Source organism: Tigriopus californicus, chromosome 2 (genome assembly GCF_007210705.1).
Source record: "Tigriopus californicus strain San Diego chromosome 2, Tcal_SD_v2.1, whole genome shotgun sequence".
NCBI lineage: Eukaryota > Metazoa > Arthropoda > Copepoda > Harpacticoida > Harpacticidae > Tigriopus > Tigriopus californicus.
The window spans coordinates 12,894,027-12,963,699 of NC_081441.1; the positions used below are offsets into that span (position 1 = coordinate 12,894,027).

Genomic DNA, 69,673 nt, shown 5'->3' on the forward strand with positions numbered 1-69,673 from the left:
GGAATGCTATTTAAAAATTTGGCCAAGTCTGACTTCATAGATGCTAACAGATCACCAAATCGACCCAAAACCCTGGGTTGAGACAAAGGTCGTGGATACTCCAGAAAACGTACAATATCAGATACCACCTCTAAACACTGAACAGCCTCAACTTCTTAAATCTGTCCCAATACTAGGGCTCTCTCGTACCTTCAATATTTCTGGTAAAACACCTTTGGACTTGTTTCAACTTTTACAAGTCTCCTGAACCCATTGAAGTCCAGATGGGTGAAGCATTTTCAAGCTTTACTTTACTCGTACATGCTTTGATCACTCTATGAAGTGGCAATGACAATAAACACCGGAACACTAAGGTAAAAGTGTAGTTATACTATAAGGTCATGTTTTATGACTACCTGTTGTAATAACAATTTAATACTTGCCGTTGTGTAAAAGGTGAAGTTTGAAGTTTTTAACATTTGATGTTTTAACTAAAAGAACCTTTTCGTGACATCTGCATCAAATGTCGCTTTTTCTCTCAATTTGACATGGAGAACCACTATTTTAACATAATGATACTTTCAAACGGGGTCAAGGTAATTTGATTAAGGGTTTTTCTTTCAAAAATTGAAACTAAAGGCAGTTTTTTTTAATTCCATACACTTTAGGAATCCTATCAGACTGAAGTTTGATGTCGGAATAGATCAGTTCTTTGCAAGCAAATTAGACAGCGCCTGTAAGGCTGGCATTACATCAGCGAGAAAGATAAGAAAAGACAAACAATTAGGTTGTAAGTGTAATATCCAGAATATGCATTAACACAAGGTAAATCTAATGTCAAAATGTACAAAAAATAGCATTTGACATTTCAGTGATCAACGTAGCGATGTTTGAAAAGAGCTAAATTTGAAACAGGTTGAAACCATCCATTATGCATTTTTCGAATTGTCCAATAGTTTTTTTTTTGCAGAGGGTCAAGAAATAAAGGTATGCTCGGTTATTCTCAAGCTAACTGAGCAAGTAGGAGTGCCAACACTTGAATTCTTTGGTGTGCAAGAACAAAACTTATTCACATAATTGCGATGTTACTTTTCGCAACCATAACTATCAGGGGTGAGTTGGAAACCTCTTTCACTTGTCTTTAACTGATTTTTCAGTTTCTTCACTTTTATAGTTATTTAGAACACATTAAACTGAAATTCTATGGCTCAAATCATCACTGTTGTTGAAGTAGTTAAAATTCTGAAAAGAAAGATTTTCCCATCTTGTATTTCCCAAATGCACCTGAATTATGGATTATTAGATGTGTTTTATAATAGGACATGAATGATTATGCAGGTTATTACTTGACCTCGAAAACCTAAACCATTTACTACTAACATCGCGGCCAAACCTGTTTCAAACTTCAGTTGCGAAGGATTTTTGCCATTGACTAAACTCATGTATGCTTTTGAAAACGTACAGTATCAGATACCTTTCATACCTTTTCTGAACACTGTAAAGTCCCGAAAAAAAAAAACAATTTCTTTATTTGTTCTGCAGTTCGGACAGAAATTTGTGGGACTGAGGATCATCATTTTCAACTTGCTGTCAACACCGTTCGTCCCAAGCTTGATTCCAACTATTCCGTCACAGTATTGGATGACGAGATGTCTGGCAAATATTCCTATCAAGTTTGTATGAAGGATGACTCTTTTGCACGAAATATTAGTCTCTAACCACCACCTTGTTTGCAGTCGCAAAGAACTTCACAACAACCCAACAACCCATTGTATTTGCCCGAATTATGGAAAACATCTCCACGATATCACCTGTCTTACTTTGTGACCAAGTAGATGTCCAATCATTAGAATAACCAAATCGTTAGAAAAATGAGGCTAATGATTTATTTCAAATTCTTAACGTTCAATTCTGTAATAAACGCTGACCCAAGGAAATGTTAAACCCGGAGTTTTGAATTCAAAAACAAACGGCTTCTTTTGCAGGAATGTCTTGAATATGCAAGATTTTTTTGTAAAATTTGCAAGATGCAAGTTTTGGCCTGCCCCAATTATAACAACTGTGCGAATAGCTATAGATTCATCAATAATGGAGTTTGCTGCCAGTGATCCAACAGAGAACTGAAACTGTTGGTGATTTTCTCAAATCCTTAACCTCTGGCATAAGTCATCGCAGAAATATATCTATGCAAATCAGTTATTAACGCAAGATCACTTAACCCGATTGACGGAACCTCTTGTCATTCAGAACGGAGAAAATGACTCGAGTTCAGTAACATGAAAACAAACTTGCTGCTCGCAACTTCAAGTTATCAGTCAAACAAGACAGCCACGGGTTTAATCATGATTTGTAGCTTGTGCTCAAATGCTTTTTCCTCGTCGATCTATTGTAGAGCCCTGACTTCTGAGACAGATCTCGCCACGTTGTCATTTCTTCGTGGCCAACAAAAACCAGTTGCGGCCTCTGCCGCTCCTCCGGTTGTGTGTCAGCCATGCTCGGATAAAATCCGACTTGTCACCTCCATTCAGTCTCAAGTTCAGAATCCGATCGAGGATGTTGAGCCAGACGAAGGAGATATCGACCAAATGAATCAGATGTCTGCATTCTACGCGGAGAACTCCGATTCTGATCCGGAATATGATCCGGGCACCCATGAGAGCTTACCGAAGAAATCTTCGAAGTCTCCTGGCGATCACATGGTCAATGATATTCCGTACTTGATGTGTCAACTTTGTAGCTCTAGTTTGCGGCGAGTGGCCAGTTTGCGCCGTCATTACATTACTCAACATCATTACGATCCCGGTTTGGCAGAGGTGTTGGAAAGTGGAGACAGTTCCAATGCGGAATATGATGAGCCCCTAGATTGTCAAGAATGTAACCAAGAGTTTTCCAATAAGCACCTACTGATCAAACACGCACTACATGTGCACACTGGAGATTTCCAGACGACGTTCAAGTGTTCCAGATGTGACAAGAACTATCGATACGAAAGGGATCTTAAGATTCATCAGGAGCGTTTATGCAGCGGGGTCTTAGGTGCTAATCAAGACTGTCCTTATTGTGGCAAGACCTACAATGTGATCAATTTGCAGACGCATATTTCGTTTGCACATAAATGTCGATTTTGTGACAAGGCAATGGCGAATCGACGAGAAAAATGCTGCCATTTGCGAGAGGAACACGCCAATGAGATGAAATTTGAATGTAAGCAATGTAAGCAATGTTTTGAATCCGAGGTTTATCTCAAGAGACACCAAAAGAACAGGCATGACATCCTTAAGATCACCTGCCCAAGACTAAATTGCTCTGAGGTGTTTGTCAAGGGCAGCGCCAAGATGAAAAAACACCTCAAGAACTATCACAGTCCGGAACATGAAGCACTTCTAGAATTGTACAAGTTTTCGTGTCCAGAATGTGGAAAGAAACTCCGCACTAAAAGCCACTTAAGTTCTCATGTGAGGAATAAGCACAACCCTTCGAAGGAAATGGTGGATTGTCCTTTCTGCGATCATCAGTTGCCTCTTCAACGGAGATGCGACCTTTACCGATATCACATCAAGCAAAACCACCCTGAACAAAAGGAGGAAATTGCTCGACATGAGAATAGGCTTCAAAAATGGAAGGAGGATTTCAAGTTAAGGGCTCGAGTGCAATGCTTTCTGTGCCAATATTCGGCCAGTAAGATGTCGAATCTCCCCCGACACTACGCTGAAATGCATGATTACGACAAGACTCTCGCTGAAAAGAACGGCACTGATCCGGATCATCCCGATGGAGCCTTGTGTCCGGAATGTGGTGAGCACTTCAATAATCGTCACTCTCAAATCCGACACTTGCTCAAAGTGCATTCCAAGAGCTCAGGGGAGCAGTGTTTGTATTGCAGTAATCGGTATCACCGTTTGGAGGAGCACATTGATCATCTTCATCAGGAAGAAAAGGTCAAGTCCTCTCAGTTGTGCCGTCGATGCCAGCCTGAACAGAGATTCGCTTCATTCAATGATCTTCTGAGACACACCAGGAGTTATCATCGAAAAAAGCCGGAAGCGATGCCCGCTCCTTCCATGGACAAAGAGGCTAAAATGAAACGGAAGCTTCACAAGGACCGTCTGTGTGAGAATTGTGGTAAGACGGTTCCTTCGGCGTTTATGGCAAGGCACCGATCCGAATGTCCAAGGACCTTGGTGGAGGAGAACCGTTCAAAGCGATATGTACCAGTGCATCTTTCCGGGATATGTCCCTTTTGTGACTTGAAGTTTTCTGATCTTTTGGGACATATTCGACACGCCCACTCCAAGAAACAAGCCTCAACAGAAGAAAGGGTAGAAAGTCGACAAACCACTTGCACTTTGTGCCACGAGAAATTTGGCAGTGTGCGCGAATTAGTGACCCACAGACAACTTCATCCTACCTTTAAAAAACATAAGTGCACGAAATGTAATGCAGAATTTCCTTCAGTCAACGAGGTTCGATCTCATCGCAAAGAACATTGTCCCAAGAACAAGAAGGCCAAGAAGCGCGGAGAAGCTCCTCCGACCAATGCTTTGACTCTTCTGCAACAAATGGCCGACGGAGTCGATATGGAAACCATGGGCGCTCCTAAAGCCAAGCCCTTGGAGTATGAAGGACGTGGCACAGTCACCTGCCACATGTGTCCCAAGTCGTTTACGTTGAAGAGCTTGTTGAGACGGCACTACATCAGTCAGCATGACTACGAGCCTAAATCGATCGGCAACACCAACCTCCAAGCAGCCAAGCAATCCGTTCAATGCCAAGATTGCAATCAAAGTCTCCCGGGTCTCAACGAGAGGATCAAGCATCAATTGGATTTTCATGCCACCGTTTCCGGTCTTATTTGTCCGTATTGTGGACGGAAGTTTGACCTCCTGGATGCCCATGCCAATAAGTACCACTTGTTGGAAATGCAATCACCAATTCAAACGTGCTCGACTTGCAAACATAATTTTTCCTCATACGAAGCCCTGAAAGAGCACCGACAACTCCATGCTGGCGGAAACAAACGAGTGGTTGAAATACCCATGACTGTGAACTTGGCTCAATCCGAGTCCGTCAGCTTGCACTCCAGAGTTGGAGCCCATCCTGAGATCGGAAACCGCGGTGGGGTCAAATGTCAATTGTGCAACGCCTTCAAGTTAAGAAAAGACCATTTAAAATTGCATTACATCAAGCATCACGGATATGAACCGAAGAGTAAGCAAGGCAGTGAAACAGTGGCTAGAGATGAAGTGTCCAATATGTCGATGGGAGAAGTCATCTCTTGCTCAACCTGTCTCGAATTTTTTGCCAATAACAATGTGCTGATTCAGCATCTGCTTAAAGAGCACAGTCAATACTCGGGTCAAATTTGTCCGTATTGTAAAGGGCACTTCCCGGAGCGTTTCATTGACCTTCAAGCCCACGTGACTGCCAAGCACATCGACAAGCTGACCGGATACAATGTGGTGAATGAATGCAAGGTGTGCAAAAACCAGTTCACCGGTTATGCGGAATTAAGGGATCATGTTCAAGGTCATGGGGACAACTACCGAGACCCGTATGGCAATCCAGATGTTTACAAAGAGAACTCCAAGAAGAGGAAACGAATCAATGGGAAATTAGTGGCCTCTGAGGCAAATGCTGAGTCAATTGCTGAGCCAAGTGCTGAGCCAGGCACTTCCGCTTTCATGGATGCCCAAGATGACAACGCTCACGATGTGTCTTTTCCATCGGGCCTTTTGGAGGAAATCATTCAAACTTGTCCGGACCCGGATACTGATGTGCATACGGAAAAGATGGGACCTCCCGACTTCTTGGAGCGAAACACAGATACCATTCTGAGTAATCCCGGCGTTATGACCGAAGAGCCCAACCGGGATGAACTCTTTGATTTGTAGCTCGAGGAACTGTGCGTGATCCAAATTAAAAGGCGGACAAAATTGATGTTTCAGGTTCACACTTTTCATTTCAACATCTAAACTTTCTGTTGTGCGGGGGTGCAATGCACAATCATCCCCAAAGCAAAGAAAGATTGCCCGATGACAAGAAATACTGGTTAAGCGGACGCTCTGCCTTCACTTTTTGGCGAATGAGATCTTCATGGAGGTTGTGGGTGTGATCTTGAAACCTTGAAGAGCATCTCGAGCCCCCGTAGATTGGACTTCATTCTCAAACTCCACGAACGCGATATCGTGACGACCCGGCACCAATCGGACCTCTTTGAACCCAGGGAACTGATTGAAGAGCATCGACAACATCATCTCGTTCGTCTCCTCGGGCAGGTTGGTCAAGAACAAGATTTGGTTAGGAGGAGCCTCCAGTACTGGACCACCTGAAGTTCCACTTCCACCTCCTTGACGAACTGCCGCTTCCTTGGCAGCCCGCTTCTTGGCCTTTTTGGATTCGGCTCCAGCGGGTCCTCCAGCGGGTCTTTTAGGTCGTTCGGTAAATGTGCCTTTCAGTTTGGCCACGGCATCAGAATCCGTTTTGGAGTAATTGATCCGCATTGGTTTGTCGTAGAACGGAAATCCTTGCATTGAACGCATTGCTTGGGTGGCGGAGCTGATGTCTTTGAACACGACAAAGGCTTGGCCGCGCATCTTCAATGTTTTGAGGGCCACAATGTCCAGAATCTGGCCAAATTGCGAGAAGATGGCGTAGAGGGACTTCTTCAAGTCTGTAAGAGATAATTGGTCCAGAGAGTGAGGGTGAGGAAAGTGGTAACTTTTGGCATTAAGAGCAAATGTAAGAGGATTGACATCAACCGTGGTGAACAGTGTCATATTTAACATAGTCAATTCAGTTTTGTTTCCGCCAGACTTACAATAATTCCCAATGACAGGATGTTTTTTCGCTCTATTTATATATTCGAGACAATGCGACACTTTTAGATTTTAGAAAGTTCCTTTGGCATCTTTTGACTTGCTCTTGACAATGTGTAAATTCTCTCTTTAGGTATATCAAATCGTCTTTGACCAGATCTTTTTGATTCGATTTTGATCTTTGAACTCATCTTTGGCGTGTCTGTTCCAAATCCCAAATACTTGCAATAGAAATTGAAAATACTTTAGTGTAGGAATCAAACGGAACTCGAACCCAACCGGCAGATTGGCGCCATCAGTATCGGTTATAGAATGGAGACTATTCACAACTTGTGATCCAGCAGAATTGCGCCCGGTCTTACCCTAGTCGAGCCTTGCGTAGAACTCTATTTAAATAGGTGACGCTCAACGCAAAAAATCCATACCATGAATCACTGCATGTAGGAAGTTTTCCTGTACCGTACATCCGCCTGGCCGTACAACGCTCAACGCAAAAAATCCATACCATGAATCACTGCATGTAGGAAGTTTTCTAAACCGAAAAGGCTTAAGCTTCTGGGACCTCTTTGATTTGAGATTATTCGGTCTATTTCTTAAACTTGAATTCCGGTTAGTTTTAGCCCAAACCCTTAGTCTTTAAGTCTTGATGTGAGTGATATCGAGTAGGTAGGCAATAATTGGCTTTTTTGGTACCATTTCAAGTTAGTTCCAAATCACAAATAATGTTGTCAAAGAGGGGAAACTAGAAAATAGCAGTCAGCCAATGTCTTAGCAAATTTTAATGCCAGAAAATTGCAAGACACAATCCATCACATATCTAACAATTTAGAAGGTTGAAATGCTTGTTTTATGAGGACATTACCTTTACTTACCTTCTTTTTTAACTTTCTCATTGAGATTGTTGATGTAAATGGTGTGATTTGGGCGATTCTCCATGATGAAAAAAGAGCCAAGAAAAACACAAATTCAATGTTTCACTCTTGTTGCAAGCGCTTCAGGAATCCCAATAAGATGTTCAGCGATGCCAAATTGAGGCAAAATACATACCATCTGTTTCTATATCACAAGATATGTTATTGAGAGAGACAGTTAAAGCAGTAAAAAATGAGAGTAATTGGATAAATGTAAGGCAAGTCACTTGTGTCCATTCAAAAAAATGAATGGATATCTTGCAATATTCAATTTAAACAGAACTGTTGTCTGGTAGAGGGGACAAAATTTGGCAGCTCTGTCTCGAACGGCGTGAGCCTACAAAGCGTGAGCTTGAGACAACGTTTGGTCAATGAAAAGAAAGCAAAGAAGGACGATAAGTAGCTGGTGGTTTCCCACTGCAGATTAATCTTATTGTCATTTTTATCATATACAATTTAACATGATTGTGAGTCGCATGTACATATTATTATTATCAATACATTTTTAAAGTCTTTCTATCAACCTACAATATGGACGCCTCTCCAACTGGCTCCACACACTCTGCATACTTTAGATAAAATTTACTAACATATTATTCCTTTAAACATATGACTTCAAAGGGCCATGCGCATCCTTCAGCATTTTAGCCAAACTAAGTTTGGGTTCAAACTGCCTTAACATTTACTTAACCATTGCCTTCTAGCAATGTGGACTTTGAATGCCTTTTCAGCCATACAGCCTGCACTTCACTTGGTCATAGCAACTCTGGGCCAATTTTCGAAACATAGAAATAAAGTAAGAAACCTAGTTCTCCTCAATGAAGGCAAAATATCTTGAGCTCACATATTTATAGAATGGGTTGTTCCACTAGACTACTGTCAAAAGCTGATGTAGGTAATCAATAGTAGGTCAAACGTTCGAATTTCATTTAGTAATTACTTTACATGACTATGATCTCATCTCCTAATTTTGGTCCCAAATTTGACAAAATTCATCACCATCACAAGAGTTTTTACAGAGTTTTGGAATCAAGTAAGTGGTTAGGAGATGCATAATTTTTGCCCCCATCCGTGTCCATGACCTAACAAATTGCTAAAAATGTGCTTGAATGCATAGATGTAGACTATGGAATTTGTGGAATCGAGGAAGAACATTTTGTTATCTCTGTAGGCACTTTTGTAACACATTTAAAGTATTTTGTCCCTTGGTTGAATCCAAGTGATGTTTGCTTTGCTTGCCAACTTAGCAATGGATATCTTTAGCAAGTACTAGAATCAAAACTCTACTCCAAGAAGTTTGGGGTTGCGTGATTTTATTGTTATCTTGCGCTCATCAGATTTACGAGAGAAAAAAATCTAGACCTATAGTCTTGGGGGATACTTTGTGGTTTGTTGACGTTTATCAGGTCAAACAGGAGAAAATTCCCGTACCCCCTGCCGAATCTGCCAACTCTGGTAAACGTTATTCTCCACCGATTAGTTGGCGGTGCTACTTTTTTTTAATCTTAACCTGACCTTATCAAACCTATCCTAACCCAACCTAACCTAACACGATATTAATAACCCTTAAAGTCTCTATCTTAACCTTTTAACATTGGGCCACAAATTAAAAAATGAGCACCGCCAACTAATCGGTGGAGAATGACGTTTATCGCCAACTCTGATTAAGGGAAAAACAATTTCAACCAGTGCTCGGCCACGTTACGTCACAAAATCTAAGCTAAATGTAAACAAACCCTGCCATTGGTGGAAAGAGCGGAGAAGCCAAGTAAAAAAAACAATACCAGTCAAAGTTCAAATTTCGCTATTAAGTCTTAAATCTGCAATTTCTTTCTAAAATGGTCCATGAGCCATACTTTTGTGCATACATTAAGAATCCTTAGAGCATTTAGATTCAGATGAGATGGTTCCTGTTTCATCACATTTCATTTCATGTTCGGTACCACCCTTAAATTACATACGATGACATGACAGCTGGCACCCCACATTGCAAAGACGGCTGTCAAGCCGCAAGAGACTGACTGCGGTCAACCAACTTTGTATCTAAAGATGGCTAATTGTATCATGGTTAGCATTAATTTCGGCTCTTACGCATTTCAAATCTTATTAGCTGCTATTTTCGTGACTTATCCGCTTCACCACTTATCCGCTTAACCCCTTCCAAGAACCAATGAAATTCTGCGTCGACCGAAATTCTCAACTCAGATTGGTTGGCCGGGGCATAAGGCAAAGCGGTCAAGCGGTCAAGGGAATAAGCCACGAAAATATCTGCTATTGATTTCCTCATTAAGTAACAACATTTGTATTGTTGAATGTTGGTTGTGTTTACCACTTGAATAAAAAGAGTTTGCAAAATAATGCGATGTGTGAAAATTGTTTAAGAAGTGAGAACAAAATACTAACCACCTGATGGCACTGCATATTTTTACTGAATAATCACCTCACAACCTTGCAACATACTAGCTCTGGCTGATTTCTGCTTCAAGTAGTAGTGATCAATACCCTGTTAGCTTAGTGATACTGTTTGAACTCATAACACTAGCTAGCTCTTAGGAATCCAGTCTTAGACCTCCTTTTGTGACTAATCAGGTCCTGGGTGGAGACATGACGTCAGGGTCGACACAGTTTCTTAACTGGAGAGAAGTCTTTGGTTTGATTTTCCTCCCTGCCCTTTCACAAGCAAACTTTCAGATCTTGACCACACCCATAGACCAAGAAGCAATCTGATACGGACTGCCTATTGGAATCATGTATGCACGTTGTGATGGCTTGTTTCATTGCCAATAAGGTTCAACTGTCATACCTTAAAACCACAACTAGTAAATATGAAACTTTAGAAAAGCAAAGCCAGGCAGAAATCAACTTAAAATTACTTTAGGGAATACAATGTGGAAGCAAAATCAAAGTATTTCATAATGTAGTTTTGTATTTGTTTGCCAATCACAGGGTGCTTTTTCTTGTTGGATATCACAAATAGAATTTGTAATCTAAATTAACTCAATTTTGACGGCTGAAAGTGTTTTAACTTCAAATAATTATGCAAAAATAATTGCACTTATGGGAAAATTTTGTTTTTACCTCGTAATTAGTAAGATTGAATACTGAAATGTTATTTTTGCTCTTAAACTCAATTATACCTTTAATAATCATTACATTTTTTGCTATACACAATCAGAATGAGAAGATAGTTTTATCATACATTGACTTCATCCCCCCATTAAATGGAGCAGACATTGTATCAAATAGTTTGATTTGATTATCACCTGGAGAAAATATGTTGCCATTCTCAATCGTCATAATTTGACCTATATTTAACACATTCTCAACCAATCACTCAAGTGCCCCAAATTACTAGGTCTTATGAATACGGACTTCTACCTGGCCCAAAGACAACTTAAACTGTCACTATAAAAAAGAAATTAAATTGATAGGCTTAACACCACCTTCAAAGACAAAATTTATTTGTGGATTTTGCAAAGACCTTGTGGGAAGTATTGTTAATAAAGCATGAATTTGTTACTAAATAATCATTTTTGTTTTGCTTTTTTACGTTGTCCAAAACTTATGAGTTTCTAGTAATTGTGGATTTGGCCAAAATATGTGTCACTACACGTCAAGGCATTATAGCAAACTGGATTATGGTTTAACATACTAAAAGTACTCAACACCTTCATCATTCTGATATAAAAATAACAATTATTTTCCCTCTAATCTTATCTCAAAAGAAGGGATTGTCAATTGATAACTTACAATGCAACGCCTGTTTTTACTAGCAACCAAATTCCCGAAAGCATGTTTCAAAAATTCTTCATTTGCACCTCTTGAAGTTCAATTCATTAATGTTATGCGGATTATTTTCAACATTTTTTTGAGAAAAATTCGCACTCATCAAATGAGATTTGACATTTGTTGATTTTTGAAGTAGCAGCTGCACCATGCTGCCAGCACAAATTTTGGGAGGTCCCTGGGGTACTTTTCAATACAGAAGAGGTACTAAAAAACTAAGTCTCAATATTTGACCAAAAACTTGAAGGTTTAAAAAATCTAGTTTTAAACAGAAAATATAAAAAAGTCGAAAACAGCTTTTTCCTTCAAAAAAGTAGCTTTTATGCGTGTTAATGAGTGAAACCAAGACAGTTTACAGTATTAAAATCAGGGCAGTAGTAATAAAATTACAAGCAACGAAATTAAAGTAATTCGTTCCGTTTTTCGAAAAAGAGACTGTAATCCCAATACATTTTAAAATCTTGACAAAGATGAAGAAGTATGGATAAAGTGTAAATATTGCACGTTGCATGGGTAATTGTTTACATGACAGACGGTAACGAGATGAAATGGACAGTTTTATATTGTGCAACGAAGTACTCTTTTTGGCCAAAGTAATTGTACCAGTAATTATAACATTAATTCGTTCCTTTTATTAAGGAATGACTAATGCCGTGATTAAAATGCAATGCCACATGAACCGTTCCTTTAATGGATAAAAGAACTGAAACTTTAATTTAATACCTTAACAAAGAGCTATTATGCCTCAAAAGTAGCCCTTGGTTAACTTACCCAAGTAGGAACTTGCCCCAACTTGGGTTTGTACACAAACTCTTGAGGGGAAAATGGTGTGACCAAACTTACGCACGAAATTTTATACCAGGGCTTACTATCATTTTGTTGTATTCCTGAGCTAATTATGTGGGCCCCCTAGTTTAGCAGCGGATCTCTCCTTGGGTTAAGCTTGCCCAAGTTCTAGTACTTGCCCAAGATTTGCTTGTAAACAAGTAGAACTTGGATGTCTGTGATGACTTACTTGCAACTTGCCCTTTTCCCATCAGTAGGTTTCACCTTCCTTTGTTATGAAAATTTGGCCAAATTCTCGGTCGAAAGGTGACTGACTCTTGCCAACATTTCCAATATGGATTAAGTTAAAACTTATTTCACCCTCAACAGAGCTAACACAAGTATTTGCCTTTTTGTCATTGGAATGAGAGACCCCACGTGGTTTCGTGAGCACTTATTTTGAATTGCGACTGTGCAAAAAATATTCACTTTTTCAATAGTAGATGCCTTCACATTCTTCCGAATCAAGTCCAAAATTCAGCTTGATTCGAAAGAAGAAGAAAATTGAAAATCGAGGTTTTTTAACATAGGATTGACCACGGACATCTAGAGATATGGATTGCAAACGGAAGCCAAAATTTCTGAAAACTAATCCGTTCACTTTATTCCAAATAAGCACTTCATACGACCACAATAACTTGTTGAATCGATGAACTGGGCCAAGTTTGAGTCCGAAGCTATGCTTAGGGAACTCAGAAGATATGGCCAAAGTTATATAATAAACACTACATAACACTCGAATTTTCGGCCTGCTCTTGGTTACCTACATCAGCTGTTGACACCATAACATTGAAACAAACCACTTTACAATTAAATTATCTAAAAGTGACCTGCCTTCAATCAAAGAGATCTAAGTTTCTTATTTTTCTATTTTTTTTAGAAAAACTGCACAAAGTCGCTATGACCAAGAGCTGGCTGATTTGGCGGAAAGCTCGTTTGCAGTCCATATCTCTAGAAGTTCGTGTATCGACTCACCTCGCATCATGAATTTTGGGGGTCACGCTGCCTTGAAAAAGTAAGACATTGTCAGATTGGCGGCGTTACTAATGGTCGGAAAAATAACTTGTTTTGCCGTTGAGGGTAAATTTCAGATGGTTGTCAAAACCAGCTATCCAGTAATTTCCCGATGGTTGTCAAAACCAGTTGTCCAGTAATTTCCAGATGGTTGACAAAACCAGTTATCCAATTATTTCCAGATGGTTGTCGCACAAATTTTCCATATAGTATAGTAAGAACTCTTCACATTAACTTGTGCACAACTCCCCACATTCAAACCTCTAGGTTTGTTGCTCGACGGCAAAAAGGTTATTTTTTCGAGCTTTATGCTTACTATTGTAGCTTTGAAAATCTTGCTAGAAAAACAGTTAATGGCGCTTGAAATAAACTTAATTCTACACAAAATGGACTAATGATAAAAAAAACCTTATTGATGAAACATCTTTTTACCCAATCAGTAACATTGATGCCATAAAATATTACCTGTATGTGCAGGTCAGATTGCAACTAGGTTTTTCCATCATAACAACCAAACGACTCTTTAGTTATTTCAGGTAAGTTAGCAAGGCAAATTACATCTCATTAAAAGGGCTTTTAAAAAGTTATTGATCATTGCTTGTTGTGCCAACCACACAAGAATCAAAATGATAAGTTTGACTAATAGCAAGACATTAAATGATGAAAGCAAAAGTCAAGCAATAAAAGCTAAAGGCAAATGCAGGAGAGCAAGTGTAATATGAGAAGAAACCTTCCAATTTGGATGAATCCAGATGCTCAAGTGTTTTTTTTTGTATTCATTCAATGTCTCTGTTATAGCTTCATTTTTCGTCAAGGTTCTTAAAGGACAATCCAGTTTGGTCTTTTCCACATAGACTCGGTGGGTTTCAATAAATCTTTATCAGGGGAACTTTTGCTAGGGCGAGTTCGGTAAAAGTCAGACTTGTTCAAAGTCAGAAAAAAATCAATATTTTCTTTCTTTGACTAGTCCAGACTCGAGTCCTTTCTGAAAGACTCGACTGCCGCCAAATTCTCTAAAATCAAGTAAAAGACTCGAATGCACTCGGACTAGAGACCAGACTTGCCCCAGCACTATCAAGAACACTCTTTGATCCTATAATTACTCAGTCTGTCCAAAGAATGCAAATGAAATTGGCAAAAAATGCAACTAAAAATGCAACAAAAACGACAGAAAATGCTAAGAAATGCAAAAATGCAGATGTTTCTTTTTCAATCAATTCTTTTTGCAAGAGCCTTTAGCAAAATAATCAAACAACAAAATGACATGGTAAGCTGAAAGTTCTGTCAATAAAGGGTGCAAAAACTTTCTTTTCAAGTACTCTACTCTGCTGAATTGGAGGTCGGCAGCTTCGAAAAAATCATCATTTTCCAAGGGTGACTAATTTTGTTTTTGCCCAATTCTTTAATGCAGTCATGTTAGATAAACCATTTCCTTTTGTATCAATCTTAGCCACTAATTATTGTTTGATAAATAATCATTCAATGAAAGAAGCGGCAAACTCTTGTAAAATCTAGCTTAGGGGCAGTTTGGAGTTTTTTTTGCATTCGGGCCATCATCAAGTTTACAGTACATAAGGGATTTGCCGACATTAGCTTGAGATTTATGTATTGGTCTGAAGGATTTTTTCCTTCTAGCCCAGAGTATGACGCAAAAAAGGATTCTACTTGTGATTGATTCTGAAATGGCTACAAAAATGTCGTGTTGTAATAACATTTTTGGACAAAATTATTAACCGGAACATGTGAAACTTTGACTTCGAAAATGACGATTTTTTTTTAAATATTTTTTTCGGGTTTGAAATACCGATACAGGAGAATGAGTTCCCTGTAAGTCACAATTGATAAAAGATTTGGTCACATAATGCGTTCGAATTTGCCGCTCTAGGGCACCCTTGAACAAAAGGCTGGTCTGGGATGGTTGATAAAAAACGATCTAAATGTCGCTTAAAACTTAACAATGGATCATCTAGTAAATAGAATCGTCGAAGTGAGCATGGTAACAGATTATAAAGGGTTGGTGCTCGGTTTAGTACAATACAGGATTTTAAGGTCTTCACCAACTTTTTATCTGATGGGTTGAAATTAAATTTGATTTCACACGTGATGCCTCTTCTGTCATTAACGTTATACTTCATTCCCGGGTTAGGACAAAGTGCATGGAGACATTTAAAAACATAAAGGGTTAGGTAGCGTTCGTACCTACGCTGAATACTACATAATTCAAGGGATTGAAGTCTTTCCCAATAGCTTAAGTGGGACATGCCTGCAATATATATTGTAAAACTTCTTTGTACTTTTTCTATCTTATTCAGCCCCCCTACATTCATTAGCGCCCAGATTGGGGAAGCATATTCTAAATGCGGTTGAACAATAGACTTGTATAGAGTTTTCATAGTATAAGCGTCTTTGGATTTGAAAGTTCTGTATATCCAGCCACAAGTTTGGTATGCTTTGGTCACTTTCGATTGGATGTGTTCTTCAAATTTACCGTTATTTTCAACTATTATTCCAAGGTCTTTAACGGAGCTTACTGATAAAATGGGTTTCAGGTGATTGTCGGTGTAAATTGGCTTGTCTACTTCATTTTGGTTGTACGTCATGATTCGAAACTTGTCCCCGTTTAATTCCATGTTTTGAGAGTGGACCCATTTGTATACAACGTCCAAGTCAGTTTGCAGGTCTGTCTGGTTTTGTGAATTTCTTCCGAAAACTGATTTTCAATCAGTTTGAATTTCCCACCCTCTTACTTTGACAGGGATTGCTCCGATTGCTCCTTCGACTTTGCTTACCCTCACTTTCAACCAATGACAGACCTTGTTTAACATTTTGCTAGCATTTTGTGATGTGTCCGGACTTAGTGAGTCCAGTAAAAAGTAAAAAAAAACCAAAGGACTTGCATGAGTCCAACTTTTGCCGGACTTTTCTCAGCACAAGACACAATAGATTACTAAGTAAACTACTCATAACATGCCATGAACCCAATTTCTTTTCCAGGCATTATTTGACTTTGGTCACTAATTACACTTCAGATTTTGATAGCATTGGCAAAACAGCTCAAATACATTGCAATTCAAAATAGAGTAAATGGCCCAATCAGCCCGTTATTTGGTAGAGGCTAATTCACAAAGCACCCACTGAAGTCCAACTCTCTTCTTTCTCAGGCTCCTTCATTGTTCAATTTGCTGCCCTCAAATATTCGTAGGGCTTATGTAGGCGTTGATCCAATAGCAGGATTTAAGTCAGACTTGGATAAGTTTTTGACTAAAATTCCGGATCAACCTTATATTCAAGGATTAGCCAGATCAGCCAACTCCAATTCGTTGGTCGATCAAATAATATCTATATATATATAAATAAAAGTTAATTAAAATGAATAATCTTCTCGTCTTGAACTGCTGGGATTCCACTCACCGTAGGGGTAAGAAAGTCCGCAAAAAAGAAAAGAAAAAAAAGAAGTACAGAACGTAAAACATATTTCATGTATCATAAGATGCCTATGATTGTAACAAACAGTATTTCTTAAAGTATCCCACCCAGCCAAGCCAAAACAATTAAAGCATGCTAGATTACAAAATAAACTCATTATTCCTCATGTGCTTTGAAAAAAAAGCAGCTTGAGTCATGGCAAAACAACTGTGCTGAAGTTGTGCATCAAGTGCATTGTGCTTACAAGTTAGCTTACCATAGGAGTGGTAATGAATCTTTCCTTCAGTAGATACTTTGGCCATGTATTGCAAAAGGTATTTGAGGCACTTTGTTTTTGAATGCTAAAGAGACGCAGTCTTGACTGGTTGTGCACCCCAAAAAGCAAGATAATCACGTCATTTAGGACAAAAGGCAATTTTGAATTAGAAAAGCAAATATCAAGAAATGGTCGAAGTTTCACTTTTTAATATTTTCAAGGCAACATCATTGCTAAAGTTCGATTATTTTGAGCCAAAATGCAATAAAAGGCAATAGACTAAAAATCATGCAAATACTGCAAAAACATTGCCAAAGTGAAAAATTATGCATTTTCATTATTTGGAAGGTCCTAAATATCACTACAAATTCTCAACCATTATCGGAAAGCCATCTCCCATGCCGTTCCTGACATCAACCTAACGGAGTTCTTCAATCCTTTTCTAAACTTGTTTCTTCAAGATCATCTGGCTCCAACTCATTTCAGATGCCCAGTCATCATTCCTCCATCCAGCAGGCCCTCCAACATTGACTCCTTTCTTCTCTCAATCTCTATGAAACCTCTTCGTCAGCACTCTTCCATACAGACAGTTTCAGGCCTGAGTGGTGCCCCTCCTGCCTTCCTATCAGTGCTGCTAAGTTCCTGGGCTTTAAAAATGCCAGAATACCTCCCAAAACATGCCAGAAGATGCCTGCTCAAACCAAAATATGCCAAAAAACATGCCAGAAAGAAACAACATCTCTTCTTTGCTATTTCTACGCTCCAGGGAAAAATGATAAAAATCAACAGACAGCCTATAAATATGTAAATCTTGATGAGCAAAACCGTTAAAAGTGTTTTCTACGAAAACAAGAAGTGAAAAACTGAAAGAAAATAACAGTCTATTACTCAAAATTGTTCTTCAATAGAGCAGAAACGGTAAGTTTAAGTTGAATTGAAATGAAGAAGTTCCTTATACAACAAACTGGCATTTGGACAGTATAACCTAGAAAATAGTGTTTTGAAAACAAATCCCCTTTATTTTAGTTTACTTTGATTTAAAAACTCTCGGGTAGTGGACTCTCGGAACATGCCAGACTTAGATAAGCCAGATTACTCAAAATTGTTCTTCAATAGAGCAGAAACGGTAAGTTTAAGTTGAATTGAAATGAAGAAGTTCCTTATACAACAAACTGGCATTTGGACAGTATAACCTAGAAAATAGTGTTTTGAAAACAAATCCCCTTTATTTTAGTTTACTTTGATTTAAAAACTCTCGGGTAGTGGACTCTCGGAACATGCCAGACTTAGATAAGCCAGATGTTAAATATCTCGGCATGCAAATATACCACTTGGCAGCGCTGCTTCCAACTCCATCCATGTCTGAGATAGATCCCCCCCTCACCGGTCACCCACCATCGGGCTAACGGGCTGCTATGTCTCTCCTCCCACCCATCTATATCTATGATGATCCCCCCACAACATTCAAGTGAAGAGCCAGTGGGATCCTCTCAACAGCTGAATCCAGCTGAACGGGCCAGCCGAACTGCCGGATTTCTCGGGGCAGGGCCAAAGTAGTCATCGGCAGTGGAGTCGTTTCAGGTGTCTGAGACTCTGAGGCATTGAACAGACAGCAGGGAGAGAAATAGATCGAAGTTACAAAGGGGAGGATCCGTGATGAACCCCTAGGATTGATCCGAACACGCCCATACAGTCCAATACATCTCCACCCGTTGCCCCCAGTCCCATCTCAATATGGTAAGGGTCGGCCATGAAATGGCATGAGCTCGGACTCAACTTTGCAGTCCAAGTCCAGTAAAGGAGAAAATGGTAAAATGGTTTTAGTTTATGGGACTGGAGTGAAGTCAGATGATGGATTGATTGCAGAGTTTCTTTGGCCTGAGTTTCGGCGGCAATGCCGATATTGACATCCTGCTGGATGGTCAGGAGGATCGGAAAATGGCCGAGATCAAGGATGAGAATGGTCGCAAGGAACGTCACTATCTTTATTTCGACGGTGAATCCGTCACGGGAAAGGTAAGCCAGCTCTCTCGCTCTCTGCTTGAGGATACACCCCACCCATTTGCACACATGTCTGTCTGTCTATATTGTTGTTGTTATGCAAGTTATGAAATGGCCTTTCCGTCTCAGGTGAACGTCACTTTGCATCGGAAAACGAACCGGCTCGAGCATCAAGGCATCAAGATCGAGTTCATCGGCCAAATCGAGTTGTATTACGATCGTGGCAATCATCACGAGTTTCTTTCCCTCGTCAAACAATTGGCCGGACCCGGTGATCTGACTCAAAACACGGCCTTTGATTTCGAGTTCAACCAGGTGGAAAAGCCTTACGAATGCTACACGGGGGCCAACGTCCGCCTCAGGTACAGATTCAAGTTCGAAGAAGTCAAGTCAGGTCTGGCTTTGAATGATGGCTCTCTCGGCTGGATTGCAGGTACTTTTTGCGTGTGACCGTGGTTCGACGACTGACTGATATGACGAAGGAAATGGACTTGTTGGTGCACACCTTGGCTACCTATCCCGAAATGAACAACCCCATTAAGATGGAAGTGGGCATTGAGGAATGCCTTCACATTGAGTTTGAATACAATAAAAGCAAGTAAGATGATTGGGTTAGGCGAGCGTGGCTTTATCTTGAGGAGGTGGGTTACTATCCAAGGGGTTTCATTTGTTTTCTCGTCCAGATATCATTTAAAAGATGTGATTGTGGGCAAGATCTACTTTCTTCTGGTGCGAATCAAGATCAAGCACATGGAAGTGACCATTATCAAACGTGAGACGACAGGATCTGGACCGAATACATTCAATGACAATGAGAACATCGCCAAGTAAGTGATGACGCACACCGAAATGGGTTCAGCGAGTAAAATCGAATTGTTTCCTCTGCTCGCAGATACGAAATTATGGATGGAGCTCCGGTAAAAGGCGAGTCCATCCCCATCCGCGTATTTTTAGCCGGCTATGATATTACCCCTACTATGCGGGATATCAACAAGAAATTCTCTGTGAAATATTATCTGAATCTGGTTCTGGTTGATGAGGAAGAAAGGCGATACTTCAAGCAGCAGGTAATCAAGTTATTCCCGACAAGATCATATGAACTTCATTATCAACCGCGGGGATTCTTCTTTTCTAGGAAATTACACTATGGCGCAAGGGTGAGCGAATGCGCAAAAACTTCCCGCCGAGTGCCAGCAATTCTGTTCACCAGTTGCCTCATGCTATGGCACGTCATTCTGCTGGAGACATGCCCAGTCAGAATATCAGAACCGCCCCCACGCCCAGTGAGCCCAACACGCCCATTACCGGTCCCAACAGTGCCACTGAAGGTGTGATGGGTGGAATCTACCACTCCCAAGGAGCGTCCGCGCTTCCTGGGCCCCCTATTCACGAAGAACCCGTAGGCACCACTCCCATTCCAGAAGAACGGCCAACCTCTGAAGTATCGACGCCGGACTCGGCCCAAGAAGTTCGTGTTAATGAGCCCATCGCCCCGGAACCCGAACCTATTAGACCAGAGGAACAACGAGTCGTCGTTGAAGAAACATCTGAGATGGTTCCAAAAGAAGAAACGGAACCAGTGCTCCCCGCAAACCCACCCAAAGTGGAAAGTATAGAAATCGAACCTGAACTTGAAACACCCAAGGAGGACCAATCCCAGAAGCAGCCTCCAAAGGAAAAGCAAACAGATCAAGACCAACAATCATCCAATAAAAAGGACCCGTCAACATCGCAGCCATCGCCGGATAAATTTAGGGAGAGTCCTCCTCCGATGAATGACGACGTGGACTTGAGTGGTGATAACAATGACATGGTCAATTCTGAAGAGGAGAACAGCAATTCAGTGGATGATCTAGTGGGCGTTCCATCTGATTCGAATTCCAAGGCCAAGGAAGACCCCGTCCCATCATGAAGCCGTGCGCAACAATCCGTCACGTATTTCGTTGCAACCCTACACGTCATGTTCCATTTGTTTTTTAATGTCTTCGCCATTCATATTTTCCCAACCCTTTTCAGCGCTAGTGTTTCAACCAATAGGCCCCCCCCCCCTCCTGTCTTTAAAAATGAAACCTTGTTGCCATGCGACGCGGTTTTCAAGTAATTACATACTTCATACCCTTTCCCCTCCATACAGCCCTACTGCTACGAAATGAAGAAAGTAAATGATTTTTATGGTTATTTTTAATAATTATGTTACTACGACGCATTATCTATTGGAATAAAAAAAATATATAAAGTTTTTAGACGAAACACTTGTTTTGGCTCTCCTATTTAGTGAAAATGGTATGGTTTTAACACTCTTTATTTCTTTTTTCAACGAACATTCTAGTGCAATTCAAAGGATAACAGTGACATCACAGACAAATTTAGCGACGGTCCTATCCACCCACTTAGTTGTAGATTACTCGCCACATGAGCAAACCTATCCAAGAGCACGCCAAAGCTCCGGGAACGATAGCAACCCGAACGCTTCCATTGAGCAAATATCGCGAATTGAAATTGTCTACGATATTAATCTTCCATCCCATGTAAGGGTGTGTGAAGCTCTGGTAATACACAACATCCGGCCAAGTGACATTGGGAGTAACTTCCAGGATAGCTGCCTCTCCCTCTTCGCACTCTAATTGCAACGAATTACGGTACCGCTCGAACGTTAAGTAATTGTCATCTAGTCGTCGGTCCTCTCCGGGTCGGTGTTTCCAAAGACAGAGGCGACCAGAGGCCGTGGTTCGGACCACTCCCCGCCGAGTGAACTCTACTCCGGCGAGTATCCGCACCTCACTCTTCTGCTCATCGGAGAATCTTTCGAACCCTCCTGTGGCATCACTTGTGATGACGAACGGATGATAGTAGTCTGGAGAGTATGGATCGTTGCCACCCTCCACTCTAAATGCGTACGTGAGACCCCGCCTCAAGTAGAGCTCGGGAGTCATGTAGCCGTTCACGTACCAAGCCAGACCCACAGATGGCAGTCCTGTGGTTCCAGTGTAACCTTTGGAGAGTCCTGATGGACCTAAGCGAGCATCAAAGGAACGCAGGGTGGGGTCGAAAATCCTAAAAGGCCCCCAAATCTCCTTCTTTGTCTTGCTTCGGTTGTCCTTCGTGAATGGCTTGCAGTTGTTTTGGCTCTCCGTCCGGGCAAAGTTGATCGTGACGTGCTGCTTGGGATAGGTGTGATGAAAGCTGGGCTCCAAATTTCTGCCGTTCCGCGCCAATTTTCCAAGGGCCCATATGATGCTGGTATCACCATCTTCATTCAAAGGTAGGTCCCCTGGGTCGGATAAGGTTTTCAAGGTTCTCCGATAAGTGATAGTGGTAACTCCATCCTTCCTGGCATGGGTCTGAATCTGATTGTTGTCATTCCCCTTGACCACATTGTCTCGGCACACGCCCCGTTTGACGCCCAAAACTCCACTGCACGGAGACTTAGCGGTGATGTTATAGTCGTCAACAAGACCCAAGTAACCATCAATGTACCCCACGGCCACATCAGACCCTAACATGACAGACTTCCCCTGTTCTCCGGACACCCCAAAGCCAATATAGTCATTCTCGTCAATCATTGCGGCTAGTTCAATGGTAATGGAAGGTGCAAATGTAGACCAAGCAATGAGGAGGTTTGTGTGAAGCATCTCACAGTTGGGTAAAGTGGTCTCATGATGCACAATATCTACCAGAGAGGGTGGCACGTTCAATCCGTCGGGTATGATTAAATGGCCGAGATCTCGCTTATTGGCCTTGTCGTAAATGGCAAACCAGCGGATGTCAAAGACGGTGCTCTCGCCTGGTAATTGGAGGTATATGTCCTCTTGATCGTATTTCCGAAGAGGGGAGAAATATCCCAGCTCGTCTGGAACTTGATGCCCTTTAGATGAGGGCTGAGGACCAATTCCAACCCAAAAGTAGACGTCGCCCCCAAGTCCATCATACGAAAACCCTTCAAGCTTTATGGTTTTGGAGTCCATTACGACCACACTTTCCGCTCTGAAATGCAAGTTTACAGGTCGTGGAAATTGCTAATACTTTCTTACGACATCATTTCTTTCATACCGAACTCCGTTGCTTCGACCAAATATGTCACTAAGGATTTGGTTTCCCGGTGGCTCAAAGTCTTCTGGAATGAACACATCACCGAATGTATCGTGCAGAGAAAGGTCGTAGACGGCAAACCACTTGATATCTGTCACTCGCTTCTTGTCCGGGAGAGTGATAGTAATGAGATCATTTAAGTACCTGAAGAAAATGGGCAATGGATCAATTCAGTTTGAGCTAACCAAGCAAGCCTTTGCTTACCTTTTGAGAACATTAGTTCTTCCTGCTTCGTCTGGGACAATAAATCCTTGCGGCCCAGGTCTGTTGGATCCACCGGCCCAAAAGAAGGTATCCTCACCGTTCCCGTCGTAGACAAAATCCTTAATGAGAATGGTATATTCATCCACGGCATACACTTTTCCATTTACTTGATGATGATATGAGTTGAAGGTTCCAATGAGCTTGCCCTGGTAGCCCTCGTCCTCTTCTTCAAATCCAAATTGAGCCTTCACCACGCCCAAGACCAGAAGATATGATAAGCACAAGGGGAAAATGGATTTTTTCCTCTTCATTTTGAAACTGCAAATCGTTCAAAAACTCAAAATGTAGTCCAAACTTGGCTTTAGCTGGCAATAGGAGGCATGGATGGGTTCACTACGTTGGTAGATTACTCCATCCACCAATCTCACTGAAGCTTCCAAGGTAATAATTGAAGGACACCAGGACAAGCTGGAAAGTGCTTCAGAGGAAAAGGGAGTGATGGAGGTAACTCTGCTCTACCAATCAAAGCACCAACTTGATGCCTGTCTGCTGGCTTGGGAGTTGGACGGGTGGTGGTGGTCCAGCCCTTTTACGTACAGGTAAATACCGTACAATATATGTGGAAGCATGGAGGCTGGTTGGAATTCTAAAGCGGAGCGAGAAGCGCGCCTTGAAGAACCACCGCAAAAGCGAACGGGATTATTTTTCCCGAAGTAGGTAGACCTTGCTCATTTCTTACCTAAGCGACGAGAGCCTAAATTCTTCCACCTTAATTGCTTGAAAGAAAAGTGAACATCAATTCTATTCAAACGCAGATTTTGTATTACTGATTTTAACATAAGGCATTAGTGATGATGACTTTGATTAACTATGATTGGGTTTGTCATTTACCACGAGGCGATTCTCATAGGTTCTATGATGCCCATTGCTTGGTGGGATTGGGTTGTCTTCATCGCTTGAATGACTGGAGGCGAGCTGAATGCTTCTCCTATCCAAGTCCGATTCTGAGTCGGTGTAGTAACAATTATAAATGTCTTTCGTCCCCGATTTCTTCTGGGATGTCGTAGAATAGGACGTGGTTGAGGCCACGGAAATATTTCGACTGAGATTGTCCATAGCAGACACCTCTGAGACCGGGTGATGGTGGGGTTGAGTGTAGATCAAAGCCGATTTCACTGCCCCACTTGATTTGGAAGCAGGTGAGGTTCGGCTGGAATGTTTGGTGTTCGCTTGGGACTCGTAATACACGAAGCCATAAGCCACAAACACGGCAATTATCACAGATATGATTTGAAAACTAATTGAGGTAACACTATTTGACAAACTCCCTTGATTGAGAAGGAGCAGAGAGCTAACATGGAAGGCAGTAATGAGAGGAATGAGACCAAGATTGACGAAGAAACGCCTTCGGATGAGATGGAAGTCGCTCATGCCTTTTGTTGTGTTGACCACTGTGCGAATGTTTTTCATGGTACAAATGATGGAAAAGAACACCAACAGGATCTCAGGACCAAGCATTGCCCACATAGCGGCTCCCGTGAAGTCAAACCAACAAAATTGTGCACTATGATAGCTTCTACCGGTCACACCCATTGTAAGAAGAACAGCGATGGCAGGGGCGCCCAAACCGATGGCGTAGTAAAATGGCATTAGTCCTCGATTGATGTCCCGGAGCTCGGTGATCATTCGGTAGATGTGAAGGGAGTTGATGAAGGTCCAAGTGAACATGGCAATACTGGTGTAATGGAACACGATGGCGATCAGCTTGCATAAGCTCATGCTCTCCGACAAGACATCATTGTAGACAAGAGAGAGGATGAATGCGACTTGGAAGATCAAAATATTGGTAATAATATTAATCGCAATGTGAGTCGTGTTCAGTGTCCGAGAGCCAAAGAACACCAAATAGATGAGAGACAACACCAATAGGAGGATAGACACCCCTGACACCACCAAGAACTGAATACCCTCTTGTTCATACGTGAAGAAGATCTTTCCCTTTTTGAGGTGCTCCTCTACAACCACAATAACTTCTTTGTGAGGGCTGCAAAGGCAATGGACATTGGAGAATCCCAACGCATCCTCGTCCTCTACGCTGGTCTCACATGGAAGAGAGTTCCAAACGCGAAGTTCCTCCTCCCAAAGTGCGCAATGGAGCTGATTCCGCCCGAATCTTTTTTTACCCTTGAAAATATGATGAAAAGAGCCATCATTTTCGAAGTTGTTGAGCAATCGGACAAACGAGACGATGTTCGAGAAATAAGTGAGGTAGGAATCCTTCCGAATGGACGGCATCATAACATCTTTGGTTAAGATGGTGTGGTTCAATGGTTGCACAGTGGTGTATTGGTAGGCGCTCTGGTTCTTTGGAATGCAAAAGTAGGTCTTCCAGTCTCCCCATGAGTATCCCATGTTATCTTGACCAACGTAAGGCGACTGGTTCTTGTCTTGAAGATTGCAACTGGGGGCCTTGTCCAAGGCAAATATGAGATTGGACTGAATTACTTTTTGAGGTTTAGTCAAAGTGTCTTCCATGGTTGTGGCCAATTTGGTTCCATACTCATTAAGCACAAGAATGGTTTTCACATAGTCTGCAATATTGGTTTGATGGCTCAAAATCCAAGCAAACATTTCAATCAAATTCTCCAAGAAGTCCCGATCTCGGCGATGTCCCAATTGAAAACCAATGAGCTTCTTCTCCTTGGCCATGATCTTCTCTAGCATAGAGGAGACAATTTCAATGTCATTTTTGAAGATTCGTTCCGGAGACTCTGGAATGGCGTCCTTCAAGGTGTGGATGAAAAGGGTCGAGTCGTTGATAACAGTCACTCCAGTGAGCTTCAATAATGCTCGATGTGTACAGCCTCTGAAGTCTGGTTCCTCCCACCCTGAAGTGGAGCAGTTTCGCACCACTCTTCCATGAGAGGAGTCTGGACAAGCCTCTTGGGAGCCTGCTCCAAACTCGGTGCGCTCCCATCGGATCCCATCTCTCCTCTCACTTGGACACGATCCATAAACCGCTGCGCAACCTGTAGCGGAAAGCTCAGCAAACTGGTTGGCGCAAGTGTTGCATTGCCGACCTATGATTCCATTTTTGCATTGACATTGGCCGGTTTTGGCATCGCATTCACTTGAAATGGAGCCGAGGCTGCTACAGTCACAAGGGCGACAAAGGTCATCAGTCACAGAGTAGAAATGGAACGCTTTGCATTGGCATGCACCCGTCAACGAGTGGCATGTTTCATTGAACCCTTTGGTGGTGTCACAATTGCAAGGACCACAAATAGGGGTTCCCCACCAATGCCGAGGGCACACTGATTGTACAAAGGTCGGATAGCAATACTTGTCTAATTTAGTGTCCCGGGACGAGCTGCACAAACATTTGTACCCATCACTGTCCTCCAGGCAAGTGCTTGATTCGTGGCATAGTTCCAAAGAGCAATAAGAAGTACATTGACCCTCCATTTCCAAGGAGCACTTGGTCAAATCTGCGTGAAGAGGAGTCAAGGAGCAGTCTGTGAGGTTTTCTTGGCGCAAGATCTTTAAGTTGCTCTCATGTTGTCCCATCATTGTCAAATCCTAGCAGGAAAAAAGAAACATGATAAAAGTTTTGAGGAATTGTCATTTGGCTTCAATTTTGAGTACTCACTCTCACGCATCCGGTGATAAAGTTTTGCAAGGGCATGGCGTTAACAACGGTGGTCACGACCTTGCCTTCTACGTTAGCTTCAGTCTTGATTGTTTGTTCCAAGGCTCCATAATCCAAGTTGACCCAAATCTCGTTTCGCATCCATTTGACTTCCAAGTTGTGCCAGAACCCATCGTTGACTTTGTCTTGGAGTTTGAGCATAGTACTTCCCCCGAAATCATAAAACACGTGTCCGTCCACCAATTTTAAGAGTGAAACCACTTTCTCGTCCATGTTGACTTGCAATAATTTGGCAGTTCCAGATTTAGTCTTGAATGACACAGAATGGTGCCAAGGGTATTTGATGCGTTCAGATCCAATTTCATATTGTAGTCCGGAATTGCGGATGAGGCCGTACGATTTAGCTGGGATCTTGGAGCATTCTTTTCCTGTGAATCCATCCTGACATTGGCAATTGAAGCCATTCCATCGATTGGAACAAATCCCTTCGTTTTGACACGGACTTGAGACGCAAAAGTCCTTCTTTTGCAAACAGCCTTTGGAGACTCGTTGTCCCAAAAGGGCAGAGTCCATTGGAACAGGCACATCGTCAACGTAGATGTCACGAATACAGCCATTAAAAAAGGTCATGCTCGTCTTGGAAGAGATCCATAAGGGCAGTCCTCCCATCATAAGTGGGCCATTGAGATCTAGGAACTTGGGACAATGGTTCAAGAAAGATCCACATTTGAGTAGGTTTTGGTCAGGATTAGTAGCGTTGGTGCATTGAGCTTGGTTCGTAATCTTGGGTCCATATTTGGTGAAGAGTTTCGTGTCACAATCATTAATGGAGATTCTCGCGTTCCCAGAGCTGTATTGGACTTCTACTTGATGGAACTTGCCATTGGAGAATCCAAACTCAGAAGTGAGAGAAACTGAGCGCTTGAAATTCCCGGTGGAGAATTGGAAGTATAGAACATCGTCAAACAGCTCTAACTTGATAAAGTCATCATTGTCAGTCAGACGGCCGTTGTAAAAAAGAAGGCCATTCTTGAACAAAGTGGCAAAACTGAGGGAGATTTTGAACTCGACTCTGTTGGTGATCCCAGGAAATGCAAGAAACGATCCATTTTGGAACCCTCGGGAGTTGTCAACAGAACCAGGACAGGCTTTGGCTTTTGCCGTGAGATTTCTACATTCTTCAGAACACGTATCGCAATCCAGATCTGGAGGGAGGTCCTCTATTTCGCAGTTTTGTCCTCGGAATCCCCTGGGACATTCACAATAGTAACCAGATTCGGTGGCGGAACAGATCCCACCATTTTGACAAGGGCTCGAATAACAAAGGTCGATCTTTGTGTCACAGGTGTACCGGGTGGTCAAACCAGTGAAACCAGAAGGACAGAAACAAGAATACGTCAACAAAGTTTCTATGGATCGGAAGCGCACATTGGGCTCCTCAAAGATCTCTAATGTGCTGCCAAACTTTGGAACGGTGAGACAATGTTCGAAATTCAAGCAGGGCTCTTTCACGCAAACATCATCGGAAAAAGGTAATATATCCAATCTGGAGATTTGTTTGAAAATTCCCATTTGAAGATAGATCATTTGCTTGATTACGCTTGGAGAGATGTACACGTTGTTGAAATGGGATTCTTGTCGAATACTAAACGTTGCATTGACTACGTGGCTATCTTCTTGTGTACCTTTGATCCCCAAAAGGACCACGTCTTCCTTCTTGCATGAAACAGCGATAACCAAGGCTTCTTTGAAGTGCTCCATGTAGACATTAAGAAAGTTTGGAATGGTTACATTGACCACCTGAAGAGTTACCGAGTTCGACAGCATATTATCAGTGATGCGGTTCATCTGGAAGAACAGAGTGGCTCGGGCTTCGTTTTGTCCATCCGACACCATGACACCAATCTCATTGACGATATCGATATTTGTTTGAATGTGAGGAGAGAGACGGATTTCCCCAGTGAACTCATCGAGAATCAAGAGTTTGGCGGTGTTCCCTGATGTGATGGAATACCTCAGTTGCGATGTAGGATCAGGGTCATGGGCTGGGATCTTTCCCAGGCTTTCATAGGAGTATTCGTTGTCCTTCAGATTGTAGACAAGATGGAAGTCTCTGAGCTCTGGTTCGTTGTCATTGATATCATCGAGGAGGATGGTGACAGTTGTATCCGTCTGCAATGGTGGTGATTCTGCTCGAATCCCAATCTTAAACTCCCTTCGATCCAATTCATAATCAAAGTCGCGTTTAGCGAAGAGGGAGATTCCCCCACTTCGATCAAAGTCATCAAGATAGAAGAACTCGCTGTCAGGCGAACTCAGCATAAAGAAGGAAATTTGAGCATTCTCGGAGCTATCAGGATCATCGACAAAGATCTTCCCTATCTTGGTGCCATATGGAGAATTCTCGGCTAAGTGGAAAACCAGAGAGTCGTTGGAAAACACAGGTGGATTGTCATTGATGTCCATGACGTCAATCTTAATCGCAATTTGAGAGGTCTTCTTAGGCTCACCACCATCCATGGCCAGAACAACTAGATTGTAGGAAGCACGCTGCTCCCGATCCAACATCTGACTGGATCGAATGTCTCCTGAATGTGGATCAATGACAAAATCTGGAACATCCTCAGCAAAAAAGAACGACACTTCACCATTGGCATTTTCATCAGGATCGTCCGCTTGAACCCGGAGGATTTTGGTGCCAATCGGTGCATTTTCCAAGAGAGATCCTGAATAACTCTGTTTCCTGAAAATTGGTTCATTGTCATTCACGTCGATAACGGAGATTTCAACATCAGTCGAGTCTTGTTGGGGAGGGTTGCCTTGGTCTGAAGCAACCACAGTGAACACGTGGGTAGATTTGGATTCGCGATCGAGTCTATCAGTGATGACAATTGCTCCTGACGTGGGATCAATGCTAAAATATCTGCTTGGGGACTTCAACCGGTATTTGATGGCTGCATTGTCACCAAAGTCTTTATCTGACGCGTACACCATGAGAACGGTGGATCCCATGGGAGTGTCTTCAAACACATCCGAAAAGTAAGGAGTCTTTTCAAATCTAGGCGCATGGTTATTGGCGTCCTTGATGTCAATGATGACCATGCATGTACCAAATCGTCCACCCTCATCAACAGCATTCACCGTCAAGATGTACTTGTTTTCTTGCTGGAAGTCCAATGGTTGGGCCACTGACAGGATGCCAAAATTGTCCTTAGTGGAGAGAGTGAAGCGATTCCTCTTGTTCCCACTCACCAACTCATATCGCAATGAAGAATCCTCGTCCGTGTCCAGAGCTTTCAACATCAATATGGTCTTGCCAATGCTAGTCGTTTCTGTAATTGACAGAATGTACTCCTTCTGTTCAAATCGAGGATCGTTGTCATTGGCGTCAATGACATCAATAAGAATGGCAGCTGTGGCAATCATGGGTGGAATTCCGTCATCTTGAGCCTCAATATCCAGATGAAAGTTTTGACGTTTCTCCCGATCCAATTTTCGATCGGTTACCAGCCACCCAGTGTTAGCCTCTATCATGAAAGGAACATCTCCAATGTTGGATATGGAATATTCTATTTTGGCATTGTTGCCTTGGTCAGGATCAAAGGCCTTGATTTGTATCAAGGAGAAGCCAGCTGGAGCATTTTCAGAGATGCTTTGGTAGTATTCACCGGTTGGGAACGAAGGAGGGTTGTCGTTGACATCAAGCACGTTGATGACTGCATTGGTGGTATTGGATTTGGGAGGATTGCCAGAGTCTTGTGCACGAATTAGAAGGTTGTACTTTGTGAGACCTTCTCTGTCTAAAGGACCCGAGAGGAAAATTGCCCCGTTTTCGGGGTCAATCTTGAAGTTCCCATGGTTATTGCCGCCAATGATTGAATATCTCAGGTCAGCATTGTTTCCGGAATCCATGTCCCGAGCTAAAACCTTGCCCACGGATGGATTGTCATCAAAAGTTTTGTTCTCAAAGACGTCAAACGAGTAGTCATCTTGATCAAAGATGGGGAAGTTGTCGTTGTCGTCCAGCACGTTCAGTAACAACTTGGCCGAAGCAACTTGAACGTCTCTTGGGTCTTTTGCGTTATCTTTGGCATAAACGGTGAGAATATGCTCAAACTTGACCTCATGGTTCAAGGGTGACGTAAGGACTAGCACTCCAGTGGCCGAATCAACCTGAAACAAATGGTCGGAACCAGCTCCACTGAGGATACTGTAAGATACTTTGCCATTGTCCCCTTCATCCAAGTCTGTGGCTTGAAACGTCAGTAAAGACGTTCCAACCGCGGTGCTTTCGTGTATGGACACATTGTAATAGTCCGACTCAAAGATTGGTGGATTATCGTTGATATCAAGTACTTTGATAGACAAGATGGTCGAGGTTGTCCGATCCCCACTCTTGGCGATGATTGAAAACTCGTGACTGGCCATGAATTCCCGGTCCAGATTGGCACAAGTCATCACGGATCCATTATTAGGGATCACTTTGAAGAACTGAGCCGACCGGCTATCCTTCTTGGGAAGCATCTCATACAAAACATCCCCGACGACATGGTCCACGTGAAGGTTGAGTAACAAAGCATTCTGGGTCACATTTTCCAACACTGACACTTGATAAGCATCCTGAGGAAACTTCAGGCCTTCCAACACGGCAAATTGCACCAGAAGTGTCGCCACTAACACACTGGCTTTAGTCTTGACCATTTTGTCAAGGCCGGATCATCACACTAGCTTTCAAATCGATAAATACTGTCCCAACAATGGAATGGCCGCACTTTAAACTTTGTTGCTTGCCAAAGGCACAAGGGGTTGTGTGAGGGGTTTAGGCAGTTTTGGGCGGAGGAGAAGAAGTTGGTTGGTGGTTGGTACTTGCTTGTGGGGCTTCTTTCTTCGTTTTTACTCGAGTGAGATCTTCACCTGGCATGCTCTTTTACCTGGCCTCTCGCTCCTTCTCACCCAGTCCAAGCCAAGCCTCAACCACCTTTACAACATCTTTGCCAGTCAGGCTACCGACCACCGAGGGCTGAAAGGTGGTGCATAGTAGAGGCGGTGGTGGAGCGGGTGAGAGCACCACTACCAATTTGGCATTCTCACAGCTTCCCTCGGCTTCGCTTGGTTAGTTAGCATGTAAGGAGAGAGAGGATGTGAAGAGTGGCACCTTCCTTGGCACATCACACCAGGCGAATCCATTTCTCCCACATCTTTGATTATACTGTCCGAGAGGAAGAAAAAGCGCCCACGGTTGCTTGATGACAGGATGCCGCCGGATTTGGGGAGAAGGGAGCGCAAGGTCCGACACGATTTTGAGCTGCTGGATCGGATAGTGATGCCAACGAAAGGTGGTTGGTTGAGAGTTGGAACTTGGGAGTGAAATGCCATTCACCCCGAATCGAAGATCGAATGCGAGAGAATTGGACGACTCATTAGCCTGACAAAGGCACAAAGAGAGTCCAGTTACTCTCAGCCGAGACTCTGGCTTGCTCGATCAACCATGGAGAATTATTCAAATGAACCTGAACGCCGAATTGATATCATTTGATTTGCAATTCCACCCCTCAGTTGTTAACGATGATTGGTTGGGTAACGGATGGTCATTTTGGGGGGAGGGCCTCATTCCCACGGATTTCTGGCGCTTCCAGATCGCATGATTCAACAAATATGCCGGTTTCTAACTCGCTTCATGAACTCGCCAATGCTTAACGGCCAAATGGCAATGGCACCTGGAGAAAGATGATGATGAATCTGTGGAAAAACTAAATACTAATGAAAATCTCCGAGCTGAACGCAGCTGGGCAAATCATCCGTGACAAATCACGCAGCGTAAAGATCTATGAAGATTGTGGCGTGAAATGACGGGAGAAAATTCTCAGACGATCTTACGAACTAATGAGCAACTCAAAGGAATGAAACAAGGTCTTGAAGTTCTTTTCCTCCAGCCTTGAATTCACCTGTTCGATTCCAGGCTTTAAAGGCCATCCCATTCGCGTTCCTTGTCCAGACATGAAGTCTGTCTTATCAGATTAGAGCATACAGAAGGTAGCTTTCTCCTACTACGAAAAAGCGATTTCCAAGCTGTTAAGGATCGACTTTGTTATTCGTTCCATTCCTTGAATCTAGTACAACTGTAGCACTCTCGGGACTAGAAATGTCCGGCCAAAGAATTTATCGATTTGATTCGCTTTATTTACGACATGCGGGATGCAATCTACGTCATGATGGCTGATTAAAAAGAAGACACATTTGTTCCGTCTAAGCAGCGTTTAAAAGCAATATGGGTCATGGAAACCCCAAACTATCAGCGGTCAACTAAGGGTAGAGTTCAAACTCAACTTGATTTTGTAATGAAAAGAGCCAAGAGCTAATCGAGCGGCAAAAAATGTAAAAAAGAGTACAGAAATGTGAAGAATTTCATATTATGCTAAATCATTGTGGCCCGGTTACGATTGCAGAAAGGTCAAATTGGGAAACAAATAATGAATAGGTCAGGAATGATCAAATGCAAAAAAAGTGATGATCGTCGATTTGTTGAATGTTCATATTTTGGGGCGTAGAACGCAAAAAAATACCGTAACTCCATCCAATTGAGTCGTCGAATGCCGGTGTATGATAATTTGTTGACTACATGGAAGGTGAGATGATCATACAAGGAAATGGATGGACTGTACTGAATTTTGAGTAAAGGAGGAAAGTAGAAGAATAGCTCTTTATTCAATAGCCGTTGCCTTCTTCGCACAAAGTGTATGAAAATGGGGTTTAAAAAAAACTTTCGTGAGTTGCATTATAATATCATTGTGTTGAAGAGAAGGGCAAAAGCTTGCCAGTGCTCATCTTCAAACAGTAAACCCAAATGTGAATAAACTTATTACTCGTTAAACAATAAAAGGGTGAATTTAATGAATGGAAAATTACTTTCTGTCCACTTATAAGTGTAAATTACTGTTCAACCACAAGCCATTTAGATAAATATCCTATTGCTGGTCAGGGTGGGCATTTCTTTTTTGGACACTACTGTCCACCCCAGCTCAGAAGTGTCGAAAAATAAGGGTGGACAAAAGTGTCCAAAAATACGAACCTTTAAAACTACAAATCTAAAGGAAATTCAACACAAAACCTATCCTTTACTTCAAAAATTGCTCATTGATGGTTCCAAGAGCAAAATAAGTCTTTAAAACCTTTGCCATATGCCTCTAACATACCCAAAAAAAGATATTTGAAAGACAGGTTCTTAACTCTGTTTTTCTTACCTTAGATTAGAAAGCAAGCAAGGAGCAAAGCCTCCCTGTAGTAGAATACAGCTGGTGCAAAGCATTCAAAAACTGGAATTGCTAAATGTTATATTCTAGTGATATAACTTCATTTTTTACACATTATGAACTTTTTTGCAACAATATTTTTGTTTAAAATGAACAGTCATTTGGGATTTCTTCTTAAAAAGTGATAATACTAAAAATTGAACATCTTACCGATTGCTTGAATTTAATAATGACATATTTTCTTATATTTATGGTCTTCCTCCCATGAGCAAGTTACTTGAGATATTGTTAGACATATTTTTGAACTTTTAAAGATGTGTTTGATGTCAGGAAATGAGAAAATTTCCTATGTTTTTAAGGAAACATATATTTTCGTTTTTGAATGTATGATAACAGTGTAATTCATGTACTCCTTACAAATATAAAAAGTATTATTGGATATTTGATATACAGCTTCTAAGCTTTTTTTTTAAATCTAAGACTTAATCTTGGTTAAAATTACCCAGCCACCAATTGCCGTGATTGTAGTGTGGCTTTGACTTTTTTACATTCAAAACAAATTAATGATATTTGTTTTGACTTTATGAAGCTGATTGTATCAAGATAATGATTTGAGATCTCAAAAAATCATTTTAGTGTATATCTTGGATATTAAAAACGTTAGTGAAAAGGCTAGTTGTTACTTAATATTTCTGCATTTTAAGAAAGCTTACATTTTATTGATTACTGATTCTTTGTGCTGGTTAACATCTAGATTATGTAAAGAAATAACATTTTTTATGATTTAAAAGTGTTTGCTCGTCAACCCCCTTTTGGACAATTGTACTTACTTTTGGACACGTTCTGCCCACTTTTGTTCACTTTTGGACACTTTTGTCCTCTTGGTCTCCAAAAGTCACGCTAATTCTCAAAATTGCCCACCCTGCTAATGTTAGTTTCTTTGCGTTGTTGGGAGTCAAGATTAAACTTTTGAAAACCGGTTTTCATAAAAAGCTATTGAAGTGTAGACCAAGATCAAAAACATCGTAATCAAGTAAAGGCAGCTGAAGATTAAAAAAAATCCTACTTGAGAGTTTGAAAACAGAGTCCATCGAAGTTTTCACGCGAACACGCGAAAAATGTCTTTAAGGGCAAAAATTATCTTCTTTAACACACGCTAAAAAAAGTTTGAATACAGCTAGCTTTACAGAGCTGTCATTTTGAAACAAATAAATCACTGGTTCTCGCTCCTGTTTTCTCGTACTTGATGCGCTGCATCTTGGATCAGGGCAAGTTTCCATCTTCACTAAAGTTAGCTCATGTTGTTCCAATTTTTAAAGGGGGAGATAAGTCGCTCCCCAGTAATTACAGGCCGATTTCTCTTCACTTCGAATATTGCGAAGGTGTTTGAGAAGATCATGAAGTTCAAACTTGTTGAATTTCTTGATATTCATGAAGTCCTTCCTCTAGCCAGCATGGGTTTCGAGCACATTTTAGCACGGTTACCCAACTGATTGAACATATTGAGCGGGTTATTGAGGGACTAGAGAGTCATGAATCAGTTGATGTAGTTTATCTCGACTTTGCCAAGGCCTTTGACAAGGTAGATCATGGGCTTTTAGTTAACAGGCTCCATGAAATTGGGATCCAAGGCAGGGTTTTTCAATTGGTTAAAAAGTTTCATTTCTGGTAGGAAGCAATTGGTTAAGGTTGAGGGATCCCTTAGTGACATACATGATGTCAAGTCAGGTGTTCCCCAGGGTTCGATCTTAGGGCCCCTCTTGTTTATAATATTCGTTGCCCCGCTTCAAAAGCTTAGTATCACTGCCAGTCTCTCTTCTTATGCTGACGATACAAAGTTAGTTTCTGTTAGGAATGGCCAAGATTCCAGTAGCCTTGCAAAGGACTTAAATCGAATCTACTCTTGGGTAACTGAGAGTAATATGGCCCTGAACGGAATGAAATTCCGCTCAATGACATTTGGGTCAACTCCTTTAAATACTCCACTCGTAATAATGGAGGTAAAGATATTGAGCAGGTCTCATCTATGAAAGATCTAGGTGTAGTCCTCCAAAATAATGGAAAGTTCGATGAGCATATCCAGCTGAAGGTGGGTAAGGCTTTTCAAATGTGTGGTTGGATATATCGCACGTTTAAGTCCAGAGATAGCATCACGATGCTAACTCTGTACAAGTCGATTGTCAGCCACATCTTGAATACGCCTCACCCATTTGGGCTCAATGAGTTCAGCAGGTTTGCAAAAGGTCGAACAAGTCCAAATATGTTTCACTAGGAACATCACAGGAATGAGTGAGCTCTCATATTGGGAGAGGCTTAAAAAGTTGGGACTGTACAGTATTCAGAGAAGGTACGAAAGGTATCTGATATTGTACGTTTTCAAAAGTATCCATGAGCTTTGTCCCAACCCAGGGTTAGGGTCAATTCTAGTGACCGTAGAGGCTTAATGTGCGTTTTGAGAGCACCTTCAAGTCTTCGAGAATCCAGGCTAGTTCGAACAATGAAGTCCACATCTCTTCTTTCTCGGGCTCCTTCATTGTTTAATTTGCTTCCCTCTAATATCCGTAAGGAATACGTAGGCCTTGTTGATCCGGTAGCATCTTTCAAGTCAGACTTGGACAAATTTTTAGATAGCATTCCAGATCAACCCTACATTCAAGGATTAGCTCGGTCTGCCAACTCAAATTCGTTGGTAGACCAAATATCATATAAAAATTGAAAGGTATAAAATAGACGAATTATAATCTTTCATTTTAATAGTACTGGGGATTACATTCCCTGTAGCGGTTAGAAAAGCCCGTGAAAAACCAAACCAAAAAAAAAAAAATCAGCAATTAGGTAATTGAATAAGCTCCTTCTTTTTGAAGCTCACTTGATAGTATCAAGCTGAACTCTGTTTTTTTCATCAATAGATGGAGCCAAAGAGAGGACAACAAACATTGGTGCTCACAGATATTACTAATTTTGACTTAGATTCCACTCTAAGTACTTTGTTGTTCTTTTTTTCGAGTCTACCTATTCTTAGCTCTGAAGAAACTGAAATTGAAAAGTACTTTGTTAACCTGGCACCTCATAAAATGAGATAAAAATTGAGTCAAAACACGAAAAAATTGCTTAAGCGCTAACTGACGCTAGGATAAGTCGCCATGTATAATTGAATATGAAACAACGCCGCTGAGTAATGACAAGGAGATTGCAGATTTCTTGTGATCCTACAAACCTTTTGGCAAATGAATCTATGATAAGGTGACGGTGTGATTTAACAGTCCTAATTACAATGAGCTCAACATACGCCGCATTCGAGAAAGTTCAGAAGAAAAGAAGAGTAGCAAAAAGACTTCAGTCTATGTGTTTAAACATTAGCGGTTGGTACAAATGCCATGAAATTCATCGCATACAATACAAATATATCACAAGTGAAGACGCAATCGCTCCCCGATATGATAGCAGCCCAATTCAAAGTCCTAACACAAACAATTCCTGAATGTACCTTATGCACATGTATTGGTGTTGTAAATCAAGAACAACTTCAGACACTTATGTAGATGACTTCAATTTTTAAAGTCTTCAGTTAAAGTTCTAAGATTAATCTCGCTTTGTTCTTCCAAATAGTAAGGGGACCTCAGATTGGATACCCATGAAAAATGTACATGCTTAAACCTAACTATTTTAAAAATAGATATCATGATAAAAGTGAAGCTGTCCAATGGTTCGAAACCATTTTGCAAAACAAAATTGTCTTTGCTAAATATGCGTAAATGTTTTGGTGATCATTACTTAAATGGACTTGAATCAATGCTATACACATCAATGGCATTGGTATTGGCAAATCTAATTCTTTTGATATAAAACTAAACGAGACCTTTGCAAACCTTTTATGTATGTTTCTTCGTCCGAAGAGAAAATGCCGATTTTGAACCTGAATCGTTCTCGTATGAAACTATAACTAGAAATGAAATGACTAAACAAAATCTACAATTAAGTTATCAGTCTTTTGCTGCTGTCAACGTGGGCATTGATTGAGCTTCATGAATCTCAAATCAATACAGATTTTCAGAGGGCAAACTGAAATTACGTAACAATCAAACAGAATCGAGATCCAATTCATGTGCCGTAAGTTCATAAATATTGCATTTTTTTCCAAATATTTACAGGCTGGGTAATAAGTTCTGCAATATGAATTTTAGGACAATGAATAACTCAAATTACAGGGATTCATTTTCGATCTTTAAGTTGAGCCTGAGACCTCTCTATCAGCATGAAAGGTTCGTGTACTCATTTTGTGAAAACTTATCAGTGGACATGAAAGACATTCAAACTGACTGATTGGAAATCTTTGTTTGGGAGAAATGCAACAAGGAGATGAAAGGTCCCTGAAATTTTCAATGAACAAAGTATTGAGTGGAATTAAATTGTATAAAGTCGTGGGAAGTGATACTGGCCGTCCAAGAATTGTCTAAGAACAAAATGTACTTCTGAATTATCAAAAAAATCCTTGAGACAATTCATCAAGTTCCCAAGTATGTATGATGTTGCAAGCTGCAGTAGAGGGACATCCTTAGATATTGAAGAGTTGCCATCAAAGCAGAAGAACTTACATAGAAGAAACTTCTTATATTTTGTTTAAATGTTCTTGAGCCTCAATTCTTCATAAGACATTCTATTGCATAATACCTTCCCACCTCTTACGATTCTATACCTTTCAGATTGGAGAACTTATTACACACCCTGTAATTTAAGGCTACCAAATGTTTGTTGCTTCTTATAGTAATTATTATCAAACTGATGGCTTACAATTGAAATAATGAAGTAAGCATTTTCCAATTTGTGTGAGTCCAGCTAGCGGTTGAAATTAGAATAACGTTCTGAAGAGAACATTGGGTCATTTATCAGCTCTATTCATTTTGTGAACGGTTACGGGAATAATGGCATGTTTCTGTCTCAAAGTACGCCCAAAAACTCCGATCCTACTTGACACTTGGCCTTGATGTGTTTTAGATGTTCAGGAGTCAAAAGACCCAATTTTCTCCACCCCTCATGAGAAAGTTCAGGGACACATTAAGTCGTTGAAACGCTCGTCAGACTTTTTGGCGGACACAGGGTAGCATGGCCACGTGCGTGAATTGTTACGTCTCTACGAAATCTACTGTCCTGCATCTATGGGCAAGCTTTTAATGCACTGCATGAACCAGCCTGTATCTACATTTTAAAATGCAAACGAAGAGAGCCAGTCACATTACACTTCCAGTCAACCTCGAGTGAGAAAGTGTCAGTGAAGTGTTCCAAAGTTGCCCACCTAGGTACAAAGGGTAAGACGGATTTGATTTCCTCTGTAGAATTTCTATTCCGAAAGGCTTCTCCACTCGAGGTAACTACTGCAAATTATGATATTCTGGCATGCTGTCGAATTTTTCCTCTTTCGGGATAACTTGGGACTGTGGTGGAACAGCAGCAAAATCTGCGATTATTCCCATTTCGTACATTTTTTCATCGGTGACAAACTCGTTGATGGAAGGCGCCTGGCCTCTCACCTTTCCATGGACTTTCTTCTCGTGAGCATAGAGATTGCACAAGTCATTGAAATCAGATTTACAGTTCTCATAGCGACACACGAATGGTCGACTACGAATATGAGTATTCATCAGATGGTACTTGAGCTTCGGTTTCTCTACGAAGGCTTTCCCACACTCCCGACACTTGAAGGGCCGATCTTGATCCGAGCCATGAGCTCGTTTCCAATGGGTCTTGAGAGCTTGTTGAGTGGAACAAGCCACAGTGCATTGATCACATCGGTAGAGGACCCGCTCTTGATGCTTGGTTCGAATATGGTAATACAATTTGGACACGCCCACGAAAGTAGCCCCACAGTCTTTGCATGTGGCGGTTTCATGAACCATCTTCTTGTGCGAAAACATGCGAAATGAGTTGGGCAGGACTTTGCCGCATATGTCGCACATGAAGCCTTTATGGTAAGTAGCAATGTGTTTGGCGACGGCCTTGGCAGAGCCTAACATGGAACAGTGTGGGCATTGCTCCACTTTCCACTTGGCATGGACCACAAAATAATGATTGCGCTTTTCTTTGGGATTCTTAAATTCAATGCCACAGTCGCATTGAAACATTTCGGCTTTGTGGTCTCGCATGTGCATAGACCGTTTGGTGAAGTGCGCGTTTTCCGTAATGGTTTTGCCACAGATTTCGCACGTAAAAGTGGGAAGAGGTCGTGGCAAGGGTTCATTGCTTGCTAAAAGTTTCTCTGCCGTTCGCTTTTTGTAAGCGACTCGAGCCATTTGGAAGTGAGTATCGGTGATGTGCTTGTTGTGAGGGAATTTGGTTGACTTTATGCCTCCTGTCCAAATTAGGCTTAAGGCCTTCATGAGAAAGGTGGATATGTTGGCTGGGGTGTCCTCCATGACTTCCAGTTTTCTGACTTCCACGGCGTGATCATAGACACCCAATATAACTAATTCCTGATAGGTGATCGGTTCATTTGATATATGCATGATCCAATTCTCATATGGAAGGTCAATATTGGTTTGACTTGGGAGAGGGCTTTTGAAGGCTTCGACGATTTCGTGCTCTTGAAGCATCGACTCGAGATCATCGCGGGTACATTTATTCATGAGTACCTTTTGAAGGTCAGACATATTGTTGAATTGGTCTCGCTTTTTAGCGCCAAAATCTTGTACTCTCATGATCACTCTTGACGAGAGAAGGTCGCCGTCGCAAATACCATACGCTTGCCGAAAGGCCTGTCGGGCATTCTCAAATTGTCGCACATAATCTTCTTCGCCTTCCGGGTCGGTCCAGGCTAAAGGCCGTCCCACAATCACTCCATATTCCTCTTTCACACCCACTAGAACTTGAAAGGAGTCTTTTAAGGTAGTTAACTCATCCACTTTTGAGTATCTGGTATTGGCACGAATACTGGGGGTAGTAAGATTAATGTTGACCATACCAGAGCTTTGACGAATACATGCCTTCACCTCATCAACGTCAACCAACTTCTTGCTCCTATTTTTATGAAGAAATCCTCTATTCCGCTCTAATTGTTTAGCTTCTTTCTCCTGAGCTGGAGTCAACGGAATGTTTCCGCACCGGCCGATTTTCTTGTCGGAGCCCCCATTCTCGCTATCGCCGTAATCATCAGGAGCATCATCGAGAGCATCAAATTCGTCATCAAACTCATCATAATCGTCGTCATTCACATCAGATTCTTCTTCTTTCTTCAATTTGCTAGTCGACGTTTTCTTCTTGGGTTCCCAATCAGCATCCTCATCTTCCGGCTCAAACTCTTCTTCGGGGAACAAATCATTCATAACAGAAGCATTCAACTCTTCAGCTCTTCCATTCTTATCAATTATCTGTAAAGCACTTTTAGACTTTTTGGCACGCTTTGGTTTCTTGGTAGTTGAGATGTCTACTGCATTTTTTCGCCGCTTGCTTGTCCTCTTATTAGCATAGCCACTCAACGGCTCTTCGTCAGAGTCAATAACTTGCCTCGGCTCGACCTTAACATCAAACTCCACACCACAAGCCTTGATTCCTCCCAATGAGATTCCAAAGAACTCAACCAGCTCCGCATCACATTTGTCCAAGCTTGGCGACTCATTGCCAAACAAGGCATACAAATTATCCAAAAACTCTAAGACCTGACATCGTCGGAAATCGGGCAGATGAATGAGCTCACAATCATCGGTCAATATCGTTCGGAAAAAGCTCCCAAACGAGCTCAGAATCAACTTATGACACCTGATGGGATCACTGAAGTTTTCACAAAAGATCTGAATGTCACAAAACCGCGATTGGCGGTAGAATTCCAAGAGACCTTCGAACATCACTTTGCTCGGAAGCTTGGGGTTCGAAGGATCCGGTTCCATCACTGACAACGGTTGAACATCCTCCTCCCCAGGATCCATCTTGGTGCTGTGGACCCACAACCAATCAATAACTGGATTCAGCGGCGCAGAACCCTGGGCCACTTGCCCCCTCAATCATGTAGACTGGGTCTGGGACGCTGGGCGCTGAACAAGGGTTCTGTCAGGGTTGCCGCGAAATTCGCACATAGACATGAAATTTCGCGAACACAGATGCCGAAGGCAAGCAGTAGATCGGATGAAAGATGAGGCTTTCAGCCTCTTAGATGTGCTATTGCAAATTTTATGCAGTTGGTCGCTATCGCATTATTGGACGGTATAAAAGTTAGGCGCATTGCTGGGAGATGAATTTATGGTTTGGCCTACGATTCCATGGCGTATATGTTGAGTTCCCTTCCATAGCTCTTCCATGGCTCCTTGTGAAGGATATCATATGAATATTTGGCAATCATTGACTTGCTTCCACTCCATTGATCGGGACAGAGACAGATTTGCGCCGATCACATATTTACATGAAGTCAAAGCTACCATCCCATTTTGAAGGTTCCTAGCCTGATTTGAATATTCATCGTCAATGGTGCAGCTTTCTGTTTCTCTAAAAATGGGGGAAGCATTTTCGTTCTTACTTTAAGTTTTAGCCTATATACTTTTGAGCAAAGATTTTCTTGCGTTACTGCAGTTAGTCATTTGAAAAGCTAAGCTTTCCGAAATACACTTGAAAATTTAAGACATTACGATTTTTTATTATTATTTTCGCAATTCTAAATAACAACATGTTCAAGTTAAGTAAGTCTGCACCCCTGAAACTAAGAACGCAAATTGTATTTTTGTACTAACGCAACCTTTGAAAAGATAACTTTGTTTCTATCCGGAAAGCGCCTCTTTTGGAATTTCAATTGCAAGTGACGGGTCCAATAGAACATTGCATTAACAGTAAATAAGAAATGCTAAAATTACAGAGCTCTAGTGATGAAGCTGATTAAAACTTGCTCACAAGGTTAAAGGAAAAAAGAAAGAAATATGGTGAACGGCAACCAGGTGACTCAGCGAATAACATATTTAAATAGGAATGCGAAAATAGTGCAAAAAATGTCCGCAGGAAATTTGTTTTTGTGAGTAAAAATAGAAATGAAGCGATGGAATTGGAGAGTCAATAACTGAACTACTTTGTCCTTGCACGATTGAAACACATGACAAAAGAATACCTCGTCGAGAAACAACGATTCAGTCAGTTGTCAACAATTCTCAATATCAATATCTTCAAAGTCATTGAACTCCTTCATTTTGCGCTTTTACCCAAAAACTTAAATGGTTTTCGAGTGAGATGCTGCATTTTGATCAAGGGCTTTAATCCTTTTTTGTCCCATATTGATAAACCTTAATATATCGGTCCCATTGGAGAACTATGCCGGACTAAAGATATCTCGTGTCATGTGTCTGTTAAAAGGATTATGATATGTAACTGGGAAGTTCTCTGAGCGTGAGGAAGAAATGTCGGATGACAGATAAACACTGGATGATTCTGGTTCCTTACCTGAACCAGAAATAGCTTGATCACTGGTTCCATCTTGCACAATATCCAAACCCCTTTTTGCCTTGCACAAGAATTGGGTTTGAGCGCCAAATAGTGTTGTTCAGTTAACAGGCTTTCCTAGACGAGTTAACAAGGCAAAGACGACTCAGGGTGGCAAATGGCATTTGGATCAAAAGAGCGGGAAAGGGAAAATGTTGATAATTAGATAAAACTTGATCCAACCTTCCAACAAAAAAAGTCCTCTTCCAGCCTCATGGACCGATATGTGAGGGTCTTGCGACATGCATTGTCCAATGATGAGTCTAGTCATACTTCAAATCAACAGCTCAATCGTGCCTCAATGGAAAAAGTGATGCTCATGTTGGAATCCGAGCAACGACGTCGGAGGAAACATCGGAGCGGAAGTAGCCGAAAAATAGGCGTGTCTCGGGATTTATCCCCGCTTACTATTCCTAATGGATTCGGCGAACACCCTCAGACTGATGAAGGTCAAGTAAAACAAGAGGAAGTGTACCAAGTAAGTTATTTTCGATCACCGGAATGTCCGTATATCTGTCGTATCCGGGGAAATTAATGCTGAAAGGCACGTTCAGGTTTTCTGAGTAAGCATTGATTTGACTAGACCCTTGATCAGCATCTAGCGATTGTCTTATTTTGATTGAACATACAAATTGACTGAGGTCTTCTTTGAGGAGCAAGCTTATTGGCCATGGAGGGATTGTTTTTTTACTTTATTTTAAAAGTCTCCTGAAGAATATTGGACGTACAAATTACATGCCTAATTTCTAGTCAAGGATTTTCAAATGAAAAATTGATACCTTCGTTCGTTCCTTACTACCATAAAACCCACGTCGAGAACATCGGGTCACTGCCTTGTTCCCTTTAAAACAATATGGATCATAAATTACTCAACAAAAAAATCCCCACGGGCTTACAAAATAAAAATGAAAATACATGTGTCACGAGCCATACTGTAGAATTTGCTCTTGATAATGAATGTATTAATTGATTAATTCATTAGATGACACTGAAATGGCATCTTCAATGCAATACAGTCATAACCCGATTACTGTTGCTCCGAAATTAGAATATGTCCATGAACCTATTTGTCATACCATGATAGGGGACATGAAACACGTCATGAATTAACAGCGTCATTTGAAGAGTCATTAAAATGCGTTTGCATTCCTCAGTATCCCGCATTGGTAGATTTTGTCCTCTTCTTGGCCTGAAGATTCAAAATTAGTCATACCAAAACCCATCTTCAATTTATTTCAGCAAAGCATGTCTGATGAACTCTCTAGTTCAAGAGATACTCTAAAGGTGGTGGAAAACAACCTTAACCCTGATTCAATTGGGATATACAAAAGAAAGCCAAGCAAATACTTGACGAGACAGGTAAGTGAATTTCAAAATCGCTGATTTTTGTGGTGGTCTAAAATTTCATTAAGAGGCAAACACAACTCGATGAGTTGATGTAAGCCGACTTTTAGACACGGCGAATACTAGTCTAAAAATAGCTAATGGTGCTTGTAAAGTTCTATATCAATTTAATCTGGCAAAGGATTTAAAGATTAGTCATACACTCACGAAGTTGTAATAAACAAAGCTATGATTGTCTAAAAAAAACAATTCAAGAACATTGTGCACAACTCTGTACTTCGGACTTGGGTTTTCGGCGGGATTATCCCAATGTTCTCTGTCAAGTTGCCTGGGAGTTCTAGTGGAAGCACTTCTCGGTAGTAAAATTATGTCCCCTAATTCACAGGCTCGTGGCCAGGAAATGTGTTCCGTTACAGGCAAGGAGGAAAGAAGTGGATCATGCTTCTCTTTCATGTTGATGCTAGTAACCCCGGGGTAAAAATACCATGAGTCACAAGTATCAACAGCCCCGATATTTTCAGGACGACTTAAGGACTTGTTGATCGGCGCCAAGGAATGTTTAGTCAAATCTAAGGAATGTATTTACGTATGTTAAATTCCAACTCTGTATTCTGGGAACGTGTCTTTTTGATTGGGTAGATCGAGCTGATTTTGGACCCATTCAGTCACTAAACAAGAATTTGTTTTGGGACGCGCAAAGAGCTGTTGTGTGGAATTGAGAAAATTTTCCCCGTAGACTTCGACCTTTGCCAAGTTCATTCTTGAGCACCTGTGCTCATTCTAAGGAACAGACAAGGCCGCCTTGCCAACGTTGTTTCTATGAAGTAACTAAATGGGATGCGCTGCATGCATGTTCAGAATTGAGAGGAGTGGATTCCAAGTTCAGGTTTTCATTTGCTCCCAAAGTGTCACCATTGAAACAACTTTACTTGATTGTGTCCCGAGATTTGACCAAGCCAGTCCTCGAGATGAGACCTAACCATTCAAAGAGGCCTATAATGCCCATGATGAGTGTTCTCTCAGTGTTTGACGAAACCGAAGAAAGTGTCGATCCATGTGATCTGGAGGTTAGCAACATCTTAGCCCGTAAACAACGGGTGCTTCCGAGATTGGAGGTAAGAAACGCCTTTTTTGCAGTCTTAACATTAGGTGAATGGTACTGATAATGCAATCAAGACATGGTCCTGTTTAGGCTTCCCTATTAATTCCAAATAAAGCTATGCTCTAAGCAAACCTGACTGGAAGTTGAGCTCCGTTTGCTCATCCCTAAAAGAGACATTCTTTCACGAGAAGTCGCCACCTGATGCTAGGGTACTATTGTTTTGTTAGCATTTGCTGAATGTACCAAAGTACATTATGTAAAGACTTAGCAATAACTTCCTGTGGGACTTTTGTTCATTCACTTTATTCATACCTCAATAATACAGTTACGTAAGATAATTTCTCTTCCGTCATTTTGTGGACTCTATTGAATTTTAAATGCTTCATGGTTGTGAGTTTTTTTCTTTGGTGGTTCTTCATATTTCTCTAATTTGATTTATATTTATTTCATGACATGTTTTTTAAGTACAGGTCCCATTCGTTATTTCATCGTGCCATTTCATTGTACGAGCTTTGAAACTCATAAAAACATCTTTTAGCACATTGTACATTCTTTTTGAAGTATCAATACGTACTTAGACCACGACAGAAGTAAATAACCTGTTTTGAGTACATTTGAAATGTTGTTTTTTGAATTAAAGGATCAGTGTTAACATCTTAGGATTGCATTCGACCTAAACACCACACAATGCCACGATGTTATGCTTCGAGCAAATCAGATGATTTTATTAAACACATCCCGCTTCGTAAAAACCCTGAATGCCTGGAAGATTTAAGAGCTATTTACTATCGACACATCAAAACGTGTCTGAACATTAGAAATTTCAAAAATAGTTTTCTTTGAAGAGCACCGCCGGCAACGAATGATCTGGCATTGCATATGTTGCAAAGCCGGATCTGATCATTGTGAGCGGAACCAAATGACCTTAACTATCGTTCTCATGACTTTACTCATCCTGCGTTAAGTACACACCATACCTCGTTGGTATTTGGCACTACCGGGCAAAATACCCCTCCCATCAACAGGATGTCCAAGTGGGGCCTCAATCAGTTTGTTCTATTTAGGGCCAGGTTTACTGCACTCCGAATTGCCCCCAGCCCTGAGTACCGATTCAGTGAGTACTCACCATACATAGGTGTTAGTCTTGATAACACAGGCTTACTTGGCTATGACGTCAGTGACGAACCCCCTCGTTTTGATTTAAACGGGCTTAAAAAGTCCTCAAGGCGCTTGTCTCTACTGAAATCAAGTTCATTCATTCAGCTATACATGTTTTTGTTTTTTGTTATTTCGCCCAGTTCAAGGGATTCCGAAAAGTACAATTGATGAACTGAATTCGGAAAAACTTGTTCTGTTTAGATCAAAACTAGATACAGCTAGGTGAGCAATCATGTTTTGGTTTCATGGAGTGCTGCAAGGTCCCATTCTAAGTCCAATGCTCTTTTTCAAAAAATAACGAAGAAAACGTCGGCTTGATCGTATTATTCATACTCCATTTTCATGTGTTAATCAGTGTCATTGCCAGCGTATTCCCATGAATCAAAACTGATGTACGTCAAACTTATTCGGCTTCTTAATCTTGTCAATTATTCATACTTAGAGAGAAAACTCATTCTCATTCTAATGCATTCATCTGGAGTGCATACCCTCGATGTTTGCTTACCTACTCGAAATCTAGGAAACTTGGGATTTGTCTTCAAAATTCATGAATGTGACCAAAATATATTTTCATGAAGTAACCCCCTCCTAATAAAGTTTGGGCTGCCCAGCTTTCTGCACTCCTAATCGGGTGGATTAATTCTAAGCAGTTTCATTACTCAGTCATTTTATGACGCTTGATCCTGACTAGAGAAGTGTTCAAGTTTGTTGACTAGACAAGTGAAAAGGAGAGTTTGTTTTGTGGAATGCAGATGGAATCTCCCCTTTATTCGAATCACATTTCCTCTTTGAATAGAAAACTTACCTCTACTGATAAGCCAATTGTGTTCAGGTATTTCCCCAGATCATGAAGAGGAAATACCCCTGGCCTGGAATTTTTGTAAACAGGCATGCCGCACATGTGGGGACATTCCTCACATTCCGATCAACTCTGATCAGTACTCACACTTGTGAAGTTTTCAACAACATATATGTTGAATAGGGCCTCTGAAGCGAAACGGAGGATCAAATAGAAGTGAGGATCCAAGTGAGTCATAAGGATGAGGGTGGATAGTTTGTGAATCATAAAGGTAGTTGAACCCTCAATGAAACCCCCGAAAGTTGTTGCCAACTACCAGGCAAAGTTTCTTCCTTCGAGTGACTCATGAAAGTAGAGACATCCCCCTAGTTACGAATTCCAATTGAGGTCGAATCATCATAGGCTCTCTTTTTGGAGCTGGATTGGGACGATTGCAGTTATTGCCGTGAGATTTGGGCACATGTAGGTTGTTGTTGCATCATGAAATAAGTGTTCACTTTGCCCTTGATGATTTTGTAGTTCCGTCTTTCCAGTAGTCTCTCTTCGCTCTTGACCATCAAGGGTTTTGAAACATGTTTAAACGCGACAACGCAGATACCCAAGTTGTACGTGATTGTGAGCTTTGGAACACTGCATAAACTGGAGTGCTGTTGACTTGGAAGAAGCGACCTGTATAATAGTGTATTTTCCGAGTGCTCCCCCGAGACCCGTTTGAACTCATTGGCATATTTGTTGTTTTGAAGTCAAACATACTCTATGAAAATACATCGGATTCCTAAACGCGCGCCCTTCAAGTATGAGACTGAACGTACTCTAGGAACTCAACGTTGACACGGTCTTCTTGACTCGGGTGTCTGGCAACGGTCGTTGGACGTGCTCTGCCTCTTTGAGCCGCCACATGACCAAATATGGAATAGAATGGGAAAGAGGAATTTTCTCCCCCACTCCGGGGGAACCACCGTTGATAGAGTACTTGCACATTTTGAAGTAACCCGGTCAACCCGGTGCATTAAGCCACGTTGGCTATTCGAATTTCGTCATACTAGGACACATGTTCTACCCCCATTGCGTCACCTCTCTTGAACCTCAATGTCGGAAATGGGTCAAGATGGGCGGTTTTGAATGAACTCTTGAGTGTTCTGTATGGATCGAATGAATGTCTGATGCAAGATATGTGAGTACATGGGTAAACGTGAACGTGTTCGTGTTCTTGTCATGCTGTGCTATGACGTCTCGTGCTCTCTATTCAATGGAGTTTCACGTTGAACAACTTTTGGACATGATTTGACGCAATATGGCGTAAAGAGAGGCCACGGTCTTTCAAGGTAGAGGAATTGTGGTAAAGGCCGATGAATGCCGGGGAAACATGTTCATTCTTGTCTGAACGGGCCGAGTCTCGTTGTAAAGTCGTCCAGGACGTACTTCCCTTGCTGAATGAGAGGATCGGGGGCCCGGAGAAGAGTCGCGGTGCAGAGATAGTAGGAGAGGTTTGCCGACCCTCGAGGGGTACTTTTTTCCCGGAATTCTTTGAAGTGTGGACCGAGGGTCCGCATTGAAATGCAATGCAGGATTTCTGGGGTCCTTCAATACGAGACAACGTTCAGCAGTTCGTTCAGTCTGACACGACACTTCAAGCAAGACAGACGCATGTGTATCAACGGCGGCCTGTCAGGAGAAAAGTTATTTAACTCCTCAAAACAACAACTAAAAGTTATTGAACCGGAAAACAGCTTAAGAGCTATGACTGTGCCAGTGGATATTCCAACAGTAACGGTTTCTAGTGAAGTGCCCCACAACTTCATCAAACAAAGCTTAAATATAATGGACAACGTAAGTTCCACGCTATCAAATAATTGACTTGATATGATGCAAAGAAGGTCAAAAGCTTGACTACTTACACCATGCGAAGAGCACAAAAGAAGATAGTAACTACTTTGGCTAGAACTAGATTTTTCTTACCTCCCCACCTGATGATAATTGCAACATGGAATCACTCACAATTGGTGTTCTCTTCTTCCAGGTTCCTCTTTGGTCCGTCGAAGATGTCGCCTCATGGGTCAAACGTATCGGATTCAATGCCCAACCGTTCATTGAAGCCGGTGTGGATGGAGACTTGCTCCTCCAAATTGACGACAAAAATCTACAACAAGACTTGGAAATCATGAACGGTATCCACCGAAAGAGATTCCTCCGGGAATTGAACTCTTTGAAGAAGAATGCCGACTACTCGTGCATGGATCGCGGGAACATTGCCCACTTCCTTGCTCACAATGTGGGCCCCGATTATAAATGTTACACCTATGCGTTCCTCAAGAACGACCTCACCCTTGAGCTGTTGCTCCGTCTGAATGAAGTTGATCTGAACGACATGCTCCAAGAAGCTGGAGTGAGCAGTGCCATTCACAAGCGAAAGATTATCGAGGCTATCTTGGACCGTCAATCCGAGGAAGAAGAGTGCTCCAACACATCATCAAGCTCTCCACATTCGTCCAGTTTCCAAACCGACCAAGTCGACGTGTTCGTAAGCTACCCAAAGCAACACGGAGCTGCCGAATTGGCCTCTCTGGTCAAGATGCAGCTCCAACTTAGAGGCTTCTCCGTGTACTCGGACGCTCAAAATTCCGTGAGTTCCAATCACGAAAATGTCCTCAACTACGTGCGCGAGGCCAGGAACTTTGTCCTGATTCTCACACCCAATGCCCTGGACGATTGCATCGGTGATCTCGACATGAAAAGCTATCTCCATCGCGAGATCGTGACAGCCATCAAAAGCGGTTGCAATATCATCCCCGTGCTCCAAGATTTCCAGTTTCCAGACACAGAGGAACTTCCCGAGAATATGAGGGCCCTGTGCTACTTCAACGGAGTCCGTTGGATCCACGACTATCAAGAGGCTTGCATTGACAAGTTGGAGCGATTTATCCGTGGTGAATCCTTCTTAAAGGCCGATCCCAGGAGTATGACCCGGTCAACCACCCGATCCCGTGGAGATTCGGGTCGATCTACGCCCACCGCTCAAGTGTACACACCGTTGAACTTCAAAAAGGAGAGATGCCGAACGATCAGCATAGACTCGGCCATTGGATCAGCTGCATCAGCATTTTAGTTTGTTAAATGTAACAAAGTAATTGTCATTTATAGTTAAATGTGCTGTTATTTTATAGAATTAAAAACACAGACTTTAACCACACCTGTTGTACGTTTCTTTGCTTAGGTTTGTTTATGTAGTAAGTAAGGTACGTCTGTTCAGTACGTTAAAGTCGATTTCTCAATAGCTGTCGAGGAAGCAACTTTGTTGCCAACTATTTCTCTGAAATAGTACGTCAGTGATTACGTGGGGGACCGGCGGCAACATGTCCGCTAACAGAAGGCGGCTCTTAAAAGAGCTCAATCTGACTTTAAATGCGAAATAAGCGCACTTTTAATGGATGCTTTTCTCAAAAATGGGTCTCAAAATTTTGGACCTCGTGTAGTATTTTGTCTAGTAAACACTTCCATTTTGGCTCCTCTTCTAGAATGATCTACCTAAAATGAGTCATACAGTATTTGGTCAGATGTCAATGTCAGCAGCCAAATTTCAGCTCTTTAGATTTCGGAAGAAGCTTCAGAAATTGGAAATGACAAAAAGAGTTCTGTAATTTACAGATAGCATTGCACTTTATGTGCAGGAATGAGGAACACTTGTTCGTTGTTTGTTGTTCGTAACAGAAATGGCATCGACATGCAACCTTTGAAAAAGGCAAGATATTGTTGCCCAAACTGGTAACCCAAAGGATGATGTACAATTTAAAAGCCGGTGCTGTACTTTTGCGCTCTCATTTAAATTGGTTTACCCGGCATTCAACAGAGTTCAGCCAATTTAGCCTAAATATCCAAGCTGGCTGAGAGACTTTGAGCAGGGTGACGAAAAGATGGTCCCAACAATAGAGAAAATGTTGTAGTCGAGCCTGGTACATAGGACATCGACTGGTATATTATGCGCCTACTTGTCAAGAATTTGAATGGCATATCAATTCAAATTTGTTGTGGATAAGTTATGGCACGAAATAAATATCATTTCTACTAATGGTCACGCTACTAGCCTAACAACAAAGCTGGATGCAAAGTGGTGCAAATCAGGCTTGCCAATTGAGCGATTTGAAATAATCTTTTGTCATTATTGCCGATTTAACGGGTAAAAGAAAAATTCTTGGGCTATTCAGACTAGTATGATCAATATTTGAACTAACTGATGCCGTTTCAAGAATTTATTGCTGGTTTGGGTTTTCATGAACTTAAACCCAATTCGTATACAACATGTCTCAATGATGGTCATATTAGAGCATTTGGTTGACAAAATCAAGTTTGAAATGTCACTAGTTCCCCAACTTGCGCACTTTTGGTATAATAATCAAGTTGACTATAACTCTGAATGCCCAAGATGGGCCAGATACAGAGATTGCCATCGCTTTGCATACTCTATCACAATTTCAGCTTAAAACTTACACGCTGTTTAAACCAACCCAAGTCAAACTCATTTTTAGTCTCACAATGTGGATTAAAAACCTTTGACATATCTGACTCTTTCCCTCTCCGAATCTGACCCTCTATCCCGAAGCCCACCGAGGAGTGATTCAAGTGAAACAACCGTGATTAAGTGCCAGCCATCCCATCCATCCCATCCGCGCCCTCACCCACCAAACCCTCATCCTCGACGTCCTCGTGGTGCCCCTTGTGACCATGGCTCATGCCTTGACCCGCTCGTCGGCCTCCGAGACTCGAATGAACTTGGCCACCCTCACACGCGTCGATCCTTATGTCCAGAGCATCGTCTGTCAAGCCAAACATGTAAGGAAACGCGAGACCGACACCGAGACCGCCCTGATCCAGTCTTATGGGACGGGTTGGCCGCCATTCATGGTGATGCCAGGCTAGGATTGAGGCTTAGAGTCGGATCAAGCTGATTTTGACGCTGTTTAGCGGCAAAAGATGAGAGATGGCCTATTATTCTTGAATTGGCGCGATATTACTCTGAGCTCTTTAGTGTTCGAAAGGTATTAGGAGAAGATATGAAAAGTCTGTCGAGCCGTAACAATGGTCAATGAATGTTAAAAAACGACTATCTAAAAATGGCAAATGTGTTGGCAAAGCAACACAAATGGAAATCAAAGAAGACAGAAAATTGAAATTTATAAATGAAACCAGTTGACGGAACTTTGGGGAGATTTAAAGGGAATCGTCAAAACTCGTGGGATCCATCAGACCAATGACAAATTGCTGAGCAAGCTTATGCTACCATAGCGTTTGTGCTAGTTAAATTAATTCACACAGTAACTGAAAATGGTTGAATTGCAACCAAATACTCTCAAAAGTTAAGAATGTTTGTACCCTCAGTCAGAATGTAAACCTATTTGCAAAGGGTAACTAACAACTATATAAGTTGGCAAATTCGTATGGAGTTGTTTGACATTTTCAGCATTTTTGTCCATGCCCTGAAGCAAAACCAGACCTCCTTAAAAAAGAGTTTTAGAAAAGCTACTTTCCAAATGATACCTTTTTGGGCCTAAAGTCCGCGTTGGTAGATTCTTGCATACTTGTTCATCATAGTTCTAGAGATGTAGGACAAACAAGTTTTCGGTGGAGAAAAAGGAGCGAGGATAAAGTATGATGATATTTCTGAATTGTAGGATTAAATTCTAGATCAATTGGCAAATGTCTTCTTGCCTGTTTATGGTCATTAGTTATGTACTTATTTTAAGCGCGCCGATATCGATTGTTATAATATGTTCGGAAATTCCGATGAAAGCATTTTGGGCCATAGTATCAGGAAGGAGCTTGTGGCATTGGGCAGATTTTTCACATTAATAAGAGCATAAATGTATGCATTTAACAAAAACTGGTTCAAGGCTGAATGAGTCGAGTTGTTTCATTGGAATGATTTGCCGTTGTAGGTATTTTTGTACTACCATAAGGATGGTAATTGGGAAAAAGGCGATACGGAAGGTCCTTTGTTCGTGTATGAACGGGTGTGCGAACCCAAATATGGATTCATCATTCTGAACAGACTCAATCAAAAGAGCTTGATCGAACCCATCAGCAAAGGCCTGGAATTCCAATCCAAACCACCGTTCATGTTGTACAAAACGAAGGTAAGACCAGGCTCCAGACAAGCCAATGTAATACTACCCTTGAAATTTCAACATTTCAATGACACGAGCAGGATGAAGAAATTCGAGGCATTTGGTTCTACAAAGAAGAAGAGTGCAAAATGATCTCAGCCAAAGTTGAGTCACTCATCAAACTCACCGAGGAAGCCGCATTGCAAAATCAACGGGCCGAGCATCCGCCCAAAGATTTAGCCTCTTTGCTGAGCAAAGCCTCCTCTCAATCCGGCGGAGTTGCGGTATCGGCCAAGTAAGAGCATTTCATGGCGACTCACGAACAATAAAGGGCGCTGAGTTGGACCTAACTCATTTCATTTTAGTGAGGCCAAGGCGTCCAAGGCCAAGGTGAATTTAAAAACCCCAAAGACGGCGGACAAGGTCAAACCCGCGATCGACAACGAGAATGGCGGCAATAACTTGCTGAGAATGCTCTCTAATTCGGCCAATGGGGGTGTTATGGCCCCCTCAGGTCTGGTGGAGGAGGGAAACGTGGCGGCATTTTTTGCTCAGGCCAATCAGAGTCCTTTATGTGGACCACCCCCTCAGCATCAGCAACCTGTGGCCATGATGCCCGACCCTAGGGCACCCTTGGGACCTCATGGACCTATGATGATGAGGCCGCCCATCATGATGCCTATGATGCCACCGGGAATGCCTCTGATATCAGAGGGAAACTTCCAACCCAGTGTTTTGGGAGCGGGGTCCATTCCACCGGAAACGGATGGGAAACAAGTAAGTCCTGTTTACTATTCAATGGTTAATTGACGAGAGGAAAAGCTTCCTCGACAGAAGACAATCGCGGGTGAAGTTGCGGATTGAAGAAAAAAAAAACCTCCATGTTGCCTGGGTTTGCAATTTGTGCATTCGTCAGTTGCGCCAGGCATGGCAAAGATTTCAATATGGAGTCACTGAACCTCGTGTGAATTTTCCTTTAGATACTTCAGCGCCTCATGTCCAATGCCGGAGTGCATTCCCTTGAGGCTCTTGAGCACGATCAACGGATTCAAAGCCAGAGTCCAAATCTGCAACGGATGCCGCCACTTCCGGTGGATGCGATGAAGGCCGATGACATCGAATCGATCTTGGGTCAAAAGCTTTCCCTTAACTCTGCATCTTACGCAGCAGCAGTGAGTGGAACGCCTCAGGACCCACCCATCTCGCAAGTGAATGCACCCATGTTTGGCCAGGGCACACCCAAAATTAAACAAGAGCCCCAGGAACTGAAACTGATCAGCCCATTCGATTTGGTCGCACCCAAAGCGTCCAATGAGTCTTCGACACCACTGATTGCTCCCCATCGGGTAATACAGCCTTTGAATATACGATTTCTCACTGATTTCGAAGCGTGTTTTGAGGAAGCTTCGATACAGGTCGGCTGTGGATTGACTAGCTGCACCTCAATATGCAGTTACGTTTGATGCATGTTTCCTAGCACAGCAGATGGTCGTTATTTGGACCAAGTGATTCCGTTAGGTAGCTCAAATTCAGGATTTAATTGTGATTTCTTTCAGTCTTTGATTAAGGACGAGCCATTGGATACGTATGACAATAATGGAGCGAGTCCCAATCTGAGTGGGATTGGGAAACTCAACGGTCCACCCTCGACGATGTCATCTACGATGCCCAATGGACATACAAAACAAGGTCGCAGTGATATCACTCCCCTCACCAAAGAGCAACTGATGCAGGTAAAGTTCGGACCGATTCGAGACTGTCATTTCCATTGTTGATAGGTTTTAGTGGTTGTCATGACCTGGTGAGGATTAGAAAATGTATATCAAAGGTGAAGAAAGGTTGTGAAGTTGGTCTAAGGCGTCGAACTTTTAGAGGCCTTGCCTCGGAATTAGGCGCTCGGACTATAACTAGAATGAAAATAGACTCACGCAAGTGGTAAGTGAAATAACCCCAAAATTGTCCTATAGACCTTGAAAAAATGAATACCACGAGGTGTTAAATTTGTCTAGTTTTGAATCATTTGCCATGTTATTTTTCAACATACCTCTTAACATTGAGTTGTTTTTCATACTCTTTTCGTTCGTAATTGGAATATCGCTTTATTACTTTGAACCTTAGCGACAATGATGAAACGATACTTTATAAATGTGACTGAATTTGGAGGTGTCTGCATCTTTCCACAGCCAAGAAAGGCATGTGTTGTATTGCAAACTATTTGAGAGAAGCCTTTTAGCAAATGTAGCAAAGCTCTCGCCATCATGATTCAGGGGTTTGGGGTTTTGGCCTGAAAACATCTTGTTTTTTTACCAATATGGTGCTAGAATCCACCTCCGGGTCTATTATTTACGTGTCTTAAGGTTTAACAACGATGAATAGTGTTGCCCCTCCCTTCGCTTCTCTCGGTCGTACCTGCATCATAGTGAACACTAAAATACCTTTGAAATATTGTTTGGTTTTTCTTTTCAGGCGTTCGAACACCTTTTGAACTCTGACCCCAGTTTCATTGGTAAACTTCATCAGGCTTATGTGGAAAGTCTGAATACCAAGCTTCATTGAGGAACACAAGCAAGGAAAGGCTCTCTCTCTTATCTCTCTTACTTTTCTTCTTCTTCTTCTTAACGTCGTAATCTCTTACATCTTGGACTTTGATGGTAAACGAAAAATAAAAACAAGCAAGAAGAACCACAGCCACACCAACAAACAAAGCCGCACCAATGAGTCTCAATTCAGAAGATCTATAAGTATTATAATTATTGCAGAACACAATATGAATAATGGACGGTCGAATAGAAAATGGTCACTAGAAGCCGCACATTGGCGGATGTTTTTGGTTGTTTCCCAATACTATAAACTGATTTAGTACTGGAATAAAAATAGACCCTCTTCCTTTAATTGCTTGTTGTGTATCAAACCACTCCACTCCAGTCTCCATTTCCATCGGCTTAATACTGAGTCACCCAAGGACAAAACTGGCTCCGAAGCAAGCATGGTAACTGTACAGTGAGTCTGGAGGGTTCAAAAAGAGGTCCAAGAATTCAGGAAGGCCTCGATCTGTCCGAACTAGGTACAACTTTTTTATATGGTAGACGGTCTTCCGGGCCATTCCAAAGCACTTGGCAATGAAGGTTGGCTGGTCACTAGCAACAATACGCGCAAAGACTTTTTCACGGAGCTCGGGCATCCTTGAATATAATTCTTGTTGTTTTGAAGAATTGTGCCCAATTAGGCGCAAAAGAAAGCTACAGATCTCACAAAACCACTAGAATTGGCTATAAGTCCATAAAATTACTTATTATCTTACACACTTAAAAAAAAAAATTCTGATTAAATGCGCCACACGGTAGTAAACAATGACTCCTTTGGCATTTTGCTTCTTGTTCACTTTGGTTACTGAAATACCTCTAACCCGTTGAATTGTAGCTATATATTCTGAGAACCCAGATATTTTGTCGAATTTCAATTTTGATCAACTTTTTTTATTGTGAAATTTTAACCAGAAAACCATAGTATTTTTGTCCAGGCACTCTGTGCAACATATCAAAAATGGTTGCATTTTAAAAATAAAAGTGCCCTCACTGAGGGTATGTGTTCGAAGCGATACATTTCACGAGAAACGACGACGAGTTTGGACAAATGTGATAGCTCTAATATCAGAAGGAGGGAAAAGTACATTTAACTCTTTTTGGTTCTAACCTCAGGCCTGTTGGCTGGAAAAGGGGGAAAGGAAGAATAGCAATTCATTCAGTAGCGGGGGCATTCTTTACCTGAAGTTCATGAAAGTGAGACTTGAGGAAAGTCCCAATGGCCAAGAGAACGCGTTTATCATTTCATGCCGTCGAGCTTTAGGTTTGGACGCTTTCGACTTTTCGAAATCCGAACTTAAATACTACATTTAATTAAAGAGAAGCCCGGCTATTGAATAGGCAGTTTTCATATAAAAGAACCGGGTTTTCAAGACATGATTTTCACTGGAAGCCAAATCTGACATGTGGAATTGTTCTTTGTCTTCACGAGTGACCGGAAAATTGCTTTCCAGCCACTCGTCTAGCATCCTACCAAAGTTTGAAAGATGCAACTCGTCTATCATTGGCTATCAGTAGCCTTGGATCACCTTGGAAGTTCGATTCCTGGGTCAAAATCCATCACTGGCAAATATACTTTGAATTGATTATGCCTGGCGAACTATTTGCATCACAATTCATTCAGAGAGAAAATTCTGAATGACATGAAGTCTGAATCTTGGCGAATCTCAGACCAAAAGTGATTTCGTTTCTTTTTTTCCATTTACTAGGAAAACGGACTATTAAGGGAATTGCGTTTTCTTTAATCTTTACATTTTCAACTGATTAAAACGAGCTTTTTGCCAAAGCTTCTACCAACCTTTAGTTTCTCATAAGGACAAGGCGTAAATCTTTCATCGACCAACCTGGTAAAACTCAAATCTTACCACATGTCAGAGCCAATCTGGAAAATTCGTCCTAATCCTCTTGTGTTTACAAAGGGACCCTGGATGGATCTCTTGTTACAGTTTACATAATTACGTGACAAAACCACACTTTGACGGGTCATAACGTAAATTTTTCTCTCGTGTAGCGCAAGGATCATAATCATCGTGGTTCAAATGTTTTTGGTTCATCACTACTCGTCATCTCAATCAAAAAAGTTCCCACATTCCGTGAGAATTGTATTTTTGCGGCTGGCTTTCAGGAATGCACAGGGTGGCCGGAAATAAGGGCAATAAAGTTATTTGGTGTTTCAGGACAAAGTCCGATAGCAATAGCAACTTCATTCCAAAAACCATTTTAATTAGTACTGGGGCGAGTCCGGACTCAAGGCCGAGTGCAATCGAGTCTTTTCTCGATTTTGGAGAAATTGGCCGGACTCAAGTCTTTTAGTAAGGGCGTAAGTCCAAGCTCGTCAAAACAAAATTGATTCAATTTTTCTTGGTAGTCGCAAGTCGAGTCTTTTTGCTAGAGCTGACTCTAGTAAAGGACTTGAGTCTTCTACCGGACTTAAGCCTGTACTTGGCAAGTCCATCAATAGGTCAAAAAAAACGAAGTACGCATACGATTCCGATTTTTTCCGGACTCACCCACGCACCATTATTGAGCAACCATCCCAAGACTCGATATGGCCTTTATTTATGACCAACCTGGCCTGTAAGCTACAACCAACTTGACCACAGCTCTTGTGAAAAAACAACAAGCTACCTTACACTTGCCCTTAAGGTATCAATAATATTGGTAAAGTATGTTTAAAGTGGCTTTTCAATGAAAGCAATCGTATTTTTTTTTTCAGAATTACCTTGGCAAGTGAAAAGGCGCTAAAAATTGAACGGGAAAGTTTTATTTCCATTTTTGATTGATTCATTTTTAAATGGTAAAGGTGAATTTTTAATCATTTCTGGCTACTGGCTGGATGTTAATCAACTTTACTATTTTCATCTACATAATGGTTATTAAATTTACCATCCACATCATATATGGTGCAGTTCGAATACGTGTAAGCATTATACATTCTTAACTTCCTGACATTGAACAAGTACCACAGATGTAAAACTCTGAAAGGAATGATCATTTGGCTAGATATGTTGACTGTAGACTACATTTCTGGTCAGAAATAGTGGAGTATTGGTTTGAAGTTTGGCCAATTCGTATTTCAGTAATACAAGTGAAACTGCTATCATTTTTGGCCACCTTGTACTTCGTCGCATTTAGTGATTGAAACGAAACTCCCTGCCTTCAGCGGCCAATTGTTAAACCATCTTTTTCAGCCGGTTTGAATAGGGGCCCAGTCTATTGTTATCGCAGAAATCTCCATATGCGCTTTCTTTTTGTCCATTACCATTTCTTACTTGCTCTTCTATTTATAACCTTGAACTTGACAAGGTCTCCACCCAAAGCCCATGGGTTCAACAATGGCCTTGAAACTTGGCACAGCTTTTTGGCCATAAATCGTCGGTATATCGATGAAGGATCTGAACCCGCTCGACGAAAATCCCCCCCTTAAACCAAAGAATATTGCGACCCTCAAGGACAAGGTTGGCACGAAGCAAACCCCCAGGCTCTCTTTTATGACAATCTTGTCTTGGCATGGCAAGCCAAAGCAACATGATGTGATTAAACCTCATTTTCCTGGGAGGTTCTCCACTATGAGCAAGTCAATCACGAGGTGGGACTAGTTAACATGCGATCAAGAAAAATCCCCTCAATGGCATCGGTCACGATTTCCCGGGAATCCACTCATTCTCAAAGCCACAAAAGGAGGAGAATTCTGTCTTGGAAACCTTGATGGGTGCTGGTTCAATTGGTTGATCCATGTGGAATGAATAAGCTGCCAATCCTTAGCCTGACCTGAAACATTTATCATGAAGGAGGACCAAAAGAAAAGTTGGTGAGGTTTGGAACGATTGTTGTGGTGGGTAAAAAGTGGATTCGTGGAGCAAGGAAATGTTACCGGCTGTCATGAGGGTATCATGATGGTGAGTTGTTCCATTGTTGGTTCCAAGGACCGACCCCCTAAAGAATCGGAAACATAGATCATGAACACAAAGTGACCTGGTGAGCTGGCCTTCCCTCTTGAAGCGTCCGTTTTGTAGCTGCGAGATATGGTCGAGACCTCATCTGATTGGATGGACTTCTTGACTACATTTGTCGGTACTTGAAACGAGAAATGATTATATTATCACTTCAGAAGGAGATCAACAGTAACAAAGATGAATTGTTCGGCCTTATTGAGGTCATCAATAATGTAACGACACAAACTCGTGATGGACACGTAAATTGTAATTTTTTCTTCAGAATAGTTACAGCCGTTCATTCTTAGAATCAAGCTTTGTAATCCTTTTACGGCCTTTTACCTGATCCATTTTCCAAGTTTTCAATTCGAAAATGTGCATTTTCAGGCAGCAACTTTACTTTGATTCATTCATTCGATTCAAGGGTTTCCACAAGTTTCCATGGAACATCGTTTCAACGTGGCTTTGAAGTTGTTGTTCCTTGAAGAAGAAAAAGCAATCATAAGTGCCAAGTTATTGAAGCCAAAATTCTCACCATCCTTTTTCGCGCCCAAGAAGTCTTGTGAAAGAATTTAAATGTCTTGTACGTCAGTGGTCCCCGTCCTCCAGCCTGAAGAGCCAAGACATGGAACCACCAAAAGAAACACCAAGCTCTCACCACGAGGACACAAGGTAAGTTTTTTCCCCTCTGGTTCCCCGAGAAGTGCTTCAAGTGTAGTTCCATCCACGTTGTGCCAACTAGTAAAGAAGTTTGTTCTATTTTACTACTGCGTTCCTGTCCAAAGCCGTCCGAGCAAGTTCCAAGTCCCAAGCTTAACCATACTTGACAATAGGAACCTTGGCCAACCTTCAAGAGCTTTCGAAGAGAGGTTCGTTCGCCTCAATTAATTCAACAGCATCGATAGGAACACGTGAGAGCATTATGGAAAATCACTCATGTGGCGTTTGGCTTCCATGAAGATCCAAGGGCTTGGAACTCATGGTTTAAGGGTACGGCCATGTCTGGTCTGATTACCTTCCCATGCAAAAGGTAAACTTGCAACTTGTCTTTGGCTCCCTTTCCAAGGGAAACATGGAACCAGTCTGAATCCAGTGCACACAATCGTTCCAACTTCATGGTTCCCAACTTGGTTTGAAACCAGAGTAGTGTCCATTTGTGTACCGTATTTGTGTATCCAGTTTTGAACTTGACGGGCTATGAAGTGAGGCATTCTGGGTGATCGATGAAAATGGAGCAATAGTTGGACATGCTTCAACAAAGGCCCAAATCAGCCGTGAGAAGGCGCACAGTGGATCGAGATGAGACTGATGAAGGTGTGGGCATATTTGATGACGACAACACGGAAGGAGATGATCTGTCTTCCGAAGGCTCGGACGAAGACAATGAGGAGGATGAAGGAGCGGTGCTGGATCAAGAGATCGAGTTCCACGACTTTGATCGAGAAGAACATGGGGAAGAGATTGACGAACAAGAAGCCGAGGAGCGACTCAAAAAGAAGGCTTTGACACTCAAATTCTTTGACCAAGGTTGGTACGGAACACGACTTTTGTGCTGTTCCACATTTTCAATGGTCGAGAGTGGATTGGACGGCAATCGTGAAGCTCTGATTTGTTTCCCTTCTTTTTAGAGGTTTCTAGACACACTGATGATTAGCGGATGATTGAAGATTGCTACATATATATTCGTGCTTGTTTGGTTGAAGCACTTTTCTTGTTGAAGTACATTGCCGCTGAAGGAACTTGAGATTACTTTCTCTGGGAATAATCAAAGCTTGTGACTTTGTAAAAGTTGTTTTAATTGCCAGTAACGGAAATGATATCTGGAGCACATTCGAAACATATTGTCGCATTCGATAGTTATATATATTTAGTTATATTCGTACCTTGTCGATTTTTACGACAATTTAAGCTAAAGGCAAAAAGTCGCTTACATTTGTATTCTGATTCAAGACATCAATCACACCTACAAAGTAGAAAAAAAAATATTTCAGAAAAAGGGAATAGATTACTCAGTTTTCCAAAGGGTAATATTTCAACGCCTTCAATACTTAAGATTTGCAAATGATGATTTTGAAAAGCTGACCGAGAGCAATGAAATTTCTAACGTTAGAATTTATGATGAATTGAAGCAAAATTTAAATCTGCTAAGGTAGTTTATCAGGGAAATCTACAGGGTATCAAAGAAATCTCAAAAACAGCCGCAGCTTTGTGTGCTGAGAACAAATAGTTCTTTGCTAGTTCAGGCTTAAAATGCGAAAATTAAATGACACAACAAATGACTCCAAAAAGACTTTTAACCATGTTCAATCTTTTTTTAGACTTATCATTATGTCATAAGGGCACAGAAAAAGGATGTACGATGGCATTGGATTTCTTTCGTACTTGCTATTTTTACACACTTGAATCTCATTTGCAATGCGATCACGCCTTCCAAATAACTCAAGTTACTTCCGTTGGAATGAGAGAAAAAAAAATCTGTTTTTTCTCGCAAAGATTGAAAGTTTGCCAGTTGTCGCCCTGCTTCAAAGAAAAATGGTGTCTGACACCAACAATCCTAGCAAATCCATGGCTTTAGGAGGGGAAAACCGTTGCCATTGACATCGGAAATGAATCAGCTTTGGAACATGCCAAGTGCTCACCACTTGCATTCTTAAAACATTTTACTGCACTAGGAATGGAACTACGTTCAAAATAGGTTCAGTTGGTGGATGATATGGCGAAAATGTATGCTATGATTTTGATGGAACAGGAAGGGAAGGAGAGATATTTGTAAATGTGAGTGTCTTTGATCTCTTAAAAGCTCAAGAGTCCTCAATTAGCAATGATTAAGCAATATTCGAGGAGGCCATATTATGAAGAAATCCTCGAAAAAGGTGGCATTTAAGAGACCTAGCTTCAATATACCTCAAGGCTTTGGACCTGGGCAATGTTACTTGTGTGTAAACTAGCCAAAACAAGTTCAGTTATAAATGACAGGCTTTTGTGATGTTTCGAGAATACGTCCAGCAAGATTGCATTCAAGATTTTCTTCCCAAACTCTATACTCCATTTCAAAGGTTGTCGCAGGGTGATTTTTGTTTGAAAATTTACGCGAGTCATAACTAGGGAGGGGCAAAAAGTACAAAACAACACATTCTTTTGGAGACAAAAAGGTGCAAAAAAACAGGCCGAAAGTGTAACAAAAGGTACAAATGAATAAAAACAAGGTGTATCCAAATTTGTTTTGTTCAAATTAGTGCCAATTTGCAAGGTTAAACGCCAATTTTGCCTCAATATTGGACACAATTGACATAAACTCATTTTGAATGAGTTCATCGGATAGTTTCACTTGCCATTTTTTTCCTTTTCCCAGCAGCAGATCTGCACCATTGACGAAATTGTACAAAAAATAGAACGTTTCCTCTTCAAAAAGAGAAGTTAGTTAGACTGGGCGGAGGAAATAAAGAAATGCAGCAATCATTTAATTTTGGGTTACTTAACAATATTGACCCCTACCTTAGCATGTCTCTTTAGACTTGAACTGGCACTTTTGAAATGGCTGTTTTCACTTGTTTCGGGATCATGATGTGGCACACTTGACACTATACAAGGTAGAACAATGGGCTAATACATTTTTGATACAATGCATATCAAAATAAATTGTGTTTCCTATCTTCTTATTGTGAGCCGTTTGACAAGCATTTCATAGAATTTAAGCTCAACAAGTGACAATTGGAGTGGCTGCATTGACCGCCCATGTCTAGGCGAATGCAAACTTTCGGCCTGTTTTTGCACCTTTTTGTCCCTAAAAAGCTTTCTTGTTTTGCAATTTTTGCCCCTCTCTAGTAACAAGTCGCATGAATTTTCAAGCAAAAACCGCCCGGCGACAACCTTTGAAATGGAGTGTGAAGTTTGGGAAGAAAATCTTGAATGCAATCTTGCTGGACGTTTTCTCAATACAACAAAGGATTCCAAACTTGGGGGTTTGTTTTTTCACGGGCTTTTCTAACCGCTACAGGGAATGTAATCCCCAGTACTAATAAAATGAAAGGTTATAATTCGTCTATTTATTACCTTTCAATCTGTATATGATATTGTGTCTACCAATGAATTTGAGTTGGCAGACCGAGCTAGTCCTTTTGAATGTAGGGTTGATCTGGAATGCTATCTAAAAATTGGTCCAAGTTGACTTGAAAGATGCCACCGGATCAACAAGGCTTACGTATTTCCTACAAATTTTAGAGGGAGGCAAATTTTAACAATGAAGGAGGTCGAGAAACAAGAGAAGTGGACTTCATTGTCCGAACTAGCCTGGATCTTGAGGACTTGAAGGTGCTCTCAAACGCATATTAAGCCTCTACGGTCACTAGAATTGACCCTAAATCCTGGGTTGGGCCAAAGCTCATGGATGCTTTTGAAGACGTACAGTATCAGATACCTTTCGTACCTTCTCTGAACACTGTACAGTCCTAACTTTTCCAGTTTCTCCCAATATGAGAGCTCTCTCATTCCTGTGATGTTCCCAGTAAAACATCTTTGACTTGTTCGACCTTTTGCAAACCTGCTGAACTCATTGGAGCCCAAATGGGTGAGGCATATTCAGAATGTGGCTGGACAATCGACTTGTGCAGAGTTAGCATCATGATGCTATCTCTGGACTTAAACGTGCGATACATCCAACCACACATTTGAAAACCTTACCCACCTTCAGCTGGATTATCTCATCGAACTTTCCATTATTTTGGAGGACTACACCTAGATCTTTCATAGATGAGACCTGCTCAATATCTTTACCTCCATTATCTACGAGTGGAGTATTTAAAGGAGTTGACCCAAAGGTCTTTGAGTGGAATTTCATTCCGTTCAGGGCCATATTACTCTCAGTTATCCAAGAGTAGGTTCAATCTAAGTCTTTTGCAAGGCTACTGGAATCTTGGCCATTTCCACCAGAAACTAACTTTGTATCGTCAGCATAAGAAGAGAGACTGGCAGTAAAACTAAGCTTTTGAAGCGGGGCAACGAATATTATAAACAAGAGGGGCCCTAAGATCGAACCCTGGGGAACACCTGACTTGACATCATGTATGTCACTAAGGGATCCCTCAACCTTAAGCAATTGCGTCCTACTAGAAATGAAACTTTTCAACCAATTGAGAACCTTGCCTTGAATCCCTATGTCATGAAGTCTATTCAACAAAAAGCCATGATCGACCTTGTCAAAGACCTTGGCAAAATCAAGATAGACAACATCAACTGATTCATGGCTCTCTAGTCCCTCAATAACCTGCTCAATATGATCAATCAGTTGGGTACTCGTGCTAAAATGTGTTCGGAATCCGTGCTGGCTAGGAGGAAGGACTTCATTGACCTCAAGAAATTCAACAAGTTTGAACTTCATGATCTTCTCAAACACCTTCTCACTATTCGAAGTGAGAGAAATCGGTCTACAATTACTGGGGAGCGACTTATCTCCCCCTTTAAAAATTGGAACTACATGAGCTAACTTTAGTGAAGATGGAAACTTGCCCTGATCCAAGATGCAACGCATCAAGTACGAGAAAACAGACTCTGTCAAGTCACAAAATCCCTGATTCGCTTCTTGGCCGAAAAGCACTCTAGCCGTCATTGTTTGGTTGAGATTTTGTCCAAGTTGAGGAATCTAGCGTGTGCTCTATTGATCCCCTCTCGTCTGGAACAATCCAAATATGTTTCGGGCCAAGAGTTTGACTTAGAGGAGTTGTCAAAAAAAAAGATTTGTGAAAAGCCTTCTTAAAGATAAAAGGCAAGTTCGTGGTCCAAAACATTATTGAAACGGTCTAGACAGGGTAGGGATCAATTGAAAGAAATTTTGGATCCATAAGAATAGTTATTTGTCTAATATTTGAAGACAAAAGGACCAAATTCCAACCACAAAGTTGCGACTGGTTTGCAATTTGGCCAAGGAGCGGGTCAGGGGTTTGGAGACATAGTGAAAAATACTCATTTTACATATCTTTATGCTCATGATAATGCTTGATTCAGCAACGACTTAGAATTGGCAGGCCATACGTTAACATTAAAAAATCATATTAATAAGTAATAGATAAAATCAGTGACACGAGCCCTGTCTCTGAGTATTTGTTAACGTGCGTTCTCACATCAAAAATCGATATGAGATTAGCCGCCCAATCAGCCCCATTTTACCAAGAGTCTTATTCCCCTCCTTAGCACACACGCACAAAAAAAACCTAAAAGTTAAACTGGGATCCTTGAGATCTCTGGTACGTGCAACAATCGCGAAATTAAAGTTCAATGAAACTCGATAAATATACTTTTAAGCATAAATTGATTTCAAGATACAATAATCTACCTCTCTATCTTCAAGTTGCCAGATCAGGCTACTTTTATAAGATAATAAAAATCATTATGATCTGGTTGAGGGGGGATCTTACCTCGATTCGAAACAATCAAATTAAGATGTTGCAAAGCATTTGAGTCTCAAATCCAAAGGACAAAAGCTCCATTACTTTTTGAACTATTTTAATTTTGTAGGTCGAATGCTTAACAAGTGGAAACAAATGTAAGCTTAACCATACCTTTACCAGATAAAATACGATTCATCACTAATTGGGACCAAAATGATGCCAGGTTTGGCTTTTCAAATAAGCCCCTTTTCAAGAAGGCAGCCCTTTTAACGGTAGATGGCAATAGCCTTTGTAATTGATGAGGCTTACGTGGAAACGTCCATACAAGTGTTTGAAATAAAATAAATAAAGAAAAATATCCATCCCCCATCCTGTCAATAAAATATTCTTGCCATTTGCGACTGAAGTGACACGAAACTAAATCCATCATTTCAGATTATGCTCAAGGGCATCTATTCATACGATTCTACTTGCTCGGAGAACTTCCTTGATTTTGGGAAATGTACTTGATGTCCCACGAACGACACACCAAGTCCCATGGGCTAACTTGAAATTTCTTTTTAAATCTTTTCCAGCTATTCATTTCACGAACGTTGAAGATCCATCCAGGTACATGTCTCGCATTTATTAAAAGATTAAAATGCTTACACTTAGTATTCAACATTCTAACCAATATAGTTTCATACATTACTCAAAGAATAACTATGAGCAAATATGTGGTTCGGAATTTCAGTGCGGAAAAGGTGGATCGAAGCGTAAATCACCGAGGCGTTCAAGACCTCTTCTCAGACATTTTGTACTCCGAGGATCCAGTCGAAATAGTAAATCTCGAGAGTTACAATGAAGAAAGCTCCCCTGGGAGTGAAAGTGACGACGAAAATGAGAAGGTTGGGATGGAACCCAAATACCAGGGAATCTCTAAAAGGTATCAATATTCATCTGAAGCGTTTCTCAAGTTAGGCGGAAGATCCTGCCAAGATTCCTCGACATTTCCATTTTAAATTATGGGATCAGTATTGGCCTTTGCATTGATCAAATTTGAAACTACATTTTCAATGCATTTGAAGTTCCCATTGTCATTGGAAAATTACCCCCAAAATGAGAGTTGTTAAAGCTGAAGCTGAAGTTGCTCGTGCCAAATGAAATGCACTCACTCTTAATTGTGTTGTGAAACTTCTTTTCTTTAAAAAAAAATCACCAGCCTCAAAGTAGTTTAGCTGATCCTTGTAACAATTATTGTTGTACATGTGTCTACCCCGCTAAGTTGACAATTTTGCTTTCTTTCAGTTTTGTACAAAGTCTTCACGATTCCCAGGTTTCTTTCAATATAGGGATCTCGTTCGTCACAACTTGGCTGAGGTAAAAATTATAAGCTTATTGGTTTCTTTGACTTTTGCCGGGAACGAAGCTGTGTATTTAATATACTACTTTTCCCGAACAGAACTGGCGCTCTTTACTTTCTGGAACAAATACATTACTTTTAAGTCTTTTATAATCAAATATGCATTTCCAGTTTGAGGATCAAAGTGCCAAAAACCCCTTCCTTATCAGTGACCCAAGGAGACGAAGAAAACCGCGGGGAGCGAAAAAGATCCAATAGTAACGAGGCGTGGATCCCCATCACTTCGGGCTATAAAGTTCAAAAACAATCTCTCAAGAAATTCAGAAGGGTACCTTTGGTTTAATTGGATGGTAATTTTCAGTCATGCCACTGTATTCTAACATGGGTGTATTTTCTAGGTTATCAAAATGCTGGTTGTGATCATTGTGGTGTATATTGTTTGCTGGACGCCGTACCTTCTCATCAATATTTTCCAAGCGTTTGGCCTAATTAATTCGCATTGCAAGGATCCATGAAGTATATCAAGACAACCCTAACATTGATGGCTTACTTGAACAGGTACAGAAGAATATCAACATTTGTTCGAAAGATAATTCATAATTCAACACCCAACTGCTTAATCAATTTTGTCAAAGATTTTGGTGAAATCAATACTAAAATACCGTATCTAAATAGAAAACGATGTGCCTCTTAGAACGAAACAAAATGGGGGGAAAGCAAAGAGAAAACATCTTCCGAATTTCCTCTGTGTACCTTTTACCAATTAGATAGTTCATGAAGAGTCACGAGCCTTATTTCATTGCCATTTTCAGCGCTTTAAACCCCATCATTTACGGATTCATGGCCAGAAGTTTCCGTGAGAACTTCCTCAAATCTATGCGTTCGTGTCTGGGTCTCAGAGTGGTCCAAGACCAACCTATTCTAAAGACGCAGAATAATTTGGAGCTCCAAGAAGTCTCGCACGTGAATGGACTGCGAGTGAATCGGAGTCGTGGAAACACACTTCACAGCTCAATCCCACAGAAAGGTCTCGATCTCCGACTCAACCAGAGGAAATCGAAAGTCAAACGCGGGTAGGTCTGGAACTGGTCTTCCACTTTGGATGGGATCGACCAGTCGAATCCGCTACGCTGGATGAGTTACACCCCACTGATTGATTAATAGCATCTGAACTGCATTCATTAGCTCAATCTCTCGAACATCATACTTGCACTGGGAAATGAGCGAGGAAAGGTCACTTTGATTAGGCCTCAATATATCTTAAACCCGTTTCCGAAT

General features: G+C 41.4%; 8 protein-coding genes across 9 annotated transcripts in view; 5 read left to right on the top strand and 3 right to left on the bottom strand.

Moving 5' to 3' along the window:
- Window positions 1-5,912: 5,912 nt before the first annotated feature.
- Window positions 5,913-7,826, bottom strand: LOC131893060 (U1 small nuclear ribonucleoprotein A-like). The gene is made up of 2 exons (XM_059242982.1): window positions 7,667-7,826; window positions 5,913-6,649 (listed from the first exon to the last, which is right to left on the bottom strand). Exons 1-2 carry the CDS (start codon window positions 7,728-7,730, stop codon window positions 6,048-6,050), a joined length of 666 nt encoding a protein of 221 aa, XP_059098965.1. The 5' UTR covers window positions 7,731-7,826; the 3' UTR covers window positions 5,913-6,047.
- A 10,730-nt stretch (window positions 7,827-18,556) lies between these two features.
- LOC131893660 (vacuolar protein sorting-associated protein 26B-like) lies at window positions 18,557-21,263 on the top strand. Its single transcript, XM_059243763.1, has 7 exons — window positions 18,557-18,749; window positions 18,879-19,028; window positions 19,143-19,375; window positions 19,447-19,611; window positions 19,697-19,840; window positions 19,906-20,080; window positions 20,149-21,263. Exons 1-7 carry the CDS (start codon window positions 18,747-18,749, stop codon window positions 20,923-20,925), a joined length of 1,647 nt encoding a protein of 548 aa, XP_059099746.1. The 5' UTR covers window positions 18,557-18,746; the 3' UTR covers window positions 20,926-21,263.
- Window positions 21,264-21,299: 36 nt separating this feature from the next.
- On the bottom strand, window positions 21,300-23,821 carry LOC131893658 (protein Skeletor, isoforms B/C-like). Its single transcript, XM_059243762.1, has 3 exons — window positions 23,307-23,821; window positions 23,064-23,246; window positions 21,300-22,997 (listed from the first exon to the last, which is right to left on the bottom strand). The coding sequence occupies exons 1-3, from the start codon at window positions 23,615-23,617 to the stop codon at window positions 21,404-21,406; spliced, it is 2,088 nt and encodes a 695-aa protein (XP_059099745.1). The 5' UTR covers window positions 23,618-23,821; the 3' UTR covers window positions 21,300-21,403.
- Window positions 22,119-51,245, top strand: LOC131893662 (NAD(+) hydrolase sarm1-like). Of its 2 annotated transcripts, XM_059243767.1 has the most exons (5): window positions 22,119-22,275; window positions 28,301-28,429; window positions 43,863-44,130; window positions 44,892-45,011; window positions 50,076-51,245. In XM_059243767.1, exons 2-5 carry the CDS (start codon window positions 28,407-28,409, stop codon window positions 51,159-51,161), a joined length of 1,497 nt encoding a protein of 498 aa, XP_059099750.1. In that variant the 5' UTR covers window positions 22,119-22,275; window positions 28,301-28,406; the 3' UTR covers window positions 51,162-51,245. The 2 variants fall into 2 exon arrangements, with proteins under 2 accessions (XP_059099750.1, XP_059099748.1); XM_059243765.1 differs by lacking the exon at window positions 22,119-22,275 and having other exon boundaries at window positions 28,345-28,487.
- On the bottom strand, window positions 24,117-32,217 carry LOC131893656 (protocadherin-like wing polarity protein stan). The gene is made up of 2 exons (XM_059243760.1): window positions 26,956-32,217; window positions 24,117-26,885 (listed from the first exon to the last, which is right to left on the bottom strand). The coding sequence occupies exons 1-2, from the start codon at window positions 31,654-31,656 to the stop codon at window positions 24,171-24,173; spliced, it is 7,416 nt and encodes a 2,471-aa protein (XP_059099743.1). The 5' UTR covers window positions 31,657-32,217; the 3' UTR covers window positions 24,117-24,170.
- Window positions 51,246-52,636: 1,391 nt separating the features above from the next.
- On the top strand, window positions 52,637-57,045 carry LOC131893661 (mRNA-decapping enzyme 1-like). The gene is made up of 7 exons (XM_059243764.1): window positions 52,637-52,882; window positions 53,986-54,183; window positions 54,255-54,448; window positions 54,519-54,930; window positions 55,134-55,499; window positions 55,710-55,886; window positions 56,620-57,045. The coding sequence occupies exons 1-7, from the start codon at window positions 52,775-52,777 to the stop codon at window positions 56,707-56,709; spliced, it is 1,545 nt and encodes a 514-aa protein (XP_059099747.1). The 5' UTR covers window positions 52,637-52,774; the 3' UTR covers window positions 56,710-57,045.
- A 4,075-nt stretch (window positions 57,046-61,120) lies between these two features.
- Window positions 61,121-68,368, top strand: LOC131893663 (myelin transcription factor 1-like protein; the record flags this gene model as incomplete). The annotated part of the gene is given in 4 exon segments (XM_059243768.1): window positions 61,121-62,197; window positions 67,629-67,662; window positions 67,787-67,978; window positions 68,341-68,368. Coding segments are annotated over 4 exon segments (534 nt in total), but the record flags the coding sequence as incomplete, so codon positions are not given.
- Window positions 68,369-68,573: 205 nt separating this feature from the next.
- LOC131893664 (uncharacterized) overlaps window positions 68,574-69,673 on the top strand; it is a 2,870-nt gene continuing 1,770 nt past the window's right edge. The window contains exons 1-3 of the mRNA XM_059243769.1: window positions 68,574-68,723; window positions 68,794-68,953; window positions 69,208-69,468. Coding sequence (XP_059099752.1) covers window positions 68,907-68,953; window positions 69,208-69,468 — 308 coding nt within the window. The 5' untranslated portion in view covers window positions 68,574-68,723; window positions 68,794-68,906. The remainder of the gene's footprint in view (window positions 68,724-68,793; window positions 68,954-69,207; window positions 69,469-69,673) is intronic.

Bases quoted from the DNA above. Each gene is read 5' to 3' on its own strand.
- LOC131893660 (XM_059243763.1), top strand. The intron at 19,029-19,142 runs GTAAGCCAGCTC...TTTCCGTCTCAG, and splicing joins GTGAATCCGTCACGGGAAAG to GTGAACGTCACTTTGCATCG. The intron at 20,081-20,148 runs GTAATCAAGTTA...CTTCTTTTCTAG, and splicing joins GGCGATACTTCAAGCAGCAG to GAAATTACACTATGGCGCAA.
- LOC131893060 (XM_059242982.1), bottom strand. From the start codon at position 7,730: ATGGAGAATCGCCCAAATCACACCATTTACATCAACAATCTCAATGAG. The intron at 6,650-7,666 runs GTAAGTAAAGGT...TATCTCTTACAG, and splicing joins TGAGAAAGTTAAAAAAGAAG to ACTTGAAGAAGTCCCTCTAC.
- LOC131893658 (XM_059243762.1), bottom strand. From the start codon at position 23,617: ATGAAGAGGAAAAAATCCATTTTCCCCTTGTGCTTATCATATCTTCTG. The intron at 23,247-23,306 runs GTAAGCAAAGGC...CATTTTCTTCAG, and splicing joins AGAACTAATGTTCTCAAAAG to GTACTTAAATGATCTCATTA. The intron at 22,998-23,063 runs GTATGAAAGAAA...CTTGCATTTCAG, and splicing joins GGTCGAAGCAACGGAGTTCG to AGCGGAAAGTGTGGTCGTAA.
- LOC131893662 (XM_059243765.1), top strand. From the start codon at position 28,438: ATGTTCGAAATTCAAGCAGGGCTCTTTCACGCAAACATCATCGGAAAA. The intron at 28,488-43,862 runs GTAATATATCCA...GTCCTCTTCCAG, and splicing joins GCAAACATCATCGGAAAAAG to CCTCATGGACCGATATGTGA. The intron at 45,012-50,075 runs GTAAGTGAATTT...CTCTTCTTCCAG, and splicing joins GCAAATACTTGACGAGACAG to GTTCCTCTTTGGTCCGTCGA.
- LOC131893656 (XM_059243760.1), bottom strand. From the start codon at position 31,656: ATGGTCAAGACTAAAGCCAGTGTGTTAGTGGCGACACTTCTGGTGCAA. The intron at 26,886-26,955 runs GTGAGTACTCAA...TTTTCCTGCTAG, and splicing joins TTATCACCGGATGCGTGAGA to GATTTGACAATGATGGGACA.
- LOC131893661 (XM_059243764.1), top strand. From the start codon at position 52,775: ATGGCTCATGCCTTGACCCGCTCGTCGGCCTCCGAGACTCGAATGAAC. The intron at 54,184-54,254 runs GTAAGACCAGGC...TGACACGAGCAG, and splicing joins TCATGTTGTACAAAACGAAG to GATGAAGAAATTCGAGGCAT. The intron at 55,887-56,619 runs GTAAAGTTCGGA...TTTTCTTTTCAG, and splicing joins CCAAAGAGCAACTGATGCAG to GCGTTCGAACACCTTTTGAA.